The following is a 71,378-nucleotide window of genomic DNA, read 5'->3' as shown; positions in this document are numbered from 1 at the left end:
ATCCATAAGCACAGCCGAGTTTCTCCTCAACCTGGTGTTGGGTCCCAGCTGAAACTGGTGTGTGTACCGCAAGAGTGCTTTGCTGAGGAAGATCAACTCATCCATTAACTACCCTGAGATTTAAAGCCGCCAATAAATCTCTGCCAAGGATAGGAGGGCCTTTGTGGACAATGTAGAACTCTGCAGTTACACAGCAATCACCAAAAGTAACTATTGCTGGCAGGCAGCCATGTACTAGAACATGGTTTTTCAAATAGCACACCAAGTGAAGCTTGGGTTCAGTAAGAGGCACATCTCTAAAGTAATGCAGATAGATGGAATCAGGTAGTATAGACACTGCTGACCCAGTGCCCAACATTAGCTGAATAGAGTGTGATTTGTCTGAGGGTATGGCGGAAACGTTTACCGTGCACTTTATTTGTTCTGGAATATGTGCAGTAGTGATTTTGTCCACGCTCAGCACAGTAACATCTGGTGTTGTAACTGCATGCACCTGTTGATTGAACTGGCTGCTGCAACATACTTTAGCAAAATGTCCAATCTTTTTGCAATGATTGCACTGAGCTACTTGTGCTGGACATCCTGTGTAGCTTGCAAGGTTTCATGGGAATCCACAGCGAAAACATGCTTTTACTGTATTTTGAATTTGCTGATTCGGTGGTTTTTCATTAGTTTTCCTCTTGCAATTGTGTGTCTGCAGCGATAGTGAACTTTTCTGCAAAGGAGTCACAGCCTGGACTGTGCCTCCTGTATCCATGCTCATTATTTTGGCTTCAGCTGTAGCTGACTCAATCTGGGTAGCAATGGTTATTGCTTTTTCTAGTGTTTTGTGGTTCTAGAAGTAAGTGTTCTCTTACACGAAGCATGGTTGTTTTCTCAATGAGCTGGTCTCTAATCATCTCATCTGCCATATTCCCAAAGTCACAAGTTACAATCAGACTCCTCAGGGAAGCAATATACTGCATTATAGTCTCCCCTGTTTTCTGCTCACACTGGCAAAATCTATAGCGATTAGCTACTACATTCATTTTTGGCACAAAAAATTTCTTTAATGCAGTGAGTGCAGTCTCATATTTATCATCTGCAAGGGGAAAAGTGTAAAATATCGCTGCCCTTCTGCTCCAAGGCAGTGGATTAGCAGAGCACCCTTTCTTACTTCAGAAATCTCTGTAGCAGTGATTGCAAGCAGAGAAGTCTCAAACATATGGATCCAGGCAGTAAAAGCAATTGGAGGCTCATGTGGGCTTTGCAGAAAGGGTGCAGGTGGATTCAGAGGCAGAAGATCCATCTTCGTTGCCAAATGTTGTAGCAACCAGGCAAGGTACTAACAAACTTCAACAGGACTTTATTTTAAAAGTGGAAACCTCTTTACCAAGCTGCTGCTGCGCCCTCGGTAGTTCTCACTCTGCCTCCTCAACTCCCCCCCCCCCCGCTTCCTGTGCTTTCAGACTCCCAACAGCCAGTGCTCCCAGTTCTAATAATTACAAGCAGCATCTAAACACCAAACCCACCCAAGAGCCTGCACCCACAGCCCTCATCCCACTGCACCCCAACCCCTTGCCCCACCCCAGAGCCCCCTCCTGCACCCCAAGCCCCTCACCTCAAACCCATCATGAATGGGGGAGGCAACCTAGTGACAGATGATGTGGAAAAAGCGTGAAGTACTCAACGCTTTTTTTTGCCTCAGTCTTCACAGACAAGGTCAGCTCCCACACTGCTGTCCTGGGCAACACAGTATGGGGAGGAGGTGAGCAGCCCTCAGTGGTGGAAGAACACGATCAGGACTATTTAGAAAAGCTGGACATGCAAAAGTCCATGGGTCCAGATGTAATGCATTCAAGGGTCCTAAGGGAATTGGCTGATGTGATTGCAGAGCCACTGGCCATTATCTTTGAAAGCTCGTGGCAATCAGGGGAGGTCCCAGACTATTGGAAAAAGGAAAATATAGTGCCCATATTTAAAAAAGGGAAGAAGGAGAACCTGGGGATCTACACACCAATCAGTCTCACCTCAGTGCCTGGAAAAATCATGGAGTAGGTCCTCAAAGAAACCCTTTTGAAGCACTTGGAGGAGAAGAAGGTGATCAGGAACAGTCAACATGGATTCACCAAGGGTAAGTCATAGATTCATAGATATTAAGGTCAGAAGGGACCATTATGATCATCTAGTCTGACCTCCTGCACAACGCAGGCCACAGAATCTCACCTACCCACTCCTGCGAAAAACCTCTCACCTATGTCTGAGCTATTTAAGTCCTCAAATTGTGGTTTAAAGACTTCAAGCAGCAGTGAATCCTCCAGCAAGTGACCCGTGCCCCATGCTACAGAGGAAGGCGAAAAACCTCCAGGGCCTCTTCCAATCTGTCCTGGAGGAAAATTCCTTCCTGACCCCAAATATGGCAATCAGCTGAACCCTAAGCATATGGGCAAGATTCACCAGCCAGATACCCAGCAAAGCATTCTCTGTAGTAACTCAGATCCCACCCCGTCTAACATCCCATCACAGGCCATTGGGCCTATTTACCATGAATATTTAAAGATCAATTAATTGCCAAAATCATGTTATCCCATCATACATCCATAAATTTATCAAGTTTAATCTTAAAGCCAGATAGCCTTCCAAGGGAAGCAGTGGGGGCAAAAGACCTATTCCAAAACTTCACTCCTCTGATGATTAGAAACCTTCATAGAATCATAGAATCATAGAATCATAGAATATCAGGGTTGGAAGGGACCCCAGAAGGTCATCTAGTCCAACCCCCTGCTCGAAGCAGGACCAATTCCCAGTTAAATCATCCCAGCCAGGGCTTTGTCAAGCCTGACCTTAAAAACCTCTAAGGAAGGAGATTCTACCACCTCCCTAGGTAATGCATTCCAGTGTTTCACCACCCTCTTAGTGAAAAAGTTTTTCCTAATATCCAATCTAAACCTCCCCCACTGCAACTTGAGACCATTACTCCTCGTTCTGTCATCTGCTACCATTGAGAACAGTCTAGAGCCATCCTCTTTGGAACCCCCTTTCAGGTAGTTGAAAGCAGCTATCAAATCCCCCCTCATTCTTCTCTTCTGCAGGCTAAACAATCCCAGCTCCCTCAGCCTCTCCTCATAACTCATGTGTTCCAGACCCCTAATCATTTTTGTTGCCCTTCGCTGGACTCTCTCCAATTTATCCACATCCTTCTTGAAGTGTGGGGCCCAAAACTGCACACAGTACTCCAGATGAGGCCTCACCAATGTCGAATAGAGGGGAACGATCACGTCCCTCGATCTGCTCGCTATGCCCCTACTTATACAAGTTCATCTAATTTCAAGTCTAAACTTCCCAATGACCAGTTTATATCCATTTATTCTTGTGTCCACATTGGTACTGAGCTTAAATAATTCCTCTCCCTCTCTGGTATTTATCCCTCTGATATATTTATAGAGAGCAATCATATGTCCCCTCAACCTTCCTTTGGTTAGGCTAAACAAGCCAAGCTCCTTGAGTCTCCTTTCATAAGACAGGTTTTCCATTCCTCGGATCATCCTAGTAGCCCTTCTCTGTACCTGTTCCAGTTTGCATTTATCCTTCTTAAACATGGGAGACCAGAACTGCACACAGTATTCCAGGTGAGGTCTCAACAGTGTCTTGTATAACGGTACTAAAACCTCCTTATCTCTACTGGAAATACCTCGCCTGATGCATCCCAAGACCGCATTAGCTTTTTTCATGGCCATATCACACTGGCAGCTCATAGTCATCCTATGATCAACCAATACTCCAAGGTCCTTCTCCTCCTCCATTACTTCTAATTGACGCGTCCCCAGCTTATAACTAAAATTCTTGTTATTAATCCCTAAATGCATGATCTTACACTTCTCACTATTAAATTTCATCCTATTACTCCAGTTTACAAGGTCATCCAGATCTTCCTGTATGATATCCCAGTCTCTCTCTAAATTGGCAATACCTCCCAGCTTTGTATCATCCACAAACTTTATTAGCACACTCCCACTTTTTGTGCCATGGTCAGTAATAAAATGATCAAGTTGCAGTGGGGGAGGTTTAGATTGGATATTAGGAAAAACTTTTTCACTAAGAGGGTGGTGAAACACTGGAATGCGTTACCTAGGGAGGTGGTAGAATCTCCTTCCTTAGAGGTTTTTAAGGTCAGGCTTGACAAAGCCCTGGCTGGGATGATTTAACTGGGAATTGGTCCTGCTTCGAGCAGGGGGTTGGACTAGATGACCCTTCCAACCCTGATATTCTATGATTCTATGATTAAATAAGATTGGTCCCAAAACTGATCCCTGAGGAACTCCACTGGTAACCTCCCTCCAGCCTGACAGTTCACCTTTCAGTATGACCCACTGTAGTCTCCCTGTTAACCATTTCCTTATCCAGCTTTCAATTTTCATATTGATCTCCATCTTTTCCAATTTAACTAATAATTCCCCAACTGGCACTGTATCAAACACCTTACTGAAATCTAGGTAAATTAGATCCACTGCATTTCCTTTGTCTAAAAAATCTGTTACTTTCTCAAAGAAGGAGATCAGGTTGGTTTGGCGCAATCTACCTTTAGTAAAACCATGTTGTATTTTGTCCCAATTACCATTGACCTCAATGTCCTTAACTACTTTCTCCTTCAAAATTTGTTCCAAAACCTTGCATACTACAGATGTCAAACTAAGAGGCCTGTAGTTACCCGGATCACATTTTTTTTTCCTTTCTTAAAAATAGGAACTATGTTAGCAGTTCTCCAATCATACGGTACAACCCCTGAGTTTACAGATTCATTAAAAATTCTTGCTTATGGGCTTGCAATTTCATGTGCCAATTTCTTTAATATTCTTGGATGAAGATTATCTGGGCCCCCCCGATTTAGTCCCATTAAGCTGTTTGAGTTTTGCTTCTACCTCAGATATGGTAATATCTACCTCCATATCCTCATTCCCATTTGTCATGCACCCATTATCCCTAAGATCCTCATTAGCCTTATTAAAGACTGAGGCAAAGTATTTGTTTAGATATTGGGCCATGCCTAGATTATCCTTAACCTCCACTCCATCCTCAGTGTTTAGCGGTCCCACTTCTTCTTTCTTTGTTTTCTTCTTATTTATATGGCTATAGAACCTTTTACTATTGGTTTTAATTCGCTTTGCAAGGTCCAACTCTACTTGACTTTTAGCCTGTCTCATTTTGTCCCTACATGTTCTGACCTCAATAAGGTAGCTTTGCTTGCTGATCCCTCCCATCTTCCACTCCCTATATGCTTTCTGCTTTTTCTTAATCACCTCTCTGAGATGCTTGCTCATCCAGCTTGGTCTACAACTCCTGCCTATAATTTTTTCCCCCTTTCTTGGGATGCAGGCTTCTGATAACTTCTGCAGCTTTGATTTAAAGTAATCCCAGGCCTCCTTTGCCTTTAGATCCACAAGTTCTTCAGTCCAATCCACTTCCCGTACTAATTTCCTTAATTTTTGAAAGTCAGCCAGTCTCCCTTAATACTTTCCAGCACGAATCTAGCCATATCATTTGTTCCCACATGAAGGAGGTGGATTGCACCCTCAGCAAATTTGCGGATGATACTAAACTGGGAGGAGTGGTAGATACGCTGGAGGGCAGGGATAGGATATAGAGGGACCTAGACAAATTGGAGGATTGGGCCAAAAGAAATCTGATGAGGTTCAATAAGGATAAGTGCAGGGTCCTGCACTGAGGACGGAAGAACCCAATGCACCGCTACAGGCTAGGGACCGAATGGCTAGGCAGCAGTTCTGCGGAAAAGGACCTAGGGGTGACAGTGGACGAGAAGCTGGATATGAGTCAGCAGTGTGCCCTTGTTGCCAAGAAGGCCAATGGCATTTTGGGATGTATAAGTAGGGGCATAGCAAGCAGATTGAGGGACGTGATCATCCCCCTCTAGTCGACATTGGTGAGGCCTCATCTGGAGTACTGTGTCCAGTTTTGGGCCCCACACTACAAGAAGGATGTGGATAAATTGGAGAGAGTCCAGCAAAGGGCAACAAAAATGATTAGAGGTCTGGAGCACATGACTTATGAGGAGAGGCTGAGGGAACTGGGATTGTTTAGTCTGCGGAAGAGAAGAGTGAGGGGGGATTTGATAGCTGCTTTCAACTACCTGAGAGGTGGTTCCAGAGAGGATGGTTCTAGACTATTCTCAGTGGTAGAAGAGGACAGGACAAGGAGTAATGGTCTCAAGTTGCAGTGGGGGAGGCTTAGGTTGGATATTAGGAAAAACTTTTTCACTAGGAGGGTGATGAAACACTGGAATGCGTTACCTAGGGAGGTGGTGGAATCTCCTTCCTTAGAAGTTTTTAAGGTCAGGCTTGACAAAGCCCTGGCTGGGATGATTTAATTGGGGATTGGTCCTGCTTTGAGCAGGCGGTTGGACTAGATGACCTCCTGAGGTCCCTTCCAACCCTGATATTCTATGATTCTATGAAGGATAATTAGGGGATTCTTTCCCACTCCCTTTAGGATCCTTTTCAACCTCAGGTCTACATCCCGAATCTTAGCACCTGGAAGACAGCACACCCTTCTATTCTCTGGATCAGCTCTGGTTACAGGCCTGTCTATTCTTCTCATGCCTGACCAACCTGATTGCCTTCTATGATGAATTAACTGGCTCTGTGGACATGGGGAAAGTGGTGGACATGATATATCTTGACTTTAGCAAAGCTTTTGATACGGTCTCCACAGTATTCTTGCCGGCAAGTTAAAGATGTATGGACTGGATGAATGGACTATAAGGTGGATAGAAAGCTGGCTAGATTTTTGGGCTCAAAGGGTAGTGATCAATGGCTTGATGTCTATTTGGCAGCTAGTATCATAGAATATCAGGGTTGGAAGGGACCTCAGAAGGTCATCTAGTCCAATCCCCTGCTCAAAGCAGGACCAATCCCCAACTAAAGTATGCCAGCCAGGGCTTTGTCAAGCCTGACCTTAAAAATATCTAAGGAAGGAGATTCCACCATCTCCCTAGGTAACGCATTCCAGTGTTTCACCACCCTCTTAGTGAAAAAGTTTCTCCTAATATCCAACCTAAACCTCCCCCACTGCAACTTGAGACCATTACTCCTTGTTCTGTCATCAGCTACCACTGAGAACAGTCTAGATCCATCCTCTTTGGAACCCCCTTTCAGGTAGTTGAAAGCAGCTATCAAATCCCCCCTCACTCTTCTCTTCCGCAGACTAAACAATCCCAGTTCCCTCAGCCTCTCCTCATAAGTCATGTGTTCCAGTCCCCTAATCATTTTTGTTGCCCTCTGCTAGACTCTTTCCACTTTTTCCACATCCTTCTTGTAGTGTGGGGCCCAAAACTGGACACAGTACTCCAGATGAGGCCTCACCAGTGTCCAATAGAGGGGAACGATCATGTCCCTCGATCTACTGGCAATGCCCCTACATATACATCCCAAAATGCCATTGGCCTTCTTGGCAACAGGGGCACACTGTTGACTCATATCCAGCTTCTCATCCACTGTAACCCCTAATCAAGCGGAGTGCCCTAGGGGTCGGTCCTGAGGCCGTTTTTTTCCCAACATTTTTATTAATGATCTGGATGATGGGATGGATTGCACCCTCAGCAAGTTCGCAGATGACACTAAACTGTGGGGAGAAGTAGATATGCTGGAGGGTAGGGATAGGGTCCAGAGTGACCTAGACAAACTGGAGGACTGGGTCAAAAGAAATCTGATGAGGTTCAACAAAGACAAGTACAGAGTCCTGCACTTAGGATAGAAGAATCCCATGCACCGCTACAGGCTGGAGACCAACTGGCTAAGCAGCAGTTCTGCAGAAAAGGACCTGGGGATTACAGTGAACGAGAAGCTGGATATGAGTCAGCAGTGTGCCTTTGTTGCCAAAAGGCTAACGGCATATTGGGCTGCATTAGTAGGAGCATTGCCAGCAGATCAAGGGAAGTGTTGCCGGCACCCAGTGCCAGAGGTGAACAACAGCAAGGTTCGTTGCCCGGTGTGCGTCACCCAATCATCACAATGGGGTGGAGAAGCAGAAAAGTTTATTTGCAGCTGCAAAGAAGGTACAGGGAGAATAGAATCTCAAATCCTGCACACAGAGCAGGAAGTTACACAGGCTTTTATACATCCTTCCTTCAGCATACTTATCCAATAGCAAACTGCCCTAAGTATCCATATAGCCAGCCAATCCAGTTACCAGCTAGTTCCCTTGTTCTCTGTACCATTTGTTAAACCATACATAAAGCTGCTTTATTCAGCATTGTTCTTTCATATCTGCCTTGTTTGGCCTTGTTTAGTTTCAGTCAGTCTGACTTTGCAACATATTGTTGCAGATTCTTAGCATAACTGCTGCGAGTGCCTCCAGGCAGGGGGCGGCCAAGGACACTTGGGCCTAGTACAACGGGGCTTCATCGACACTCGTGGTCTTCCATCTCCTTGAGTTACCTAGTTGCCATGCCCCAGTGTCCCCAACAACTACTCCCTCCTTTGAGAACACTCAACAGCCTTGGCTCTGAGTTTTCTCACTTGGGCTACTTATTTCTTTACAATAGGACTTTGCATAAGCCCTTTGTGATAGCCTAGAAGAGAATGACTTATTAACTTTTGCAAAAGGGTCCTGACACATGATACTGAACAGCATAATACCATTGATACAAGCAATACAGGAAAAAGAAGTTTTAATAACAGGCTAAATAAACCACCAAGCCAAAACGACAAACCCCAGCCTGAAAACAAGGTTTGCAACCAATCACTCTCGGGGGAAGTACAGGCAACCTGTGCTCCAGCTCGGGCATGGGCCTCAGCCTGTACCACCTTTTTATAAATTTTATAACTGCTATTATTTACATATGTAACCCTTCTGCCTGTCCGAGTTGGCAGCAACAAGGGCCGGGTTCAATATCTAGGGGATCCATTCCAATAACACAATGCAAACTGGCTCGAGCCCCCACCCAGTGACCTGGGACAAATATATACCCCCCCCGCTGGGCGCCTCCCAGAGGCAATACTTCCCCTCTCGCAAGCACCTAGTCTGAGTGTAGCAAAAAGCCTTTTAATAACAGAGAGAAACAATGTGGCATTATGTTGGGGAAACACCACCAACAGGATTCATAACACAACCCATGAGCAAAACAACCCACCCCAAGCAAATTGGGGCGTGCCCTTTCCCTTTGGTTCTTGAGTCCAGCAACCCGAAATCACCCAAAGTCCCAAAAGTCCAATGACCCAAAAGTCTCTGTCCCTGGTCAGGGCAGCCCCAGAGTTCAAAAGTTTATCTGCAGAGCTTTACCTCCCAACCTGGGTGGAGATGGGGGCGGGGGTAAAAGGCACCCTACATGATCTGAAGCTGACCGCCCCACAGCTCCATAGGCCTTCACTCCGCTCCGCCAGCCCCCCCACGAACTGCTTCACTCAGCTCCGCTCCGCGGCCCACAAGCAGCTCCCGCCGTCCCACGAACTGCTCCACCAGCCGGTCCACGAACTGCTCCGCTCCGTGTCCACCAACAGCTCCCGCCATCCCATAAACTACTCCACCAGCCTGTCCCCAAGGCACTCCAGCCATCCCACAAACTGTTCCACAATATATCTTCAGGCTCCCCCACTACTTAACACAACACTCAGCGATTTCAGCTCTTTAGTGAATTCAGTTTGTAGTAGAGGAGCCTCAGTGCTGGTGCACCATTAGCCCAAAGTGAGCTCAGCAGCCTGTAACTAGACTTCTAATGAAATCAAAATTAGCTCTGATAGTCCACAGTGGAGAGAGGAGGAAAGGTAATTAGCATGTAAGGCCCTCACCAAGGGGCCCATACCACCAAGTATTAATACTTATCCCCAACCTCTCTCAATTCACAGAGTTTTGGAACCCATGACCCTTGCCTAGCGAGTGCTACTTAGTTGATGGTGAGTCCCTTCATCATAACAAAAGGCCAAGTACAGTTCCAAGCACAGTTCCCATAATCAGGGTAATAACAATTTATTCTTCCTGCCCCAATAACAGAGACACTGGGGATCCCACAGCAGCCAAAGTGACCATTTGGGCAGCTATGGCCTCATTCTAGGTGGGGTGGGTGTGCCTATGCAAATGAGATCGGCCCCTGAAGTTCTTTTCCACAACTTGCCACACCTCACCACCAGATGTCAGGTTGGAGCTCATCCTGACACTGCTTACGCATATATACAACATTGGGGTTCGACGAGGGCACAAACCCCTTCTTGGGATGCCAAGAGATCGTTCAAAGCCAGCCTGTTTTGGAGGGAAAAGGTCCTGAGCTGTTGTACCTCTTTATTTAATGTTTTTACTGCTTACCCTAAATTACTAATCGAGTCCTTTAACTTTAAGGCACTTTTTTAAGTACCATTTGCAGCCTTATAGTATAGCGGCCTATGCATGCCATGGCTGGCCCGGTAAACAGTGGCGCTATTCCCAGTACAGAGCACCCTACAAGCTTCTTGGTTGTGAGGGGATTTTTTATATTGCCCTCCAATGCCGTAGTCAGTCACCACAGAGTCTTTTCTCGTGACTCAACAGAGGTATCTTGGGCATTTCTAATCTTTTCTTTGGCAGTGTGGCAGTTATTGACAGATGAGGAACTTCATGAGCTATATAACAGCTACCTGTCCAGTTGGCTGGCAGCACCTTGTAAGCCTTTCGGCCACATACAAAATAGTGACCCTGTTTGGCCCAGTAAGGACTGTTTTTTAAGAGGATTCCTGGGATATTTAAGGCTGGTTTGGCTGCTTTTCCAAACAGTTTATATGCCCCTAAGGGGGCATCCCATTCTCCTGATTGGGTACAAGTGGGAGTGTTTCTGATTGTGCCGTTTAAGTTACACTTGCCATAGGGACCACTACAAACCCTCCATTGGCTTGCTACATTGGAGATATTAACTGGACGGCACGTTATGTTTCCAAACCCTTCTTTTGTGGTAAGATTATTTGTAAGAGTTTCTCCAAAAGAGGAGGAACCATTACACCCACACTGCTGACCTCCCTTCTTGGTCTTTATCCAATACCCATCAGCCTACTGTGTAATAACACAGGAGCTTTTTCCCACAGGACGCCCATCGTGATCAGATTGGCTTCGGGTAAAACATAACACTCCCTCAGTGAGTACTGCAACTGAATACTCCTGGTCCTGATAGGTGGCTTGCTGTAAAGAGGTCTTGTTCCAAAACGGCGAGTCCGTTCTTTCCTGCTCTTTGGTGGCGGCTAATTCTGCTAGGGTCAAGGGCAATATGTCAAGGGGCATTCCTGTTTTGGGGGACAGTGGAGTTGGAGCACATACCCAGCAATTAGTCTGGTTTGTTAAAGTAGCAACATGGTGCACAAGCAAAACAAAGGAGTTATGCTCCCGATATGCAGTTTGGAAATAACAATACAGAGAATAACAATGTTACCCAATTAATTATCACCAGAGTCTTTCCAACCCAGGGTCTCCAGTACCTGGGTGGGCCCATTTTAGCATTAAGGTGCCCGCTATTTGTGTCTCTTGAACAGTAGCTTTAGCCCGAGATCGTTACTAGATGAAGAGTCAGCAGGTTGGACGGTCCACTGTTCTGCTGACGAGGAGGCGGGTACTGCCTTTAGACGAGTGATGGATCCAGTTCTTGTGTCCCTCGATCTTTGCCACTGTATGGGAGATCAGCAGGACGGTATAGGGTCCTTTCCACTTTTCCTGGAGAGGCTCATCTTTCCAGGTACGAACAAGCACGGAGTCGCTGGGCTGTAAGGAGTGGACGGGAGAGTCCAAGGGGAGAGGCTGGGAATCCTTGGTATACCTGTGAAGAGACAAGAGAACAGCAGACAGGGAACACATATACTGAGACAAAAAAACATTACCGAACTCCCATTCCCCTGACAGAACCGGGGTGTCATTCATAGGCCATGCCCTTCCAAACATAATTTCAAAGGGACTAAGCCCTAATCTACCCTTTGGGAGAGCGCGGATACGGAGTAGGACAAGGGGCAAAGCATCAGGCCATCGCAGTGAGGCTTCTTGGCACACTTTTGACAGATGCCGTTTAAGGGTCTGATTGGTACGCTCCACTACCCCACTGGCTTGCGGTCTCCAGGGCGTATGGAGTTTCCAGGGGATCTGTAAGGCATTTGAGATGCTTTGAATGATTTTTGACGTGAAGTGTGTCCCGTTGTCAGATTCCATCCACAGGGGGAGTCCAAAGCGAGGAACGATCTCCTTAACAAACTTGATGGCCACTGTTCTGGCAGCGCAGTTACGGCATGGGAAGGCTTCTGGCCATCCGCTGAACCGATCCACTATGACAAGGAGATATTTGAGCCCTTGGGTCAGGGGAAACTCGGTAAAGTCTATTTGCCACACTTGTCCGGGGCCCGGAGTGGGTTCTAGGGCAGCTGGTGGCACAGGATGTCCCGGTCGGGGGTTATTCTTTGGCAGACTAAGCAGTCCGCTTGTACCTGGGCAGCCAGGGGTCGGCGTCCGGAAGTGATAAAGTATTTTCCCATTAGCTGGATAAGTGCTTCCCTGCCAGCATGAGTGGTTTGATGTAGTTTCTGCAGCAGTGGCTGGATTAGGCCCTTTGGTAAGAGGACCTTCCCTTCTGGGGAATGGAGCCATCCCTCCTTTTCCCGGAGACCGAGTTTGTCAGTTAGCTGTCTCTCCTCCCCAGAGTACTGAGGGGTTGGAAGCTCCCCTACTGATGGGATAAGGGCATGCATATGGGCATTCTCAGTCTGAGGGGATGGCAGGGTGGCAGCATGCTTAGTCTTTCTATCTGCCCGGGCATTACCTCTGGCCACATCTTGATCTTCCCTTTGATGGGCTTTACAGTGTACCACCGCCACTTCCGAGGGAAGTTGTACGGCTTCTAGGAGCCGGAGGATTTGGGGCCCGTACTTGACTGGGGAGCCCTGGGCTGTCAGCATTCCCCTTTGCTTCCATAGGCCAGCATGAGCATGTAGCACCCCAAAAGCATAATTTGAATCAGTAAAAATGTTGACCCGCTTTCCTTTTGACAGTTCAAGTGCACGGGTCAGGGCTATCAGTTCGGCAAGCTGGGCAGAGGTCCCTGCAGGCAAACCTTCAGCTTCCACAGTGTCATGGAGGGTCACAACACCATAACCTGCCCTCCTTTGCCCATCTATTACAGTACTGCTACCATCAGTGTACCACTCATAATCTGCATTTGGGAGGGGTACATCCTTTAAATCCAGACGGCTGGAGTACTGGGCATCTATGATCTCTAAACAGTCATAAAAAGAAAAGGAGGACTTGTGGCACCTTAGAGACTAACCAATTTATTTGAGCATGAGCTTTCGTGAGCTACAGCTCACTTCATCAGATGTTTCACAACAGTCATGTTTCTGTTCCTCTGTTTCTGGCAAGAAGGTGGCTGGGTTAAGGGAGGGGCAAGGCTGTAAGATGACTTCAGAGTTCTCTAACAGCTTAGCCTGGTACCGAGCAATCCGAGCCTGGGTGAGCCAGAGCCCTCCCTTTGCATCCAATAAGGCTCGGATCATATAGGGAGTATAGATTTTTATAACCCCTTCCAATGTTAGCTTCTTGGCTTCCTCAAGCACTAGGGCAGTAGCTGCGACTGCCCGTAAACATGCCGGCCAACCCTTTGCAACCTGATCCAGTTGCTTAGAAAAATAAGCCACGGGACGTCTCCATGCTCCTAACAGCTGTGTGAGCACTCCTAGGGCCACCCCCTTTCGTTCATGTACATACAACTGAAACGGCTTAGAGAGATCCGGCAGGCCCAGAGCCGGGGCTTCCAGCAACTTCCTTTTCAAGATTTTAAATGCCCTGTCAGCCTCTGGGGTCCAATAGAAGGGGTCATGATCTGCTCCTTTTACACAGTCGTACAGGTGTTTAGCTCATAGTCCAAACTCTGTGATCCACATCCTGCAAAAGCCTGCCATACCCAGAAATGCCCTGAGTCGCTTACGATTACTTGGGATAGGAACTTGGCATATAGCTTCCTTCCTTTCGTTTGAAAGCTGATGCTCGCTTTGCCGTATGTGGAACCCGAGGTACCGTACCGCTGGGAGGGCGATTTGAGCCTTACTCCGTGCTACGCGATATCCCTGGAGTCCAATAAAATTCAGAAGGCTCACGGTGGCTTTAAGGCAGGGGGTTAGGCCCACAGTGGCAATTAACAAATCATCTACATACTGCAGAAGGAGGGCCTCCTCATTATCCCACTCCTCTAGGTCCCTGGCCAGGGCCCGGCCAAAGAGGGTGGGGGAGTTTTTAAATCCCTGGGCCAACACTGTCCAGCAAAGTTGCTTTTTAACCCTATTTTGGTCCTCCCACTCGAAGGAGAAGATCTCCTGTGATGGGGTAGCAACTGGGATGGTAAAGAAAGCATCTTTCAGGTCGAGGACTGAAAAATGGGTATACTGTCCCCCTATAGAAGCCAATAAACTATACGGGTTAGGGACAAGAGGGTGCAGAGTCTGAACCCGTTCATTGACTGCCCTTAGGTCCTGTACCAGCCGATACGTGCCATCAGCCTTCCGTACGGGTAGATTGGGAGTGTTCCAGGCTGACTGACATTCCCGGAGAATACCATACATCAGGAATTGATCTATAGTTTCCTGTAAACCTTCTCTGGCTTCCCTCTTGATTGGATACTGTTTTACTTGCACTGGGCCTTTCCCTGGTATGAGCTGAATAGTAATGGGGGTCTGGTGGGTGGCCTTTCCTGGGATCCCTGATGCCCACACGAGGGGGTACACCTGGTCTTCCCACAGGCTCCATTCTGGGGCTTGCATAGCTGAGGGCTCAACTGCAAGGGTCATGATCCATGCATTCTCAGGGGGTAAGGTAAGGGTTATTTCATCCTCAGTAAAATGCAGGGTGGCACCGAGGCGACAAAGCAGATCCCGTCCCAGCAGAGGTGTTGGACACTCAGGGAGGTATACCAGCTTGTGGGATACAGTCCTGTTTCCCAAAGTGCATTCCGCTGGGCATACACTGGGCACTTGGTGTCTCTGCCTGTGGCTCCCTCCATGGTAAGGGAATCTGCTACTGGCAGCTGAAGGGGTCGATTTACGGCAGTTTGTGCTGCTCCAGAGTTCACTAAAAAATCTATTTCTGAGCTTCGCACCCGCATCTTTACTTGGGATTCTGGGGGTAGGGTGGTCCGTCTCCCCTGACACCCCTATTCCTGCTCCGCCATCACCATCATAGATGCACCCCCCTTTTCTTTCCTCTTTGGGCACTCATTTTTCCAGTGTCCCTCTTGTCGACACAAGGCACACTGGTTGCGACCCAGTCGTCTCTCCTGCGAGCCCGGACGTCCTTGTCCACGGCCCCTTCCTCACTGGCTACTTCCCTTAGTGCCGGCCTGTACCGCTGTTACCATCAGTCTCACTTGCTTTCTCTCATTCTCTGTCTCTCTCAGACTATAAGCTCGGTTTGCAGTCTCTAAGATTTGTGCCATGGTCATGCCCATTAAATCCTCCTTTTTTGTAACTTTCTCTTAATATCAGGGGCTGCTCTGCTCGTAAAAATTCCCTTAATGATTGACTCAGTTGCCCGATCATCGGGGTCTGCATTAGTGTTCTGTCGTATCGTGTCCCGAATACGCTGTAGAAAGGTCCCTGGGCTTTCTTTTAAATCCTGCATTACTTCATATGGCTTTGCCCAATTATTATGTCGGACAGCCGAGTGACGGAGTCCATGCAAAAGCAACTCCTTATAGGAGGTAAGGTGGGTCATAGCCCCAGGATCATTTGGATCCCACCTGGGGTCTGCTTGGGGGACTTGTGCATCCAGGTCAGGGACATTGATATGATCCTGGTTGTACCGTTTCTGCGCCTCCTCCCTTGCCTTGGACACAACCTGTTGTCTTTCAACCTCAGACAATAGGGTTCGCAGGAGGATGTTACAATCATCCCAGTCCTGCTTGTGGCTGCTAAGACATCCCTCAAAAACTGAAATAAACTTGCTTGGGTTGGTGGAAAACTCTCCTGCTTGTGCTTTGAAAGCAGCCAAATCCACAGGGTTAAAGGGCACATGAGTATAGACCTGCATAGTTGTGGCCGGACGCCTGTCCGATCCACACTGGGCAACTTTAGTTTCGGTGATCAAGGGGTATAGGCCAACCAAGGTTACAAGGTGTGGGTGTAGGGGCCGAAGGGGACACCGGCTCTGCCATTACAGTGGGGGTGAGGGTCTGGGAACTAACATTAGCTGTTACCGAACCAGCCGGAGTCAGATTACATTGTTGTAAAATATCTGGTCGAGTACATAAAGCCAAAAACAAATGTGCATACATATGTTCATTCCATTTCCTTGTTCTCTGACAGAACAGGAGTAACTGGAGGATCGTGTTGTAATTAATTGATCCTCCTGGTGGCCACCACTCCTGGTCCTCTAGTTGATATTGAGGCCAGTCAACTGTACAGAATTGTTTTAATTGACTCTTAGTCATCTGATCCTCACCAAATACCTTCCAGTTTGCTAGAATGCATTCTAGGGGAGTACACCGTGCCCTAACCTCTGAGCTCTGTCCCTGTCCCATACCTACAGGGTAACTCAGGGTTCCCAGGTTCCAACAGAGCATACAATCCGGATTTCAAAAGGTTCCTACCTTATCCAAGGGACCGGTTCCTCACCGTCACCCGCAGCTGCTCCTCCCCTATGTCCAAGGGACCGGTTCCCACAGCTGCTTCTCCACTATATGAGTGTGTTGCACTGTTGTGCCCTCCGGGGTCGATCAAATCGCATCTCCTCCGAGGCCCCTGATGAACTCACTGGTGCGCGCTGGGCGTTGGTTCTCGCCGCAATCCTCGACCTCCAGGAGGGGTCCGGGCAAGCCACTGGCCATTATCTTTGAAAACTCGTGGCGAACCGGGGAAGTCCCGGATGACTGGAAAAAGGCTAATGTAGTGCCAATCTTTAAAAAAGGGAAGAAGGAAGATCCTGGGAACTACAGGCCAGTCAGCCTCACCTCAGTCCCTGGAAAAATCATGGAGCAGGTCCTCAAAGAATCAATCCTGAAGCACTTGCATGAGAGGAAAGTGATCAGGAACAGCCAGCATGGATTCACCAAGGGAAGGTCATGCCTGACTAATCTAATCGCCTTTTATGATGAGATTACTGGTTCTGTGGATGAAGGGAAAGCAGTGGATGTATTGTTTCTTGACTTTAGCAAAGCTTTTGACACGGTCTCCCATAGTATTCTTGTCAGCAAGTTAAGGAAGTATGGGCTGGATGAATGCACTATAAGGTGGGTAGAAAGCTGGCTAGATTGTCGGGCTCAACGGGTAGTGATCAATGGCTCCATGTCTAGTTGGCAGCCGGTATCAAGTGGAGTGCCCCAAGGGTCGGTCCTGGGGCCGGTTTTATTCAATATCTTCATAAATGATCTGGAGGATGGTGTGGATTGCACTCTCAGCAAATTTGCGGATGATACTAAACTGGGAGGAGTGGTAGATACGCTGGAGGGGAGGGATAGGATACAGAAGGACCTAGACCAATTGGAAGATTGGGCCAAAAGGAATCTGATGAGGTTCAATAAGGATAAGTGCAGGGTCCTGCACTTAGGACGGAAGAACCCAATGCACAGCTACAGACTAGGGACCGAATGGCTAGGCAGCAGTTCTGCGGAAAAGGACCTAGGGGTGACAGTGGACGAGAAGCTGGATATGAGTCAGCAGTGTGCCCTTGTTGCCAAGAAGGCCAATGGCATTTTGGGATGTATAAGTAGGGGCATTGCCAGCAGATCGAGGGACGTGATCGTTCCCCTCTATTCGACATTGGTGAGGCCTCATCTGGAGTACTGTGTCCAGTTTTGGGCCCCACACTTCAAGAAGGATGTGGATAAATTGGAGAGAGTCCAGCGAAGGGCAACAAAAATTATTAGGGGACTGGAACACATGAGTTATGAGGAGAGGCTGAGGGAGCTGGGATTGTTTAGCCTGCAGAAGAGAAGAATGAGGGGGGATTTGATAGCTGCTTTCAACTACCTGAAAGGGGGTTCCAAAGAGGATGGCTCTAGACTGTTCTCAATGGTAGCAGATGACAGAACGAGGAGTAATGGTCTCAAGTTGCAGTGGGGGAGGTTTAGATTGGATATTAGGAAAAACTTTTTCACTAAGAGGGTGGTGAAACACTGGAATGCGTTACCTAGGGAGGTGGTAGAATCTCCTTCCTTAGAGGTTTTTAAGGTCAGGCTTGACAAAGCCCTGGCTGGGATGATTTAACTGGGAATTGGTCCTGCTTTGAGCAGGGGGTTGGACTAGATGACCTTCTGGGGTCCCTTCCAACCCTGATATTCTATGATTCTATGATTCTAAATAGCGGCCTCGTTGCCCACCCAGGGATGCCAAAAGCTGTTGCTGGTACCCAGTGCCAGAGGCGAACAACAGCAAGGTTCGTTGCCCGGTGTGCGTCACCAAATAATCACAACGAGGTGGAGAAGCAGAAAAGTTTATTTGCAGCTGCAAAGGAGGTACAGGGAGAATAGAATCTCAAATCCTGCACACAGAGCAGGAAGTTACACAGGCTTTTATACATCCTTTCTTCAGCATACTTATCCAATAGCAAGCTGCCCTAAGTATCCATCTAGCCAGCCAATCCAGTTCCCAGCTAGTTCCCTTGTTCTCTGTACCATCTGTTAAACCATACATAAAGCTGCTTTATTCAGCATTGTTCTTCCATATCTGCCTTGTTTGGCCTTGTTTAGTTTCAGTCAGTCTGACTTTGCAACATATTGTTGCAGATCCTCAGCATAACTGCTGCGAGTGCCTCCAGGCGGGGGGGGGCAAGGACACCTGGGCCTAGTGCGAGGGGGCTTCATCGACACTGGTGGTCTTCCATCCCCTCGATTTACCTAGTGGCCATGCCCCAGTGTCCCCAACAGAAGTGATTATTTCCCTCTATTTGGCACTGGTGAGGCCACATCTGGAGTATTGCGTCCAGTTTTGGGGCCCCTGCTACAGAAAGGATGTGGACAAATTGGAGAGAGTTCAATGGAGGGCAAGAAAAATGATCAAGGAGCTGTGGCTCATGACTTATGAGAAGAGGCTGAGGGAACTGGGTTTGTTTAATCTGCAGAAGAGAAGAGTGATAGGAGTCTTCAACTCGCTGAAGGGGGGTTCCAAAGAGGATGGAGCTCGGCTCTTCTCAGTGGTGGCAGATGATAGAACAAGAAGCAATGGTCTCAAGTTGCAGTGGGGGAGGTCTAGGTTGGATATTAGGAAACACTGTTTCACTAGGAGTGTGTGAAGCACTGGAGGTGGTGGAAGGTCCATCCTTAGAGGTTTTTAAGGTCAGGCTTGACAAAGCCCTGGCTGGGATGATTTAGTTGGTGTTGGTCCTGCTTTGAGCAGGGGGTTGGACTAGCTAACCTCCTGAGGTCTCTTCCAATCCTAATCTTCTATGATCCCTGGCCCCACCCCAGAGCTTGCACCCCCAAATGGAGCCCTCACCCTCCCACAACCCAACCCTCTGCCCCACCCCAGAGCCCCCCTACACCTCAAACTCCTCATCCCCAGCCCCACCCCCATCCAGAGCCCACACCCCCTCCCGCACCCCAGCCCTGTGAAAGTGAGTGAGGGTGGGGGGAGAGCAAGTGAGGGAGGATGGAGCAAGCAGCGGCAGGCAGGAGTGTTATAGAATCCTAGAATCTCAGGGTTGGAAGGGACCTCAGGAGGTCATCCAATCCAACCCCCTGCTCAAAGCAGGACCAATCCCCAATTTTTGCCTCAGATCCCTAAATGGCCCCCTCAGGGTTGAACGCACAACCCTGGGTTTATCAGGCCAATGCTCAAACCACCAAGCTATTCCACCCCTAACCAATGGTTTGGTTTTGTACCATTAGAAAATTGCCAAGTATCAGAGGGGTAGCCGTTAGTCTATATCCACAAAAACAAGGAGGAGTCTGGTAGCACTTTAAAGACTAAATAAATCTGTTAGTCCTCATCAGAAAGTTGGCACCCGCAGCAGTGAGACAGTGCCTTGGGTGCAGTGTACAGCGCCGAGCACCCTGATCCCAAGCCTGGCCTGCAATCCCACAGCCAGCCCCGCCCCACTTCAGCCGGGGAGATGCCTTTCTCCCCGCCCCCTCAGAAAAGAGGCGGGAACGGAGCGCGCACCCCATGATTGACATCCCGCGGTCCCGCTCGCGCGCCTCGCAAGCTAATCGCCGGCGCCGCGCACGGCCTCAAGCTCGTCTTCTCTCCTATTGGCTACTTCGAACGCGGCGCTGGCCAATGAGCGCGCAGGAGCGGTCGGCCGCGGCAAGGGCGGGGCAGGGGCGCGTTGCCGGGCTGCGGCGGAGAGCTCCGGGGCGCCATGGGGCGGGCGCGGGCCACGGCCGCGCAGGGTGAGTGCGGGCTGGGAGCCCTGGGGCCGCCCGGCCGCCTGGGGCCGGGGAAGGGCTCCGGGCTGAGGTGCGGGGGCCCGGCGGGGGGGCCCGGCGGGGGGGGGGGGGGCGCCTCCTCCCCCTCCCCCTCCCCCTCCCCCCCCCCTCAGGCGCCTGCGCGGCGCGGGCGGCCCCATCGCTGGTCGCCGGGCTGTGGGGCGCCCGCCCCCCGCTTCTGGGAGAGGCCGGGCCGCGTGCGGGCCCCGGGGCGCTGCCCGGGCGGGAGCGGCGGCGGCGGGTCAGGGGCTGGGTGGGGGCAGCCGTGCTTCTCCTGGCGTGTATAGGAGCCGCTGGTCTTGCGCCCCCCCTTCCCTCCCTTAGAAGCGGCCTGTTTACAAAGTCCCCCCAAGCGGGACTGGCGCCCGCTGGCTCGCTCACCGTGGCGTAGAAAACCAACTGGCTGACGCCTCAGTGTCTCCTATAGAGAGCACGATAAATATTTCCTTCCCGAGATGAAATTTTAGTTTGTACTCGGGATGTAAGAGGTTACCTGATAAGCGTGATGCTTACTGGTTTCTGTTAATGGTTGAACTCTGGCCAGGTAGCTTGGGGCTGCTGGCCACAGGTGGCCAGGGTCCCTCTGGGCTGCCGGACCTGCTGCTGCCTGGCATCCCTGCGTGCCTGGGGTCTCTCTGGGCTGCGGGACCCTGGCTGGGGGGCCAGTGACTGGCACCCCGAGTTCCCCAGGTAAACGTTTAATCATGGGGAGGGATCGCTCAGTGGTTGGAGCACTGGCCTGCTAAACCCAGGGTTGTGAGTTCAATGCTTGAGGGGGCCATTTAGGGGCAAAAATTGGGGATTGGTCCTGCTTCAAGCAGGGGGTTGGACTAGATGACCTCCTGAGGTCCCTTCCAACCCTGACCTTCTATGATTCTGTGTAACCAATAGAATTTTAATCGGTTACATGGTTACTGTTTTTACATGCTACTTACATCCATAATTTGTACTGACTTTGCTAGTGTTTTTTATGTAGCCTGTTGTAAAACTAGGCTAATATCTAGATGAGTTGATGTACTCCCTAGAAGACCTCAATGTATCCCCATGGGTACACCGGGTACTAGTCTAATGAACCACTGCTCTAGTCTAATGCCTCATTCTCTTTCCACCTTGAATTCCCTTTATGCCAAACGCCTGAACACTGAACTGTTGTTTTTTCTTCTTTTCTTTTACGTTTTTTGGTCAATAAACGCATTTGTGTGTGCCATACTGGACTAATACCTTCCCCTATATTCACAGTCAGGCACCCAAACTGCTGCACTAGGGCATTCTCTCCAGAATCATAGAATCATAGAATATCAGGGTTGGAAGGGACCCCAGAAGGTCATCTAGTCCAACCCCCTGCTCGAAGCAGGACCAATTCCCAGTTAAATCATCCCAGCCAGGGCTTTGTCAAGCCTGACCTTAAAAACCTCTAAGGAAGGAGATTCTACCACCTCCCTAGGTAACGCATTCCAGTGTTTCACCACCCTCTTAGTGAAAAAGTTTTTCCTAATATCCAATCTAAACCTCCCCCACTGCAACTTGAGACCATTACTCCTCGTTCTGTCATCTGCTACCATTGAGAACAGTCTAGAGCCATCCTCTTTGGAACCCCCTTTCAGGTAGTTGAAAGCAGCTATCAAATCCCCCCTCATTCTTCTCTTCTGCAGGCTAAACAATCCCAGCTCCCTGAGCCTCTCCTCATAAGACATGTGTTCTAGACCCCTAATCATTTTTGTTGCCCTTCGCTGGACTCTCTCCAATTTATCCACATCCTTCTTGTAGTGTGGGGCCCAAAACTGGACACAGTACTCCAGATGAGGCCTCACCAATGTCGAATAGAGGGGAACGATCACGTCCCTCGATCTGCTCGCTATGCCCCTACTTATACATCGCAAAATGCCATTGGCCTTCTTGGCAACAAGGGCACACTGCTGACTCATATCCAGCTTCTCGTCCACTGTCACCCCTAGGTCCTATTCCGCAGAACTGCTGCCTAGCCATTCGGTCCCTAGTCTGTAGCGGTGCATTGGGTTCTTCCGTCCTAAGTGCAGGACCCTGCACTTATCCTTATTGAACCTCATCAGATTTCTTTTGGCCCAATCCTCCAATTTGTCTAGGTCCTTCTGTATCCTATCCCTCCCCTCCAGCGTATCTACCACTCCTCCCAGTTTAGTATCATCCGCAAATTTGCTGAGAGTGCAATCCACACCATCCTCCAGATCATTTATGAAGATATTGAACAAAACCGGCCCCAGGACCGACCCTTGGGGCACTCCACTTGATACCGGCTGCCAACTAGACATGGAGCCATTGATCACTACCCGTTGAGCCCGACAATCTAGCCAGCCCTCTACCCACCTTATAGTGCATTCATCCAGCCCATACTTCCTTAACTTGCTGACAAGAATACTGTGGGAGACCGTGTCAAAAGCTTTGCTAAAGTCAAGAAACAATACATCCACTGCTTTCCCTTCATCCACAGAACCAGTAATCTCATCATAGAAGGTGATTAGATTAGTCAGGCATGACCTTCCCTTGGTGAATCCATGCTGGCTGTTCCTGATCACTTTCCTCTCATGCAAGTGCATCAGGATTGATTCCTTGAGGACCTGCTCCATGATTTTTCCAGGGACTGAGGTGAGGCTGACTGGCCTGTAGTTCCCAGGATCCTCCTTCTTCCCTTTTTTAAAGATGGGCACTACATTAGCCTTTTTCCAGTCATCCGGGACTTCCCCGGTTCGCCACGAGTTTTCAAAGATAATGGCCAATGGCTCTGCAATCACAGCCGCCAATTCCTTCAGCACTCTCGGATGCAACTCGTCCGGCCCCATGGACTTGTGCACGTCCAGCTTTTCTAAATAGTCCCTAACCACCTCTATCTCCACAGAGGGCTGGCCATCTCTTCCCCATTTTGTGATGCCCAGCGCAGCAGTCTGGGAGCTGACCTTGTTAGTGAAGACAGAGGCAAAAAAAGCATTGAGTACATTAGCTTTTTCCACATCCTCTGTCACTAGGTTGCCTCCCTCATTCAGTAAGGGGCCCACACTTTCCTTGGCTTTCTTCTTGTTGCCAACATACCTGAAGAAACCCTTCTTGTTACTCTTGACATCTCTGGCTAGCTGCAGCTCCAGGTGCGATTTGGCCCTCCTGATATCATTCCTACATGCCCGAGCAATATTTTTTATACTCTTCCCTGGTCATATGTCCAACCTTCCACTTCTTGTAAGCTTCTTTTTTATGTTTAAGATCCGCTAGGATTTCACCATTTAGCCAAGCTGGTCACCTGCCATATTTACTATTCTTTCAACTCATTGGGATGGTTTGTCCCTGTAACCTCAACAGGGATTCCTTGAAATACAGCCAGCTCTCCTGGACTATGTATATAGTTAGGAGGCTGAAAATGTGTCTTCATGGTTTAAAATAAGCCCAGGCAAAAACTCTCTAAGAGCAAAGAGGCAGTTCACACCTCATCAGGGCATGTATGGGACAAATTCAGTCCAGCCTCACAGGAGCCCGAGGCCAGCGTCCTTTGCAGCAACAAAGGATCTGTTGGACTCTCAAGTGAGTCACACACCCCCTTCTTTTGGTCAGTTTGTGACTGTGATGAGGTAATGCTCACATGACTCTGAAGGGTGGGGGCAAAGCCAAGAGGGAAGAAAGAACATGATAAAAGGGAGAGATGTTTGCCATGCTTCCTCTCTCTTCCACCTACATCTACAGATACCACACAAAGTGACTAAAGCACTGATCAAAGGGGAGAGCCTGGCTGAAGGGCAACCAGCCAGCCTGTGGTGAGAAGCATCTAAGGCAGAGGTGGGCAAACTATGGCCCGTGGGCCACATCTGCCCCGCGGGACCCTCCTTCCCGGCCTCCTGAGCTCCTGGCCCTGGAGGCTAGCCCCCGGGCCCTCCCCCACTGTTCTCCCTCCCCCTCAGCCTTGTGCTCTGGGTTGCCGGGAAGTGCAGTTGCAGAGCCGTGGCTTGAGCCGGTGCTCCAGGCAGCACAGTAAGGGAACGGGGGGGGGGGGGGGGGGTTTGGATAGAGGGCAGGGGGTGGTCAAGGGCGGCGGTGTGGATAGGGGTCGGGGCAGTCAGAGGGTGGGGAACAGGGGGGTTGGATGGGGCAGGGGTCCCAGAAGGGCAGTCAGGAAGGAGCGGGGAGTTGGATGGGGTGGCAGGGGGCAGTCAGGGGTGGGGGGGACATGGAGCAGGGGGGGTTGGATGAGGCAGGAGTCCCAGGGAGCTGTTGGGGGGTGAGAAGCTGGGGGTTCGGATAGGAGGTGGGGGCTGGGCCACGCCTGGCTGTTTGGGAGACACAGCCACCCCTAACTGGCCCGCCATACAATTTTGGAAACCCGATGTGTCCCTCAGGCCAGAAAGTTTGCCCGTCCTTGATCTAAGGGCTTGGCTACACTTGCAAGTTAGAGTGTATTAAAGCAGCCCAGGGTACCCTAACCCCTGACGTGTTCACACTGGCAAGGCACGTAGAGCGCCTGGACTCCACGGCTGGAGCACTCCTGATAATCCACCTCTGAGAAGCAGAACACTTGCTGGGCCCCAGCTGGAGCATCGCGGCGCCAGTGTGGATGCCCTGGTCTATTAATGCGCTCGGATCGGCCTCCAGTAGTGTCCCACAATGCCTGTTCTAGCCACTCTGGTCATCACTTTGAACTCTACTGCCCTGCCCTCAGGTGACCAACTGTCAGACCCGCCCTTTAAATTCTCTGGGAATTTTGAAAATCCCCTTCCTGTTTGCTTAGCCAGGCGTGGAGTGCTCTTGGTGAATCTTTCCAGGTAACCATGCCTCCACCTGCTAGGCGATCCCCACTATGGAGCAATGGCGAGGTGCTGGACCTCCTCAGTGTTTGAGGGGAGGAAGCTGTCAGGTCCCAGCTGCGCTCCAGCTGTAGGAATTACAGTACCTTCCGGCAGATATCAAGGGACATGATGGAAAGGAGCCATGAGCAGGACACACTGCAGTGCAGGGTTAAAGTGAAGGAGCTGCGGAATGCCTACCACAAAGCGCAGGAGGCAAACCGCCACTCTGGTGCTGCCTCCGTGACCTGCCATTTCTACAAAGAGATGGACGCAATACTTGGGGGTGACCCCACCTCCACTCTGAAGACCACCAGGTACACTTCAGAGCCCAGTTCAACAAGGCAGGAAGAGGAAAGCGGGAGCGAGCGTGCTGAGAAAGAGGGGGACAGCCTGGCATCCCTAGATGCATGCAGCCAGGAGCTGTTTTCAAGCCAGGAGGAAGGTAGCCCGTCGCAGCGGACGGTGCTTGGGGAAGATCAAACAGCAGAGGACGTTCCCGGTAAGCGGCTTTTATTTTGGGAAGGAAGTTGTTTGGTGTGGGCTCTTGGGGCTAGGAGGGTAGGGCCGCATGCATGCCTAGATGCGGAATAGGGCATTGATGTGCTCTCTCACATTGTGGTAATTGGCCTCAGTGATCTCTTCAAAGGTCTCATGCAGAAGCTGGGGAATCCGCTTGCGCAGGTTCCTTGGCAGAGCTACTGTGCTCCTTGTCCCAGTAAGGCTAACATGTCCGCACCACTGTGCCGTGGTGGGCTGGGGGGACTATTGCTGCACACAGGCAAGCTGTATATGGGCCAGAGCAGAAGCCGCATTGTAGTAGAAGACCCTCCCTTGCTTCCCAGGTCACCCTCAGCAGCGAGATATCTTCCAGGATGAACTCATCCTGTGGAAAATTTGGGGATAGTGTTCAGTATAAGGTCCTCCTGCAGCTGTTGGCTCTCCCCAAGGCACAGAACCCCAGAGGACAGTACGGCTGTAAAACAATCAGTCCCCCTTGCCCCTGTGCTTACTCATCATTTTGGGACTCCTGTGGGTTGTGTGCGCTCGCTTTGGGACGGGCAATTTCTGCTATTGTGTACACTGTACTTTAAGTACGTCCGAATCATTGCTCTGTCTGGTGTGAACAATGCTGCCTACGTTAAGTGTTGCATTTTGGCTTTACAGATGCAACCTTGAGATCCCAGCCGTCCTTGTTATCAAGGACCAAAAGACTCTTGACCTTTGACCTTCTGGGGTCCCTTCCAACCCTGATATTCTATGACTCCAAAAAGTCAGAAAGTGTCCATGAAGAAGCAAAGAGGACATGCTGCATGAAGTCATGCAGCAGTCCTTAATGAAAATCAAAAAGTGCAGGAGTGGCAGGAGAGTGAAAGGAGGGTCCACCAGCAGAATGCAGATTGCCGGCACCAAAGCACGGAGCGGCTGCTAAGCATCATGGAGCGCCAAGCAGACTTGATACAGGCACTCATAGCACTGCAGGTGGAGAACTTCCATGCCTGTGCCCCCTGCAGCCCTTCTCCCAAAACTTGCCCTTGTGCCCCCCATGTCACTGCCAACCCACTTTTCCCAACATCCAGGTTCTTATCGCCCCCAGCTGCCTCCAGCACCTGTAGCTTCACCACCCAGCCCTGCAAACTACGACCCTTACCCACTGCACTCAACCCCCATCACCATGCATTTTAGCCAGCCTGAAGTGCAGCACTCATTGCATGGCACTCCAGACACAAAGGCTGAGTATGATAACAGGACATACACAAATCCATGATTGTCGTGTTCCCCACCCCACTCCCTTCCCTCGTGCCACACAGCACAGATGTGTCATTCCGTTTCTGTTTCCCAAGCAGTTGTGTTTCTTTTCAATAAATGAATTTTTTGGCTTTGAAAACATTCTTTATTACTGCATTAAGTAAAAGATACCATAGCCCAGGAAAGCAACGGGCACTGCAAGTCAGTGCATCATACATAGCAAACACAGATTCCTACTAACATTGGAACTGCTGCACTTCACTCCCGTGCAGGGCAACAAACATTACTTGTGGCTTTCAGCCTCAAATTGCTCCCTCACCGCATCCCTAATCCTTGCAGCCCTGCGCTGGGCCCCTCTAATAGCCCTGGTCTCTGGCTGTTCAAATTCAGCCTCCAGGTGTTGAACCTCCGAGGTCCATGCCCGAGTGAATCTTTCACCCTTCCCTTCACAAATGTTATGGACGGTGCAGCATGTGGATATAACCATGGGGATGATGTCATCGGCCAGGTCCAGCTTCCCATACAGACAGCACCGATGGCCATTTAAATGGCCAAAAGCACACGCCACAGCCATTCTGCACCGACTCAGCCTGTTGTTGAACCGCTCCTTGCTGCTGTCAAGGCTCTCTGTGTAGGGTTTCATGAGCCACGGCATTAAAGAGTAAGTGGGGTCTCCAAGGATCACAATGGGCATTTCGACTTCCCCTACGGTGATCGTCCGGTCTGGGAAGAAAGTCCTGGCTTTCAGCTTCCTGAACAGGCCAGTGTTCCGAAAGATGGGTGCGCCATGCAACTTTCCAGGACAGCCTGCGTTAATGTCAATGCCCACAGTGATCCACAAGCACCTGAAGAACCATAGAAAAATATCCCTTCCCATTTATATACTTGGCGGCCATGTGGGCTGGTGCCAGAATTGGAATGTACGTCCCATCTATCACCCCTCAGCAGTTAGGGAAACCCATTTGTGCAAAGCCGGCCGCAATGTCATGCACGTTACCCAGAGTCACGGTTTTTCTGAGCAGGATGCAAATAATGGCCCTGCAAACTTGCATCAACACGATTCCAACAGTTGACTTTCCCAATCCAAACTGGTTAGTGACCGATCAGTAGCTGTCTGGAGTTGCCAGATTTCAATAGCCACCCACTTCTCCACTGGCAGGGCAGCTCTCAATCTTGTGTCCTTGCGCCGCAGGGTGGGGGTGAGCTCAGCACACAGTCCCATGAAAGTGGCTTTTCTCATCTGAAAGTTCTGCAGCCACTGCTCATCATCCCAGACTTGCATGACGATGTGATCCCACCACTCGGTGCTTGTTTCCCAAGCCCAAAAGCAGCGTTCCACTGTGGTGAGCATGTCCGTGAATGTCACAAGCAATTTCATGTTGTATGCGTTATGCTAGTCGACATCGTCAGACTCCTCACTGTCAGTTTGTAGCTTAAGGAGTAACTCGACTGCAATTCGTGACATGCTGGCGAGACCCATCAGCATATTCCTCAGCAGTTCGGCATCCATTCCCGCAGACCGAAAGGGAAGACAGCGCGCGCAGTACAAAAAACGTTGAAAGATGGTGCCAAATGTGGATGGAATCACAGGGATTGCTGGGATGCGAAGCGATGCATCACGGGGCATTGGGACAGGACTCAGAATGCCCCACCCCCTTCCCACAAGCCACAGCACCAGAATGGGAAGAGGTGCTCTGTGGGATAGCTGCCCATAATGCACCGCTCCCAATGCTGCTGCAAGTGCCGCAAATGTGGCCACGCCAGTGCGCTTGTTGCTGTCAGTGTGGACAGACTGCAGCGCTTCCCTGCTGGGGTCTCCTAGGGCTGGTTTAACTCAAAGCGCTCTACATCTGCAAGTGTAGCCATGCCCTAAGATTGTAAGGGTGCTGGAAGTGTTAAAATCAGCTTAGAACGCGTTCTGCTTTTATTTCATTTGGCCAAATCCGACTTGTTATGCTTTGACTTATAATCACTTAAAACCTATCTTTCGTAGTTAATAAATTTGTTTGTTCAACCAGAAGCAGTGCGTTTGGTTTGAAGCGTGTCAGACTCCCTTTGGGCTAACAAGCCTGATAACATATCAATATCTTTGTTAAACTGACGAACTTATATAAGCTTGCAGTGTCCAGCGGGCATACCTGGACACTGCAAGACAGAGGTTTCCTAGGGTTGTGTCTGGGACCGGAGATATTGGCTAGTGTCATTCGGTTGCACAATCCAAGGAGCAGCTTACATGCCAGAGGCTGTGCAAGAACAGCCTAGGAATGGGGGTTCTCACAGCAGAGCAGGGTAAGGCTGGCTCCCAGAGTCAAGGACTGGAGTAACCTAGCAGATCACTGGTCCAGATAATACCAGAGAGGAATGTCACACTCACTTTGGGGGTGGGGGAAAGCATCTGTTAACTCATTTTAGTTAACATGTTTGTTATGCTAGTGCCTAGGGGCCAACCCCATTGTGCTAGGCGCTGTACAAACAGTAGTAGATGATTTCTGCCCCCAAAAGCTTACAGTCTAAATAGATAGGACAGACACCAGGTGGGGCAAGGGGTATAACAGACAAACAGAGTGAACTATGTGATGGCAGTAAACATCATGTTACGCTTTGTCTACACTAGCACTTTTGTTGGCAAAATTCTGTCGGTCAGGGGTGTGAAAAAACCACCCCGCTGACTGACATAAGTTTCACCAACAAAAGCGTCAGGGTGGACAGCGTTATGTTGGAGGGAGAGTGTCTCCTGCTGGCATAGCTACTGCTACTCATTGGAGGTGGTTTAATTATGCCGACAGGAGAGCGCTCTCCCACTGTCATAGAGCTGCTACACAGGAGACCTTTGCCTTTGTAAGGTCCGTAGTGTAGACATAGCCTCAGTTCTCCTTTTTAGTTTAACCTTTGAACAATTCAGCACAGCACCATCCTGCCCTGTACTCCCAAAATCACCCCAAACAAAACAAACTTTCATCTGAAAGATGAGACCTTGTTTTGTTATGCCTTATAGAACTCAAGTCTTACTTTCAGATGTTAGCTTGAATATTAACACCACAAATATAAACTAGTTTTATGGTACATCCATTTCAGTGACATATTTCTAGGAATAGTGTCGCCTAGTGCAGTCAGCAGAGAAGGGAGCCCAAGAGATGTTTTCGGGTAAAATAATTTAAATGTGAATTAAAACAAATCAGCCACTCTAATTAATATGTTAGAAATATTAAGTCCTATGATTTTTTTTAAAATGTATATTATACTTTACTATGATCTCGTTGCAGAAGAGCGGCAGAACAAGCTTCAGGAGTATTTAGCAGCTAAAGGAAAGCTGAAATGTCCAAATACAAAGTGAGTTTGAACAAATTTTTAATTGAATCCTGTCTTGCTTGCTAATATTTAACTTCAGAATTCTCAGTTAATGATTAGCTGAGAATTCCTGTTTCCCTGTGCTTAGCTGCCCCCTATAATTACAAAGAGGAACATATTTTAGTACCCCGGTTCTCAAGTTGTGGGCCCCACAGAGTTGCTGTCACAAAACAGAATCATCTCTTCTTAGTTATAGCCTCTTCATGTATTTTTTGAGTCTTTTTGTCCAATTAAAGGGATATAGTTGACTCAAATTACACTGGTCTGAATATGTTGACTATAGTTAGACCTAAGATTACTGTAACTGAAAAATTAATCACCCTGTGTATTTGACAAAAAAATCTTATTCGTTGTGAGTTAGGGCTCAATCCTGGAGTAGGATTTCTGAGGACAGACTCTTATGCTTAAGGAAATCCTGTTGGAGGACAGCGGCCTTGATCAGTTTCCCTTGTTTCTGTGGGGGTCTCTCACAGAAAAACTTTTTAAAAATGAGGTTGTAAAGCCACAATTGGCAGATGGAGTCGTGTGGGAAGGAGCAGGTGTAGAACCTGAAATTGTTCTTAATTCACCTTTAAAAAAAAAAAAGACTAGATTTCTAGTTGACTTTCAACTATATTCTGTGTAAATGCTTTGTCTGTCTTTAATTGAGGTTTGTAAATTGCACAATGACTGCATTTTGTGGCTGATGCCAACATTAGAGAGGTAGTAAAAATATAGGGCAGCAGAACCTAATAACAGTGACCTGGAGAGAATAGAGCAGGGGAATTTGAAGGTGATATGGGGAGATTTGGTGCTAATATTTTTAAAGTCATGCTACCAAGGAGAGGAAGCAAATAGCTCAGATAGTGTGAGGTGGTAGAGGAGAGGCATTAGAGACTTTCTCATCTTGACTCTTTAATTCTGGCATAATGTTCAGTTGACAGGTACTAGTACTATGGCAAAAGTGAGTCCTCTTTGTAAAATAAATAAAAATTAAAAAAATTCATACATGTTTGTGGGGTGATGAGGAATAAGGGCTGGGAGCCAGGGTTAGAAAACTGGTCCCTGCCTTTCAAATAATGGCCAAAATTGAATCCATATGTTGCCTGTGGTAGTGGAGGGCCTCGAGGACTGCATGGCTTGGCGGTTCCTAAAGATCAGAAATACAGCTTAGTAGGGAGGGGAGAAAATCCATAATCTTTCAGTCACTTAGTCAGTGCGCAGTTATGATCAGATATATATTCTCTATCTAGGCCCTTGTATCCCACCATCCAAGTGGTATCTGAGCAAAAATTAATCTCTCTAGAAATTCCTGTTGAGTTGGTAATCTTTATTAATATTGCACTACAGTTTGTCATGCTGTCTGGAGCGGCTCCTGACCCTGAGTCCCTCTCTTAGGGACGACACCCCAAGCTGGTGGTGTGTTCTATAATTAGATTTCACCAAGCCAGTAATAAATGTGAACTCCTGGATCACTATACGAGTCTTATTATGGAGTCACAGACAGTCCCCTTAGGGCAGGGGTGGGGAACCTTTTTTCTATTGGGGGCCACTGACCGACAGAAAAATCAGTCATGGGGCCCACACAGCTCTGTCGGGGGGGGAGGGGCCGTCAGGGCTTCCACTAGGCTCCGGGGTGGGGCCAGAAATGAGGGGTTCAGGAAGCGGGCTAGGGTAGGGGGTTGGGGTGCAGGCTCTGGGAGGGGGTTGGGGTGTGGGAGGGGGCTCAGGGCTGGGGCAAGGGGTTGGGGTGCAGGAGGGGGCTCAGGGCTGGGGCAGGGAGTTCAGAGTGGACGTGCAGGCTCTGCGAGTGAGTTAGGGTGGGGGAGGGAGTTTTGACCTTGGGCAGGGGGTTTGGGGTGGGTGTACGTTCTCTGGGAGTGGGTTGGAGTGCAGGGGGGGCTCAGGGCTGGGGCCGGGGGTTGGGGTGCAGGAGGGGGTGAAGGGTCTGGGCTCTGGCCAGGTGCCGCTTACCTCAGGTGGCAGCGTAACGGGCTCCTCTCCCTGCCCTAGCCCTGTGCCACTCCTGATGTGGCCAGGTGGCTCTGTATGGTGCAGGCAGGAATAGGCGCACATGGACTTGGAGCTTCCCTGATCACCCCTGTGCCTAGAAAGGGCTGCAGAGATAGCTAACCAACAGCCCTGGCATCCTAGCTTCCACACACAGTGGGGCAAGCCAGTGCTTGCAGTTCCAGCCCCATGGAGGGGGCACTGAGGCTCAGGGCTTCCAGCCAGTGCCAGATGAAATTGCCGCAGGCCAGATGAAATTAAGTAGGGGGCTGGAGGTTCCCCACCCCTGCCTTACAGTATGTCTACATTGGTAAGTTTTTATGCGAAAAGTTATACCATTTTTAAAGCACTTCAATTAAAAGCTCTGTTGCATGTCCACACTAGCTCCTTGTGTTGCTGGAGCAGCTGTGGTAGCTATTCCACTATGCAACTGGCTGCAGGGTGCTTTGGGAAGGATTTGCAATGCCTCACAGGGCAGGTACAGCCTCACATGATATAGGTTTCTCAATTCCATTGCCAGCTGCTTTTCAACTGACGTTGGGGGGGGGGGGGGGGGGGAACAGTGTGTGACAGCAAGTGTGTGTAGGGGGAGAAGACAGACATCGTGTGTTGCAGGAGAGTGTTGGCATGCTGTCTCATAAATTCAGACAGGCGCTGGAAGTAATCAGTCCTGAGACATGGGGAGGGGGAGACCCCAACCTCAGCTGCCCCCCCCCCCCAGCTCTGCATAGCACAGTCTCTCTCACTGTCACACATACATATGCACCCCTGCCTGCCTCTGTTCCTGTTGTGGGAGATAGCAGGAGCATTCCTCAATAATGATTTGCTCTATGTCCCAGAGCAGCACAGCAGCCCAGGCTGTCAGAACATCAGAAAGGAGCTTTGAAAGGGGAGGGATGCATATGCCTGCAGGGCTGCTGAGTTCAAAACAATGAGCAGAGTGGTCACTGCAGGCATTGTGGGACACTTCCGGAGGCCAATTCCAGTGATAAAAGCAACCAAGGCGTTCACACTGGCACTACAGTATTAAAGCCTCAGCGCAAAAGGCCTTATGTCTATCATTGGGATGGTTCTTTACAGCACTGCAACTGAGGAGTTTGGGTGCAAAAAATGACTTGTCAGTGTGGATGCCACTTTGTTTCAGTGCAAAAAGCTGACTTTTTTAGTGCAAAAACTTGCAAGTGTAGACCAGGCCTTTAGACTCTCCAGTGTATCTTGCCACCCAGACAAAATTGGACTTTGTGATAAAATGGTTGGTTACACCAAAAATCACATCACATTTAGGTTGCTTCTAGTCCCAAGAGACTAGTCACTTACCCTAAATCAACTGGTGCTCTATATCTTACACTCAAGACAGCGCTGGTAGTCAATTCTGTAGTAAACTAAGTTTTATTAGCTAAGAAAGGGAAATAAGAATTATTGAGAGGTTAAAGCAGGTAAAATATGTTGACAGATAAGTCACAGTTTGTCATTCCAAATGGTGGCAGTGATACAATAAACTGCCAGTTTCCCAAAAGTCTTTTCAGGATACTCCGATTGTCTCGGGGGATTTCTGCTTTGTGTCTGGTGCACTTCCCTGTAAGAGTCCAAACAATCCAGAGATGAAAGATCTTTCCTTGAATCCATACTTATAGCTGCTTCTCACAGAACACAAGCTGACAGTGTTAATACCCACGTGGGCTTTTCCTTTGATGACCAAGGAATGCATTTTGGGTCTTTGACCTCGGTCATCTCACACAATGATCACTTGCTTTGAAATTAGTACTTTTCTGTTAAAGTTCTTCATTTGCATTTCACAAGGTGTCCTTGTCCTTTGATGGGTTATTTTGTTACAGGGATATACACAATGTAAATGTTTGCTACCACATTATAACAGGATACAGATAAGTGAAAACAATGCAAGAAACGTCCCATTCATTCTCATGAAGTTTAAACACCAAATACACTCTGATACTGTGACAGGTTCCCCGGGGTGCAACCTGGAACTGGGGTACCATTGAGCCCTCTGGCTTACCAACCTGGGCTCCTTCTCACACTGTGATGCTGTTACAAACTCCAGACCTCTCCAGGTACTGCACTTAACACATCATCAAGCAGCTGGTGCTCAGTGGTCACCCTTTCAAAATCTTTAGCAAGATGGCTGTTCTTTAACAGAGAGGATGTGCTGTGGTTTAAGCCAGTGGAGCTGAGGACCAAGTGGGGCCACAAAGGACAAATCACAGAGCCACTAGGGACTCATGGTCACATGAAGTGTCATATTGATGGACAGCTGAAATCCCAGGACATGGTGCTGCTGAATCTGTACAAGTGCATCTTTCCTAAATGGACTTATGACCCGCATGTGCCGGAGCTGGTACCGTGGGTGAGAAACTAACAGCAACTCCCTTTGCAGGACGTGGAGATGGAATAACCCTCCAGGCCTAACATGGCTGCTGTGGTTCTCACCTTCTGCACCCCACGTGGGTGCTTGGCTGTTTCAAGCCTCATGAGAAGTAGGGAGAACTGCCCTGGACATGTTAGTGCTGTGCCTTTCCTGGGGTTTGTATCTAGCATTCACGCTGGCTGCTGCAGCATTAGATCTGGCTCACAACTGCCTATGCCCTAGCCTCCAATGCCAGTTTATTTCAATGGTAAATATATCTTCACTTCAATTTAAAAAAAAAAAAAAAATCCATAGGCAGCGACACACCAAGCTGTGATACATGAATGTTTTTGCCAACCACTCATGAACCAACACTAAAGAGGCTCCAGCCAATTCCCCACAGCTCCCCAGTCTAGGACCCCAGAACTGTACCGTCTTGCCCTGGACAGAAGCCTGACCAGTGTAAGTTTATAACCCAGTCCACCATTCCCTTAGTGTGGAGAGGACATGCACCAGCTCTTGTTCCTGAGCAGATTTCCCAGGCACTTTATGCCAAAACACATTGTTTTAGGTAAAATATAAAACAGATTTATTAACTACAGAAAGATAGATTTTAAGTGATAAGTAATAAGCATACAGATCAAAATTGGTTACCCAAGAAATAAAAGTAAAATCACAATTTGCGTTCTATAAACTAGACATGATTTAAATCAAGCAGTGTCTCACCCTAATGGTATAGTTCCTTCATACACAGGGGGTGGGGTCTTTTCATCCTCGGACCGCCTCCCCAGTTCAGTCTTTGTTCTCCAGATGTGTTTCCAGGTGTTGAGTTGTGAGGGGAGTGAGGACAAACGATGATGTCACTTCCCCATTTTATAGCTTCTTCCAGCTTGTTGGAAAGATCCTTTGCTATGATGTGAGGCAAGCAGTCTCAATAGGTGCTATCTCTGAGAAGTCTCCATTGTATATGGTTCCTGGGACAGTCCTTGTGAGTATGTAGTCCCTTTAATGGGCCATTAGCGCACCTGGTTCCTCCATTGTTGTACCTGAAAGGCTGGATGTGGGTGTTTCCAACTTCACAACAGTTTTCAGTAACACACACATAGCAAAACTCCATAACTCCACATACAATGATAGCGCATACAATTCCACAGGATATTAATGTTCAACAGATTAAGACTTTTAAAATGATACCTTACAAGGAATGCTTTGTACAAAACATATCATAATCCTATCACCATGGTAAATATGGGGTTGCCAGGGTGTTGCTTTAGGGTACAGAGTGTCACACATACATTTAACAGTCACTTTGATCTATACTAATACATAAGTGAATTGACATGGGGCTCTGGCGTGAGCTGGCACCTGGTCTGCCAGTGTCACACAGTTTACTAACTGGTCTCTGCTATTAAAAAGCTTCTCAGAAACTGCTAACACTAAAACTGCTTTTGAATTGTTGCCTAATGTTTAATCCTTCATCCAACACCCTGTTTGGTACATTGATATTTTGTTTGATTTCTATAGACCCTATTTAAAGGACCGGACCAATCAGCCAAATCCACAGTTACCACCACTTTCTAAATCAGGGCCTGTAAGTAGAAAAGACCTTTCTCTTATGACACTCTAGTTTTGTATTCTATGTTGGAATCAGCCCAGACATGGTTAGGGGCTCTGTAGAAACACACAATAAGAGCCACACCATCAGGGGCTCATTCACCTGAACATCTCGCAATGTGATATATGCCATAATATGGTGGCACATATCAGGATGGTGTGGATTGCACCCTCAGCAAGTTTGCAAATGACACTAAACTGGGAGGAGAGGTAGATACGTTGGAGGGTAGGGATAGGATACAGAGGGCCCTAGACATATTAGAGGATTGGACCAAAAGAAATCTGATGAGGTTCAACAAGGACAAGCGCACAATCCCGCACTTAGAACGGAAGAATCCCATGCACCGCTACAGACTAGGGACCGAATGGCTTGGCGGCAGTTCTGCAGAAAAGGACCTAGGGGTTACAGTGGACGAGAAGCTGGATATGAGTCAACAGTGTGCCGTTGTTGCCAAGAAGGCCAATGGCATTTTGGGATGTATAAGTAGGGGAATTGCCAGCAGATCGAGGGACGTGATCGTTCCCCTCTATTCGACATTGGTGAGGCCTCATCTGGAGTACTGTGTCCAGTTTTGGGCCCCACACTACAAGAAGGATGTGGAAAAATTGGAAAGTGTCCAGCGGAGGGCAACAAAAGTGATTAGGGGACTGGAACACATAAGTTATGAGGAGAGGCTGAGGGAACTGGGATTGTTTAGTCTGCGGAAGAGAAGAGTGAGGGGGGATTTGATAGCTGCTTTCAACTACCTGAAAGGGGGTTCCAAAGAGGATGGATCTAGACTGTTCTCTGTGGTAGCAGATAAGAGAACGAGGAGTAATGGTCTCAAGTTGCAGTGGGGGAGGTTTAGATTGGATATTAGGAAAAACTTTTTCACTAGAAGGGTGGTAAAACACTGGAATGTGTTACCTAGGGAGGTGTTGGAATCTCCTTCCTTAGACGTTTTTAAGGTCAGGCTTGACAAAGCCCTGGCTGGGATGCTTTAGTTAGGGATTGGTCCTGCTTTGAGCAGGGGGTTAGACTAGGTGACCTCCTGAGGTCCCTTCCAACCCTGATATTCTGTGATTCTATGATATGCCAGCAGTGCCCCTCTGCCATGTACATTGGCCAAACTGCACAGTCTCTATGGAAAATAATAAATGGACACAAATCAGACATCAAGAATTGTAACATTCAAAACCCAGTAGGAGAGCACTTCAATCTCCCTGGACACTCAATAACAGACTTAAAAGTGGTGATTTTTCAACAAAAAACCTTCAAAAACAGACTTCAATGAGAAACTGCAGAACTGGAATTAATTTGCAAACTAGACACCAACAAGTTAGGCCTGAATAAAGACTAGGAGTGGCTGGGTCACTACAAAAAGTAATTTTCCCTCTGTTGATATTCACCCCTTGTCAACTGTTTAGAATAGGTCCCTTCCACCTTGATTGAACTGGCCACATTAGCACTGACCCCTCCACACACACACACCCCAACTTGGTACGGAAACCATCTTTTCATGTGCTGTAATATATATACTGCTTACTGTATTTTTCACTCCCTGCCTCTGATGAAGTGGGTTTTAGCCCACAAAAGCTTATGCCCAAATAAATTTGTTAGGCTGAAAGGTGCCGCAAGGACTCCTGTTGTTTTTGCTGATAAAGGCTAACACGGCTACCCACTCTGAAACCTGACACAATAAAATGGATTCCTTGCCCTAAAGAGATTGGTGTCAATAGAGTGCTAGCTAGCTTGGCATAAGAGGCAATTAAATACAAATCTTTTCTTACTAAATATATTAAAAATGCTGAAGACCTCTAGTCAATAAGCATTAAATTCAGACTTTAAAATATCATCATTATAGCTCTTTCCTTCTGGAAACATGCCAATATGCTTGTTGTTTCAGCCACTGCTAAGATAGAGTTATCTCTGGGGTGAAACACCAGCTGTCTACCAGGGTAGCAACACTGCACAGAAGTTCAGAACTGAAAGTGTGGATTACATCCAAACAAAACTAAACCACCTTAAATGGCTATTTTTAAATGATTTTTGTTCTCCTTTTGGGTGATTGTCAACATACATATTTCACTGTTGGTATGTGCATGCCTAGTGCACTTGAGCTGAAGGCTTTTGGTCAGCAGTCCCTGTTGGATTGGCACATGTATGTATTGGGATAGTACTCCAACACTGAGTACAATGCGTACATTCCCAAGCTTTAAGAGCTACCCTGTTTGCAAGGCTCTTGTGTCTTTTAATGATGGATACACTCAGTGCCTCATTTGCTTAGAAGATGGGCACATCACAGACTTCTCTAAGTGCACTCAAAAGTTGAGTCTCCCCTCAGGATGCACTTTATGGAGAGGTCTGTGCATGTGGCCTCTGATATTGAAAACTTCAGGACAGCTGCGTCCATTACTCTTTCATGTAAACAGCTACCACAGGGCCTCTGTGCGATAGAGAATGGGTGTGGAAAGAGGGCCCAAGGATTGCAAACAAGAAAGAACTATCTCTCAAATGTATATGAAGTATGAACTCCTGATCTAATTTTGAATCTGGGGGTGGATTCTGTTCATTTCTCTTATTTTTAAGACTAATGTTTATCCTCTCTTTCCTCAGGTTGTCCAGCCCAAGAAGGATGTTCTCTCAAAAGGGTCCAAATGCATACCGAAGGATCATGCACCTGCTGTCAAAAATACAAGAAGTGCAGGTCATGCTCTTCAGCACAGGTCCTCAAATGCCCCTGGGTCCCACAGGCCAAAGACTGTACCTCCCAACCTTCTGGGAAAGAGTACAGGGCCACCTGCCAACCTTCTGCCAAACAAAAGCCATTGTGTGCAATTGAACAGAATGGCATCATCTTCTACCTGTCATCAGTTAAATCAAATACAAGAGACTGGGAAATCTGAAAATCCGGGGACAGTCACAGATCAAAGGGCTGTAATGTTGACCGAGACTGGAAAAGATCCCCAGTGTGGGGAGCACCACTCAGTAACTGAGAATTTGCAAAAAATGGTAGACTGTGATAAAGTAAACCTTCCTAGTAAAACCACTCTAGAATCTTCTGAGAACAGGACAGAGTCTGGGCTGGACATCAAAGTACAATCTAGGACTGGTTTAAACAAGCCAGAGAGGAAAATAGGTTTGGTTCACAGACATACCTTGGGCACAGCTCCAAGGAACAATGTGGGTCTGAAAGACCGAGTTACTGCCTGTTGGACCAGTAAGAAACTAATTCAGAATAAACTAGCAAAATCTCCACCTGGCTGTAAAATCATGTATCCTCAAAGACCAAGCAGCAAAGCCCTGGGGTCAGTGCCTCCTTCCCAAATATTTACTGTTTCTAGAACTTGGCTATCCAAGAAATCAGGTGCAGAAAAACAGTGTCTACATCCCAGTTTTGTGAGGCAAAACACAGTGAAATTACAGGCAGTTGGAAGGCTCGGTCTTGGAAGACAGGCCACACAAAAGCAATATGTGAAGCACTCAAGAACATGTAAAACTCCTGGTGCTCTGGAAGTTGGAAGGTCCAAACAACAGGCTAGAGCTGGACAAGATTTGAAACTGACAAGGTGTCCCATAAATTCTCATGTTTCCAAGAGGCCCTCTGTGATGGAACTGAAAGCAAAATCAAAACTCATGTCAGAGAGACCCAATTCAAAAACAAGTGGCACAGCCAACTGGCAAATGAATGCAACAAAAGGGAAGCAGTGCATTAAAGACTTGAAGAAAGCTTCTCAGACTTATAATACAAAATCCAAAAGCACTCTCCCCAGAAACTGTACTGCAAGCACATGCATGTCCAGAGACCAAGCCAGTGTTGGCATGCTTAGGAATATGAGAGAAACACCCAAGCAAGAGCTGTTAAGGGTAAGAGAGGTTCCGGGTAATCAGGATCCCAAGACCCCAGCTGCTGAGAATCGCAAGTAAGTAACTTCCTTTCTGGTTCTCTCCTCATTTCTCTCCTGCCTGTAACCCTGAACATGGCAGCTAACCTGTTTCCTCACTCCTTCACCAAGCCAAGTTGTCTTCATGGAGAGACAGGAGGTAATGCCTCTTCAGAGTCAACCCAAAGGAGATGAGCTCCTGCCTCATGGTGGCAAGGGCTCTGCTTTACCTTTCTGCTGCCTCCCTCTCCATGAGGGGGTCAAATGCCCTGGCTGGGCCTCTACCTTCTCCCCCACCCCACTGGTGCAGTAACTGTGTCTAATTCAGCTACTGATACCTCTTGAAGGAAATTTCTCTTCAAGAGAAAGCTTACTTATTGCTAAATTAGATACAGCCATCCTGAGGCAGAGTGAGATGCTCAAGGTTCATTTGTTCACCAGGATCCCAGTGTTTTTTCACCTCTCAGATGGATGCTTCCCACCAGATTTCGTCCACAATTTGGATATGTATTAAACTGCAGTATTCTGTCAGTACCCTTCTAAACAACACTGTGAATAAGAGATAAGGACTCAGTATTTCCCATGCAACAAGCAATATCTAAAACATATGCAGGAAATGCAGCTCTTTGAATTGTATTCAGTGCATTGTTTGAGGTGGTCTGCTGAAAGCAGGCTAGGGTAAATCCTATTGTCTGGGATATGGACAGATCCGGTCTGGGGAAGTGAAATGTTTATTACCTAGTGCTAGGTAGACATGCTGCTAATCTGCACCAAGATATCTGTAACATTTCAATAGGTGTTCTATTCCTTCAAAAATGGTTTACCAGATCTATTCAGGATTATGTCAACCTGAAAGGAGATGGAATATCTTCTTAAATTGACCTGCAAGTTCTGTTGGTAGTAGTCTGTCGTTTTTAGTGGTTTGGGGCTACTGAGGTGTTTTACATTCTGACTGGTATTAATATCCAGAGCAGGGATCTGCAACCTTTGGCACGCAGCCCACCAGGGTAAGCCCCCTGGCAGGCTGGGCTGGTTTGTTTACCTGGTGCTTTTGCAGGTTCGGCCGATCGCAGCTCCCACTGGCCGCGGTTCACCGCTCCAGGCCAGTGGGGGCTGTGGGAAGGGTGGCCAGCACATCCGTTGGCCCGTGCCACTTCCCACAGCCCCCATTGGCCTGGAGTGGCGAACCGCAGCCAGTGGGATCTGCGATCGGCCGAATCTGCGGACACGCCAGGTAAACAAACCAGCCCAGCTCGCAATGAGGGCTTACTGTGGTGGGCCATGTGCCAAAGGTTGCCGATCCCTGGTCCAGAGACCGAAAAAACACATGAATGAGAAATAGATGAGATTTCTAAGCCACGAGTCTGCCTTAGCATCCAGGTTACAATCAAGCTCTGGCCTGTTTCTGACCAGAACATTTGAAAGGTAAAGAACCTTACTCTTTTCCCTCTGTCCTGCAGACTATGCAAACAGGCTGCTTTGAAAAGCAATCATTTTGGATGGTGGGCCCATTCTTTTACTAAAATCACTGCTCCGCACCTCCAGAAAAACCCTACAACTTTGCTGCCTATTGAATTCCTCTCTCTCGTGCTCATTTCAAGCTGCCGTCTGGGCTCATTGGAAAGCACAGAATCTAAACCTTCTAATGTATTTGAAAGTACCTGAAAGATCCTATGAATTATGGAGTTGCTTTAAGGCAAACATTTGGCCCTGAATATAATAATTTTAAACTGGATGGGTTTGCTTAGAGCTGCCCATTACTAGGGCCTAAATCTTCCAGGTCATCATATCTTCTAGTCTGAGTTTCAAAAATGTACCTGATTAACTAAAGGTTGATCAAGAATGGAGACAGGGTCCTGCTGAAATTCAAGGGTAACCCCTAGGAGAAGGGAAGGGAGGCACTCTGGGCTCCTTTCTCCTCCCATCAGAGTGTTGTCTCTGGAACTCACTGGGTAGCTTCTTTCATATCAACCTGGTAAGTAGCTCTCTGCTAAACTTGGAGCTCTTCCTTGAGCAGCAGCAATAGCAACAGCATGATACCCTTTCTGCAATTCCCTTTCTCCTGTGCATATCTTACCCCACCCCTCTACTTACCCCCAGCAAAAACAGTAAAGTGAAACTTGCTAGAATAGGGTCAGTTTCGCTTTGCAGTGGGCCTGAGAGTGCAATGAGATTGTGCTAATGATGCACTTTGGATAGAAAGGGATTGTAAATTCAGATGCAGCAAGAAGGGTTCTCTGAAATTTCCCGTAGCATAGGACAAGTGTTGAAGCTTATGGCTTTGGTTTAATGTTGAATCATTAGAACGCTGTATTCAGAATGTAGTAATTTGTTTATAAATCAATCAAGCACTGTAGCGATGGTCTGACTGGAAACACCAGTGATCTCACCATCTTACTGAGTAGGAAAGAAGAGGTGCAACTGATTCTTTAATTTTAAAAAGGAGGGTTCTTTCCTAGCCTTGCCCGGCTCTTTCAGTAGATCTTGGAATATTTGTCATATCTATTAGCTCTTTATGAGCAACATATGACTAAGACAAAAATCAGAGCTGTAGCCCAGGGGATAGCATTGGTAAATGAGAACTGGTGATCCGATGTTGATGGCCTAATGATCTATTTGCCCTTTGATAGGAAGCAACTGGAGCAGTGGCTGGCATCCAAAGGGAAATCGTATAAACGTCCACCCATGACACTGCCTACTAAAAAGCCAACCAAGACAATGAGGAACCTGTCCTTCTGGGATGGCATGGAGGAGGAGGAGGAGAAGAGAAAGCAGCTCTGCGTGTCGGACAAGATCAACAGCATGTTGGCAGAGTGTCTGGAACTGGTTGAGAAGGTGAGGACAGAGCAGGAGTGGCTTTAACAATCTGCTCCTCTTAATGTGTTTTGGGAGACTGTTAGGCAGAGATAGCATATGAAGTTTTGCAGAGGTAGCTTGAGGCAACCCTAACTTGTAATACGGGGGCATGGTTTGTGAAGACTGCAGGCCCCAGCATGCAGCATTCTTTTTGCTCAGTGGCCTTACTGCTTGGATCTGGCCTGCCAGATGCTGCCACTGGATAATGGGGTGGATCACTTGATAGTTGCCCTGTTCTGTTCATTCCCTCTGAAGCATCTGGCATTGACCACTGTCGAAAGACAGGATACTGGGCTAGACGGACCATCAGTCTGGCCGTTCTTATAGTTCTTATCAATCAGCCCCATTCTGCAGTGTCTCTGTAGTCAAGATGAGGACCATTGCAATTTGCTCTTTGATGCCTAAATTAGGTGCAGCCATCTGGGTTGGAGCAAACTCCCAGTACAGATCTAAGGCAAAATTGCAGTGTCCATACTGACCGAATTTCTTTCCTACCAATGAAATATTAATGTGATAGGATGAAAATCTGTTGCTCAGCTTTCCTTGAAGGATTCCATAGCCCACTGCAGTAAGAGATATAATTGAGATCCTGTGGACTGTGGAGATTTCCGTTACGGAGCAAAGCAGCACTGAAATCTGTGCTAAAATGGGAATTTTACATCATTAATAGATGACAAAATAATTGATACCTTGAGCGTTACCCACGATTTAAAATTTCTTGTCACAAATTTTTTCTTGCTGCTCACAGTGCATTTTGTCCCAGAAACTTCCAAGTCCAGCATCATACCTTAACTTGTGTCTAAATCTGTACATTTTTGAAGAACCTTACTGTTGTTGAATTTCATTGCTGGAAATGCCACATGACTGTACATGATCTGTATAGGTATTTATATGGTCCCCCATCACCACAGTATCAGCTCCTCAGAAATTAAATGTATCATCGCAACACCCCTGTGATACATCTGTGACACTTCGGGGTTCCACCCAGACCAGGAAGGGATTGTGTCACTGCCTGCCCCACAACCCTGGGTACCTTAAATGTTATGCTGCTGCGGCTGACAGCTCTGACACCAACAGCGTGCACACAATCGTGCAGGTCACATCCTGGCTTCCACCGTCCAGTGACCAACATTCTCCCAGTCCCAAATTTCCCCAAAGCTGTCTCCCTGCAGTGTCCAGCCCTCTCCTGGAGCACTTGCAGAAGTTAAATTTGTTGCTTCTTTTAAAGAGACAATACACTACAACTCATTAATTTAACTGGGATTTGACAGACATTTCAATCACAGCACTGAACTGGTTTATAGTAAAAGTAAAACAAGTTCATTTAACAAAAGGACACAGGATTAAGTGATACCAGGTGCAAGGAATAAAGATAGAAAGGATTACAAACAAATGTAAAAATATGCTTTCTAATGACCTAAGACCTAACTTAACAAGCTACAGTCTTTGGTGAGGACTCCTTGAATGATCTTTCTTTTCCAGCAGTGGTTGACTAGCTCTTAGTCAGAATCCCCACAGAATCCAAGGTGCTGGTTTTCCTTGTCTTCTCAGGTGAAGGATAACTTCGGGGTTCTCTGCCCTTTTCTCTATAGTCCAGTAAACCTTTGAAAAGAGTGTCTGTCTCTCTCTCTCACTCACTCAAATTTCAAGAGGCAGGAAGGTTTCCTGGGGGCGCAGTCTCCATCCCGCGGTGAGATTAAGTGATCACTTTTTCCTCCATGTGCTCTGCCGATGGCTTTGATTGCCTGGCATGCAAATAGGCTTTTCTTTGTCTCGGGTCACACCTTGCTCAATTTACATAGCAGACACATTCAAGCAGGCGGAACTGCATTCCTTTGTCTGGAAAATACCTGTTTATCAACTCCCCCATACCTGTCTGTCTTAAATACATTTTAATCATAATTCCAGCACATCTCTATAATCCTTTGTGGGTTGATCATACATATAGCTTTCAAGAATATTAATGATTAATAAGTTGTTAGTTTTTCAATGACCTATTACATGACACCTTTGGGGTATATATCCTGACCAGTGTATTAGGTGTAGTGAGTATGTCAGGCCTAATGAGTTGTTGACACACAGCTGTGAACCACCAATAGGCCTGTCACAACATTATCCTCATTTTTCTGATGACCAACTGAGGCACAGAGAAAGTGAATGTGTTACCTAAGGAGGTGGTGGAATCTCCTTCCTTAGATAGTTTTAAGGTCAGGCTTGACAAAGCCCTGGCTGGGATGATTTAGTTGGGGATTGGTCCTGCTTTGAGTAGGGGGTTGGACTAGATGACCTCCTGAGGTCCCTTCCAACCCTGATAATCTATGATTCTATGATTTGCCCAATGTCACCACAGTAAATATATGTCAGAACTGGGTATTTAACTGAGTCCCAGTCAGGTGCCTCAAATATAAGACCATCCTTCCTCTCCTTGAGGGATGTTAACCGTTAACCTTGTCAGTGGCTTTCCTCCCTTCTAACCTGCAGCTTTCTTCCTGATATGATTTGTAGGGATTTCCTTCAGAGGAGCTCTTCAACACACTGTCCAGTGTTCCAGAGGCAGAGAAGTTTGCAAAGTTCTGGATATGTAAGGCAAAGCTGCTGGCTCGTAATGGCACCATTGACATGACTGGGTTGTATAAAGCAGCGGTCTGTGCTGGTGCTGCGGTGAGTAATTGCTCCACAAACTTCTCCTCAGAACTTCCTCTGAATTTGCAAATGTCCCAGCTAGTTCGGGTGGCCTCAACATCAGCAAACCTCATTCAGATATTTCCTGTCTCAGAAGGCTGGGGAAAACAGCGATGGTGACCCGTCGTCTCCAATAAGCTAAACAAATTTTCCAGAGATCAATAGGCAGATCTGACTAGAGGGTGTGTGTTTGTGGGTAAACATATTAGTTGAATGTCTCTTAAAGCTGCTTATATGGGGGTGAATAGTGTTAGGCAAAAAGATTCTTTTCCCCAAGAATCAGGCAAGCACTTTGTCTGTGCTTGCCTGAAAGGGGTTTATTTACAGTACCGGGAAGACTGATAAACACCTTCCAATGTGTGGGGTTGCAGTGACCAATTATATACCTTTCTTTTATCACTTCATTTGCATTTATTTTGTTCTTACAGAGACAAACATTGTTTCAGAGACAGAGAATGCACTTAACATGACAGTGACAGGAACAGAACATACGTATCAAACTGTTTTGATTACATCACTTATTCATAACTACCTTAAGGCGAAGGGGTGGGGTGGGGGTGAGTGTTTACATATATCCGGAGGGCTGTGAAGAGAAGGTTTGTTCTGTTCTAAGAGCCGAATTACTGGGCGAACATTTGACCATATACATTTATTAAGTGTTTACAGTTGTCAGTGTCCTTGGGCTTCCGGTGTTTCTGCTTGTTAGTTACATAGGTTTCTGTCTTACTGCTAACTGAATTTTAAGTCTTGCCTAACAATAGACACAATGAAATGGCTACACTCTAGCCCTAATTTTAGGTGAGGATAGTTGGTCAACTGTATAATCATTTCTCCAAACACACAGGAGTTACTGAGACACCTGCTCCCCATCACAGTGTAGAAAGGAGGGCAATGTTAAGTTTTCGGTGCAACCAGAGTTTGGAAGTCGCCGTGGCTTGATGAAGGCAGCATAGTTTGGTGGGAGGGGCTGTGGGAGGAGCTATGGGCAGACTGCACAGCTGACAATTTGCAGCCATAGTATGTAGGTCTCTTATGCACTTGTACTATTTCTTGTTATCTTCCATCTACTCAAGCCTAGTCTGTTTCCACCTGGTGTCACTGCAGCCTCTGGCTTGTAGCCCTCTCAGGAGCATGGGATGGTGGCAGTTAATCTTTATTTTAGAAAGTCTGACATTGAGGTGTGTGACAGGCTTTCCCAGAGGACAGGAACATACTGTGGACACCGGAACTGTAACGACACAGACCAAAGTGTGGAGGGGGTGGAATGTTTCTCTTCTTGCTGACAGCATCTAGCAATCCTCTGCTTGCTTGTTCAAGAACAGACTTCAGTCTGCTTACAAATATTTCCTCTTCTCTTTATCACTGATTCACCTTAGTTTGGCTGCCTGGTGTGGGGAGATGGGTTATGATTTAATGGAATAGTGAGTTCCGAACACACTACACTCTTTGGGACCCAAAGTCTTGGTTCGGGTGCCCACATTTTCCTGAGTCAAGTGTGCTCTGACCTTAAAGTTCTCAATTTTTTTTCTTGCAGCCAATCCAGGAGCTGAGAGAAGTTGTTGTTGAGTTTTTGAAAAATACAGACAATGCATCCCAAGGTAACACATACTAAATGAAACTTAAGCCTTGAAAAGACTGAGCAAATGGTTAGCTGGGTGAAACTGGAAGAACACATGAATGGGAAAAGGCCCTCTGAAGAGGGATGATGTTTCCTTAGGAGTGGAGGAAAATAAGGTCACAGCTTTCTGACTTGGGTGTCTAAATTTGGGCATCAAAGTGCTCTGATTTTCATAGGTGCTGAGCAACCCCCCAAGCACCCCCCCGACTTGCCTGGAGATTGCAGATGCTCAGCTCCTCTGAAAGCCAGGCTAGCTTGTTAAGTCTTGAAAATGTAGGTCACATAGAGCTGCAGTCCCAGCCAGGTATCAGTAACTCCTAGGCAGCCCTGCCCCCACCAACCAGTTAGTAGACAGCTGCGTTAATCACCTATGAGCTGTTCAACTTTTGTAGCTCCTGGGCTTGTTGCTGCAGAGGCTGACCCAGCCCTACTTCAGCCCTCGGTGTGGGGGTGGGGCCCTCCTCCAGCAGCCTCAGGGAGCTGCTCCACTGCTTCAGCCAGGGTTAGGGGTGGACGAGGGGGGAGTGCAGGGCTCCCTCTGCTCAGCAGAAGCCCAGCCTGATCAGCAGCGGTGAGACCCTGCTCACCTGGGTCGCCCTGCCTCCTACCTAGATCTCCTGCTCAAGATCCAGCTCCCAACCAGCTCCAACTGCAAGCAGCACTAGATGAGTCCTATTTCAGGCAGAGGGAGCCTGGCTGGAGTGGGGGCACTGCAGTGTCAGGAGAGGGGGAGGGGAGTCCACCATGGGCGCAGTTTAGGGGTGGGGGGACATGCAGAGTCACTGCACTGCCTTCCCCAATTTCTGCCAATGCCAAGCTGCTCTGCTCTGCCTAGGTGGGGAGGTGTCTGTCCTCAGGGGTACTATTTAGGGGAGGAAGGGTGGGGGAACTGTCCTGCCCCCCGTCCCCCCCCAGGATAGTAAAAATATGGGGGCAAATTTGTTTCTCTCGTCCTCCCTTGCACCTATTCATTCTTTATCTAAAGTACTCATTTGGCACTGAAATTAAATAGGTGTTAACAAAATGTGACAAAACAGGGTTTTTCAAAATGTGATTTAAAATCCCTTCTCCTCTCCTTTGCTCAATTTTCTGTCTCTTGACTCTTGTGAATGATATCGTTTCACTAGTTCTCTTGATATCATAGGCTTTGTCTGGACTAGCATTTGTCCTCCTGTTGTAATTATTAGCATTTACTGTCAGATTGCCAATTGCTTGCTAAGTATCAGGACATGGTGGCTCAGCCTCAGGCAAACCACAAAACTTTGTGCCCCACCCCAAAAAAAAATTGGGGAGAACCTCAGTTATCAACATAATTAGCATTTGCAATCAATTAGCTCAAATTATAAGAGGACCACCAACTCCAGTCTAGACAAAGCCAAAGCATGAGTCCCCCAGGCTAGGCAGGACCTGGGTCTTTAATATAAAAGGAGGCAACATAAATGTATTTTCCCTCCCCAAAACAAACATGCAAACAAACAAACAAAACACCTAGGCCCCCAAATCTTCATGCACACATGTTTTCTTTACACATCTGAAAAAAATCAAATGAAGGCACAGTCTCAGTTATTGCCCCTTACAGATCAACTTTAAAAATGAAATTATTCTTTACAAACCTAATTCCCTGAAATCAGGGTAACTGCTGACTTTGTGGGGATGAAAGACTGGATCTGGGTGTGAAAATTTCTCCCTTTCCACCGTTTCAAGTTCATATAGAACAGAGTGCTGGGTTAGGGTAAGAGAAAGCTGATTAAGAAAAAGAGGGCCTCAAAAAAATCTTGTCATTGAAAATAACCACAGGGTTGGTTTAGTAGTCAAGATTTTTAAGGTCGTTTAAGTGAGATACAGTCCCACTAAAATAATCATGTAACATTCAAATTTTACACTTCTAATAACTTTTTTTTTTTTACACATACTTGGGGCTTCAAACTAAGGCTCTGGTCCTGATATTACTCTTTTGGGATCAATCGTGGGATAATTCTCACCACCCTCTTCCGTTTTGGGGAAGAAATAATTAAAAAGCTATTCAGGGTTTGGGGTAGAATTTATGGTGCAAATTTAGGTCATTTGGTCAATAGGTTCCCAATATACATAAACATAAAAACATAAACATAAAAAAGAAGCTTACAAGAAGTGGAAGGTTGGACTTATGACCAGGGAAGAGTATAAAAATATTGCTCGGGCATGTAGGAATGATATCAGGAGGGCCAAATCACACCTGGAGCTGCAGCTAGCCAGAGATGTTAAGAGTAACAAGAAGGGTTTCTTCAGGTATGTTGGCAACAAGAAGAAAGCCAAGGAATGTGTGGGCCCCTTACTGAATGAGGGAGGCAACCTAGTGACAGAGGATGTGGAAAAAGCTAATGTACTCAATGCTTTTTTTGCCTCTGTTTTCACTAACAAGGTCAGCTCCCAGACTGCTGCGCTGGGCATCACAAAATGGGGAAGAGATGGCCAGCCCTCTGTGGAGATAGAGGTGGTTAGGGACTATTTAGAAAAGCTGGACGTGCACAAGTCCATGGGGCCGGACGAGTTGCATCCGAGAGTGCTGAAGGAATTGGCGGCTGTGATTGCAGAGCCATTGGCCATTATCTTTGAAAACTCGTGGCGAACCGGGGAAGTCCCGGATGACTGGAAAAAGGCTAATGTAGTGCCCATCTTTAAAAAAGGGAAGAAGGAGGATCCTGGGAACTACAGGCCAGTCAGCCTCACCTCAGTCCCTGGAAAAATCATGGAGCAGGTCCTCAAAGAATCAATCCTGAAGCACTTGCATGAGAGGAAAGTGATCAGGAACAGCCAGCATGGATTCACCAAGGGAAGGTCATGCCTGACTAATCTAATCGCCTTTTATGATGAGATTACTGGTTCTGTGGATGAAGGGAAAGCAGTGGATGTATTGTTTCTTGACTTTAGCAAAGCTTTTGACACGGTCTCCCACAGTATTCTTGTCAGCAAGTTAAGGAAGTATGGGCTGGATGAATGCACTATAAGGTGGGTAGAAAGCTGGCTAGATTGTCGGGCTCAACGGGTAGTGATCAATGGCTCCATGTCTAGTTGGCAGCCGGTATCAAGTGGAGTGCCCCAAGGGTCGGTCCTGGGGCTGGTTTTGTTCAATATCTTCATAAATGATCTGGAGGATGGTGTGGATTGCACTCTCAGCAAATTTGCGGATGATACTAAACTGGGAGGAGTGGTAGATACGCTGGAGGGGAGGGATAGGATACAGAAGGACCTAGACAAATTGGAGGATTGGGCCAAAAGAAATCTGATGAGGTTCAATAAGGATAAGTGCAGGGTCCTGCACTTAGGACGGAAGAACCCAATGCACCGCTACAGACTAGGGACCGAATGGCTAGGCAGCAGTTCTGCGGAAAAGGACCTAGGGGTGACAGTGGACGAGAAGCTGGATATGAGTCAGCAGTGTGCCCTTGTTGCCAAGAAGGCCCATGGCATTTTGGGATGTATAAGTAGGGGCATAGCGAGCAGATCGAGGGACGTGATCGTTCCCCTCTATTCGACATTGGTGAGGCCTCATCTGAAGTACTGTGTCCAGTTTTGGGCCCCACACTTCAAGAAGGATATGGATAAATTGGAGAGAGTCCAGCGAAGGGCAACAAAAATGATTAGGGGTCTAGAACACATGACTTATGAGGAGAGGCTGAGGGAGCTGGGATTGTTTAGCCTGCAGAAGAGAAGAATGAGGGGGGATTTGATAGCTGCTTTCAACTACCTGAAAGGGGGTTCCAAAGAGGATGGCTCTAGACTGTTCTCAATGGTAGCAGATGACAGAACGAGGAGTAATGGTCTCAAGTTGCAGTGGGGGAGGTTTAGGTTGGATATTAGGAAAAACTTTTTCACTAAGAGGGTGGTGAAACACTGGAATGCGTTACCTAGGGAGGTGGTAGAATCTCCTTCCTTAGAGGTTTTTAAGGTCAGGCTTGACAAAGCCCTGGCTGGGATGATTTAACTGGGAATTGGTCCTGCTTCGAGCAGGGGGTTGGACTAGATGACCTTCAGGGGTCCCTTCCAACCCTGATATTCTATGATTCTATATGTCCTCCCCCTGCATTATTAGCTTCTTTTTCAAAGTACTCTAAATTCCACATGCACAGTGAGATTATCTAGGATATTGGTATACCACAACAGGGGCAACGGTGCAAGTTTGGAATAATTTGGGTCAGGCGTTTCTCAGATACTGTCTCTCCTTCCCCCCCACCCCCCACCCCATAAGAAAATTTTAATATTCCAGTTGCTCTAAAACTGAGAGGCATAGTGAGATTACCTTGAACAATGGTATTCCACAACTGAAACTGAGATACAGGGGAACTCCCATTGAGATAAATCGGTCATTTCACACCACCCAGAGCTACTGCGTTAGACTATTCATCTCTTTGGACCATCGTAATTCATCTGAGCACACCCCACTGAATGGGCCATTCCACACATCAACAGTACTCCTGTACTGCAGAGGGCTGTGCAGAGCCCCTTCCTTTACACTAGCTCCCTAAAGTAGATACAAAGTCTAGGGCTCCCTGCTATTCCTCTTGCTGCCTCCAGCTGGTGGATGTGCTCCTCACAGCCCATCAGTTACCATCCCCCTTTCTTCCCTTGGCCCTTCCCGCCTTACCGGGGGCATGGTGGGGACAGGAGGAAGGCAGAGCTGGTAGCTAAAGTGGCTGATCATTCCCCTCCCATGGGTGCCCTCCAATTATGCCCCCTCACTAACAGCTCTTCCTCAAGAAAAAATGTAAATTAACTGCCGAAAAACATGGTTAATGCAGGTCTTGTTTACACTACAGTGCCTTTCCCAACCCTAAACTATGCCAGCTAGACTCACCCCTGCTTAGCGCCCTCTTCAACTCAAGAAATGTGTTTCAGATTCCTGCTGGCAGTGCCAGTCTGACATGCCTTCTCTGTCTTGGTGAACCACAGAGCCACTCATTAGACTGCGTCCCAGGCTGGTGAACCAACTATGATTCATTAATTTTATACCAGTGTAACTCCACTGATCTCGTTGGGATTGCTCCTGATTTACACTGCTACAAGTGAGGAGAGACTCAGGCACAGGCACTGACTTTGTGGGTGCACCAGGGCTTAAGCACCCAGAGGAAAAAATAGTGGGGGTGGTCAACACCTGCTAGCCACAGCTGGGCTGCCCTTCAACCGTTCGGCAGCTGACATGGGGCCTTGGGGGGGGTGGGGGGAGGCAGGAAGAGGTGGAATGAGGGCGGGGCCTGCAGAGAGTGGAGCCGGGACAGGAAGAGTTGGAGCGAGGGTGGGGCCTCGAGGGAGGGGGTGGAGTAGGACGGGGCTCTAGGGTGAAGTGGAGGTGGAGCACCCACTGGGAACAATAAAAGTCAGTGCCTATGGTAGGTCATGCTATATGCAAGGGGATAGAAAGTAACAATGGAGTCTATTGAATACAATGCTCCCTTAAGCCTGACCATGCAACATGTCCTTGCATATGGGGCTGGAATAGGGCCTATGTGGAAGGGTAAAGGATGCAAGATCAGGTGTTACAGAGCAGGACAGCAAAGATTTCAGCTTTTCTCCACCTATGGGCAGCAGAAAGGTATGCCTGGGAATCCTGGTCTTGTACCCTTAGTTTCCTGCGATCGTTAAGAGATGAAGTGCAGGTTTCTCGGTGCACATGCAATGGGGGAGAGAAGCAGTGATGACCATTATCAAGAAGTTAAGAAAAGATAATACCTCTTGTCCCACCCCACCCTCAAGCCTCTGCTGGTCTTCTAATCAAACAGCCATCCCCAGTAGTACATCTGGTATCTCGGCATCCACTCTCTAATCTGCTCATCCTTCTGAGGGACATGAATGTGCTTAATGTTCCTAACTGAATGAGTCACTAACTGAAAATGCTCTGTAAAGGTGACTAGCCAAAGAAAAATAAATAGAGGTCTGTCTTTTTGCTGCTTTGAGATAAAGAAGGCCTCAGGTTTTTAAATATTTTTCATGCTTGTTTGTTATCTTAGTATCGAGACCACCAAACCTGTTTTTTTCTGGAAGTCTTGGAGGTGTGTTAAGAGCTTTCCACTCATGGGGCAGTGTTGCTAAATCTTAATAGAGAACTCTTTTCTCTCATTTGTTTGTAGGGTATTTGGGTTAAATAGAGGTTACAGTTGGAATAAAAGTTCCTTTCCCTTCTCAGCTAATCAGCTGTCACTTCCTTAGTGTTTGCTATAATACATCAATTTCTCCAAAGATCTATAGTGCTTTCCAGTTTAGAGAAGATACATATTGTATAGATGTTATGGCCAGAAATGGCCATTGTGATCCAGGCAAGAGATTATCACCTTGTGATTTCACTGTCAAGCCCAATAATTCGCGGTTGCATTACAAGATATCTCTGTAGGAAAAAAAAAAAAAAAAAGATTTCCAATCTGGATTTAAAGACTCATGTGCTGATGAATTTATCCCATCCCTTGGGAAGCAGATCTGGGGGTTAATTTCCCTCCCTGTTAAACGTGTGCCTTTTTTCCAGGGTGAATTTTTCAGAAATCAGCTTTCTAATATTTCTAAAAACAAAAATACCTTCCTTAGCAGTGCCTCACTCCATCACAGAGAATGACCCACGACCAGTTTTCTTTTGCAAGTCACTGTTTGCTATAACAGATTGAATACTGGCTTCTTCCAAAGTGTTGCATTACTGTAATCCTACTTCAGCTTGCAGCTTCCTTCCTTCCCTCTTTAAGCCAAGCAGGGGCCACAAAACTTGGAATTGACATGCTGTCATAACCATAAGGGTAGTCTAAAATTCCTCCTTACCTGTAAGAGGTTAAGAAGCTCAAATAACCTGGTTGGCACCTGACCAAAGGAACCAAGGGGGACAAAAGATACTTTCAGATCTGGGTGGGGGGAGGCTTTGTTTTGGGTTCTTTGTTTCTGTGTTCGCTCGCTCTGGGGACTAAGCAGGACCGGACATCAATCCATGTCCTCCAAACCATTTTGAACCAGTCTATCATATTACAGAAATTGTAAGTACAGCCAGGCAAGGCATATTAGTTTATCTTTGTTTTCTCAACTTGTGAATTTTCCCTTTGCTGGAGGGAGGTTTATCCCTGTTTTGCTGTAACTTTGAAACTAAGGCTAGAGGGGGTTCCTCTGTGTTTTCTGCATCTTTTGTTACCCTGTAAAGTTATCTTCCAACCTGATTTTACAGCGGGGATTTCTACCTTTTCTTCTTTTTTTAAATAAAATTCTTCTTTTAAGAACTGATTGATTTTTTTTTCAGTGTCCAAAGATCCAGGGATTTGGGTCTGTGTTCACATTGTAACCAATAAGTTAGGATATTATTCTCAAGCCTCCCCAGGAAAGGGGTTGTAAGGCTTGGGGGGATATTTACGGGGAACAGGAATTCCAAGTGATCCTTTCCCTCATTCTTTGTCTAAATCACTTGGTGGTGGCAGCATGCTGTTCAAGGACAAGGTGGAATTTGTGCCTTGGGAAAGTTTTTAACCTAAGCTGGTAAAAAAATAAGTTTAGAGTGTCTTGCATGCAGGTCCCCACATCTGTACACCAGAGTTCAGCATGGGGAAGGAAGAGTGACACATGCCCTTTTTCTTCCTCTCCAGGGGTCCCTGCAGACCCTTCTGCTGAAGTCAGCTCTCTCATAGTGGAGGATACAGCTGAACAGCCAGTGCTTCAGGGGCCCAGAACTCCTTGCCCTAGCTTGAGAGAGCAGGCTGTGGCAACTCCACAATCCAGTTTAAGGTTCTTGACTAGCAAGCCAGTCTCCTTGGTCAAGTTACAAGTTGTCCCAGTGCCCAGGTAAGAACCTGTAACCTGCAGTTCAAGCTGCTCTTATCCCTACTGTTGTATACTGTTCCTCACGTCCAGTGATCAGACCTTTCTACCTGTTGCTATCAGCCAGCATGTCACTGGCCAAGAGATCGGCCATGCTTCTCCCATCAGTGTGTGGGGTCATGAGGCAGTTTTTGGCTTCCTGTCTTGCTCCTGAGCTTTGCAGGGCAAGGCTCCCTGGGGCTTTGATCCTGCAGTGTCTGGATTATGGCTGCAACTACATCAGCCCTGAGTTCTTGTTTCCAGGTCAGCAAAATGTGGGGAAGACCTTAACAGGATGGCGGACAGGGGTGGGCAGAGTGGCCATCATCACAGTGAGCCCTGCAGAGCTGTGGTACCCCTGATTAGTGATTTTTTTAAGGGGGAGACCGATCTGAAGGAAGCCTCAGTGAAGGGATCCATGTTGTAGCCTTTCAGATGGGCGCGGGCCTTTCGTTGTGGGTAGGGGTAATCCCAGCCTGGATGGTAGGAATCTAGTAGCTCCCCAAACCTCTTCTGCTTTATAGTGCTGTGTCTTTGTTTAGGGTCTACGTGTGGGAGACCAGACCAGGGCAATGGGACTCTTCAACCAGCCAAGCTTCAGCTAAGGGGCTTTTTCTCTTCTTCTCTTTGCAGAATAAAGGGACTGTCTGATATGCAAGACTGGAAATTCTTAACCCCAGTGCGGCGTTCTCTGCGGATAGAGCACGCCATATCTCGCTACCCAGAGATGCTGAAGGAACACGACACTGTAGTGTCTTCCCTTGATGAAATAATGGCCATGGAGGATGTGAGCCAGTTCGTGTTTCGTAAAAATGAGGCCCTGCTGGAAGAGGAGGACCTGGAGCTTTAGGGTTTGTAGTGCTCAGAAGAGAAATGCTGCAGCAAGAATATCCAAAGCATTTCCACTGCATCAAAAGGGGCCCCAAGCACAGGCTGGTGGCACCCACAGTGTTATCCAAGCTTCATGGCCAGAGCCTCTGTTATGGCTTCCTCTGCCTGACTAAAGGGGAGGCTGTAAATATACTGGGGGAAATGTGTAATTGCCTTTCTACAGTGTTACTACTCTTAATAATGTACATACCCTGTGACACAGTATAACCTAGCACATTGCACAGTGGCCTGGGACACAAGGTAGCTGTTTTTGGCTCTACTACTGGCCTGCTGGGTGACCTTGAACATCTGTCTGTGCCTCACATTCCCCATATGTAAAGTGGGGGATAATAATACCAACCTCCTTTGTAAAGTGCTGTGAGATCAATGCATGGAAGAGCACTATGTAAGACCTAGGTGGTGGTACTGTGATGAATAAACTAATGCTGAAAACTTTGAGCCATTAAATAGCATTAAATAGAAGCTTTTTTCCCTACCACATACTGCAGGCCTTAGAATAGCAGCCCTGCAGTATGATGAGCCAAGAGGGGACACCAGAGCAAAGCAAAGACCTTGCAAAGGGGCCCTGGGCCCTAATCCCACCACATGGGCAGGGCTTCTCAGCACAACTGATGTTGGCACCTCCAATAGCCTTGTGCCTCTTAAAATGGTGCAGGAAAACTCAGGATTAATTTAGAGCAGCTGGTTTGGCTGCAGGACTTCCCAGTACCACAGCAGTGCAGTATTTCAGTGACCACCTTTCTTCAGGTGACTAAGTATTTCTAAAGCATCTTGAATGCTCAATACCAAGAGGGGGTTGTGCCTGGTCCCAGTCTCCACACTGAGTTGGGGGACATATATCAGACCCTCTCCCTCCGAAGACAGTAGCCGCTGGTCTTATTTTGTAGTGTCTTTATGAATAAACTAAATTTTAAAAAATGTATACAATAGCCTTAAAAATTCTCCCACCTCGTCAAACTCCTCCATTCTCAAAGAGCTGCCTGTATGCTTTGAGCCATGAAAGGCAATGCAGGAGCAGCTCTGCACACAGCCTAGGGTGCTCAGACCCAAAGGAGAATGCATGTGCGCGCACACACTCCATCCCCTTTGACCTATGATAGGTAGGGCCCTCTCAGCACTATTTCAGGGATAGATGGTATGTATACTTGGATGCTGCTGTGATCTGGATGCCTATTCACTTTATGGGATAGTCTTTGCACCACTCTGGTAGCTGACTTGATTTAAATTTATGATCAGGAACTTTCTCTGCCCTGCTCTGGAAGGCTGCAGTGCTAAGGTACGCCTGCATTTCCAGTGGAGCCATCGTTTAGCACCAAAGGGAAAAAGTATGGAGCTTGTGACTTCAAACTTCAGTCAGGTTTGAGCCTTACTGGGACAACTTGGATTCCTTTCTTTCCTTGAACAGACCTAGGGCAACCTTCATTCATAAGCCTTCATTTGTATAGCACAAGCCTTTAAAAACAGAGACTGCAGTGAGACAGACAAGCCCAATGTTCTCAGGCTAGGAAACTTAACAGTACTCAGTTTGTGGGAGGGGGTTGGGCACTATCAAGCATCCCTGCTGATATAAATGCAGTGGGGCTGCAGAGTGTTTCCTGCATGCATCCGATGAAGTGAGCTGTAGCTCATGAAAGTTTATGCTCAAATAAATTTGTTAGTCTCTAGGGTGCCCCCAAGTGCTCCTTTTCTTTTTCCTGAAGGAGCTGGGATTCCAGCTCAAATAAATCCAATGTACACTGAATGAGAGTTCACACTGCCAGGGGGGGTGGTTGGGGAGTGGAGGCAGAGGGCACAGATCAGCACTGCCTGCTCCAAGCCCCAGAATCCAGGTTCAGCCACAATCCCCAGAGAATGGGGAGCCTTCTTTTCCAAAACATCCCATGTAATGGCAGTGGAATCGGTCAGGGTCACTCCTGGCTTGTAAGGGGTGGGTATCTGACTACAGGAATCCCACCGCTGTAGTACACTCGCACAAAGCAACAACTGCTACATGAGTCAACTTAGCAAAGGAGAAATCAGAGTTGGGACTGGGCAGAGAAACTAGGGTACCCCAGACTTCCTGTGCATCAGCAGTGGCCTCTTCCCTTCCCTGGCTGCTGCAAGCTTTCCTGCCTCAGGGGGCAGTTGAGGGGATGTCTGGCCATGAACTGTCTCCACTGAATAAACCCCTGGAGGAAAATGCAAATAACTGCTGGATTCCAAAGGGGCCTCCTAGGCAGGGACAGTTTCAGAACACCCTCCCGTTTCACAGGATTTTGATGCCTCAGAAAAATGCTTTATTCTAGGTTTGGCGGCTGCTGTCCAGTCAGCAATCAGCCTGTGGCCCGGCTCAGTTGTCGTCGTCGTCATCCTCAGCCTCGTCAGTGTCCTGAAAAATGCCTCTGAGGTTCTGGAATAAGAGCTGGTAGGTGGGGAAAAGATGGTTGGCACCACCTGAGAGCTGTGTCCATGTCACTGCTGCTCTAAAACCCCCTCTCATGTAGCAGGTATCAGCACAGGACTATATATTTAAGGCCACTCCTGTCCTGCCCCGCAGTACCCATTTCTGCCTTGTTTCTTGCATTTTTATCCCTCTCCCACCCGCAAAAAAACCTCTGCTCCCACAAGAGATGGATTCCCCCATGCAACTTCAGGGAAAAAAGAGAGACAGAGAGAGAAATTTATTATATAAAAATGGATTTCAGACATTTTTACCACTAAGCAAATCTTGTTTAAACCATGTAAAAAATATTTTGTCTGGTTATAATGTCAAATCTTTCTAGCCCTCACTTAAATTTAAGTATTAAAACCTTTATTTTTTACAGAAAAAGTGGCTTTACATTGCTGAAATTTTATTTATGACAAACTGACGAGATATTTAGTGTTTTCCTGCAAATTCCTGCAGACTGTTTTTTTTCCCACCCACAACAAAGTACATTTTACCCACTCCCACTATTATGGCAGCAGGTCCTGCGGGATCCCAGGCCTGCTGCAGGGCTTTAGCCCACAGCCACACTGGGTCCAGGGCAACCTGTTGTATTTTCCCCTCAACTCTGGTGGGAGAGCTTCAAGTTTTCTGAGTTACTAAACATTTAAAGGACAAAAGACAGCAAATCTGAGCTGGGTTGCGACATCTCCCCCAAGCCATGAGCGTGGGCCTGGATAAGCTGACCCAGCAGCATCTGGCTAATGATTTGATTTGTGTGTATGATGCACCCAGTCGAAAAGGAGATCAGGGAGACAGTACAAGGCTGGGGTCACTGAGCCCTGCGGTGCTCAGCTCAAAGCTTTGCTGGAATACTACAGTGACGGACACTAAAGAACCAAGACAGTTGTACCTTCCTGTCTAATTCAAAACCATCCAGTGGCCTGACTGAGTACTACAGGCAAGTACTTGGCTGATTTCCTCCTGCTCTGCGGCCCCATGGATCTAGGGAAGCAGCGACTGGATGGACCCAGTGCCCAGAAGACGCAGTGGCCTTTCCCCGCATATCAAGAGACACCAGAAGAGCCACCTCCCTGCCTTTATACATCTCCTTCCATTGAGGGCTTCAAAAGGACCTCCCACATATTAATGAAGCCTCACAAGAGGGGTAAGTAGCAGCATGCCTTTTGGGGAAACTGAGGCCCAGAGAGTCCCTGGCAGGGCTGGGAATAGAGCCCAGCTCTCCGGGCTCCCAACCCAGTGCCTGAACCACAAGGCCTTTCTTGCCCTCATCAGGGCCAGCTGCATCCTGGCCTCGGGTGAACCTGATCCCATTGGATAGCCCTGTTGAGTTTCCCTCCGGACAATGGCCAAGCTCCCAGGACAGACCAGCCAGACTGACCCAGGGCTGAGTCCTGGCCATCATCTCCCTCTCTAACCCAGGAGTTCCAGGCTCCCTGTGGACCCAGCCCATCTTCTTGCCCTGGATTAGCCCTGGTCAAGCGTGTACACGGGCGGTGCACGGAACAGGTAGCTGAAGGGCTAGTAGAGGAAGTTGATGAAGGAAGTGGCGTAGAGGTCTGCATAGCGCATCAACTGGTTGGCGAAGAGTGTCTGGCGGGAACCACAGAGGAAGAGGCTGCCCATCTTCCTGTAGCACATGTCCATCTCATGAGAGACTTTCTGCAGGAGACCGTATGTGAGTCAGCATGGCTGAGGCCCAGCCCTGCCCTGGCCCCCCAGTGAAGAGACGGGGGCCTGTCAGTGACTTTCTGCAGGAGACCGTATGTGAGTCAGCATGGCCTGAGGCCCAGCCCTGCCCTGGCCCCCCAGTGAAGAGACGGGGGCCTGTCAGTGTAGGACCCTTTTTTAAATGGAGAGTCAGATACAGGACAGACACCGCAACAAACGTCATAACAGGCACAGGTGCAAGCTCCGGGGGACTGGCCAACGCTCAGGGCTATGTACCACAAGGCCCAACAAAGTCCTACAGGATCCCTGCCAGGGATCCCCAGATCCTACTGAGTCAGGCTGTGCCTGCTTTCTCCAGTGCTAGCCTTTCCTGGCCTGGAAGCTCAAACATCACCACAGCAGAGAGTCGCTCTTCTGTCTGGCACAGGAGGCTCAGAATTTGCTGCCCCTTTGGCACCAACCTGGCACCCACTGTGTTCATTCCTTTTGCCCATCCGTGCAGAGATCAGCTCTGGCAACAGAGGATTTGGGCATCTGCTTCTGCAGAACAAGCAGGGGGGAGCCACAGCACCATCAAACAGCAGGAGAAGGCACACAAGCCTTTCTGATGTGGGGAAGGGATCAGGAGGTGAACTCAGGAGCCCCAGCACCAGGCTTGACACGCACACGCCCGCCCGCACGCCACAACAGCAGCTATAACTAGACATGAGGAAGCAGGGATCATTCTGTGGCCAGGCCCTGGGGGCTGGGGTGGGCTGCTGCTCCCTGCCCTGGGGGTGGAGCAGGATGAGCCAGGAGCACCAGCTGACAGGCTTCCCCTCTCACCTTCCTGCCCCCTGTTGCCAGAGGCATGGAGGGAACAGGAAGCATGTTTCTGCTCTCTCACTCCCACAGCTCTTAAAACAAGTGGCAGGGCCCCAGAGCCCCTCCCTGAGCCAAGAGCACTGGGTACCTGGGTCTGGTGCTTGCTGGAGCTGATGTCCAGGCGCTCGCTGCTGCCGCTCTCCAAGGGCCTCAGGAGAGCACAGCACAGCACCAAGGTGAGTGTTGTTGGAGGGGGCAGTCCCAGCCGCTCCCCGCACAGTGCTCAGCTTGACTGAACAAGAGCCAGAAGGGGCCATTGCTACATGCCTACAATGGGGCCCAGTTAACATCACAGGCCCGGGCTGATTCTGCCAAGTGCGTGTCAGATGCCCCTGAGCCCCCCTCCTCCCAGGAGGGCATCCCACCCTACCCAGTCTGGGTGTAACTGACACAAGAGGCAGGACTAAGGCCCTGCCCGACTCTGGGATGGGTCACGGCACAGCCCTCGCTCAGTGCTAACAAGGGGTTGCTGGTTTCCAAGGCTCTGGAGAGACGTCGGAACAAGGGAAAGCATCAGGCCTCCGACAGACCCTGCAGGCAGCACCCACTCAGCACTGCCAAAGTTTGACTCAGACTCACAATTTATCAGACCACTCTGTTTTATTAGCAAAGCTGCTCTGCTAATACATTTAGAGGTGAGCCCCCCCGAGTGGGGCTTGTGTCTCTTAATTTATACAGTTTTTTGGAGAACAAGTTACAGAGAAGTTACAGACAAAAGAAGAAAAAGATTTTAGTCACCACCCTTCGAGATCCCTGAGACCAGTCACGTATCTTCAATTACCTGCCACCCTTAACAATCTCCTTTAACAGCTTCCAGTTAACTTAACTAATTGCCCTTCACACCTTCCATTCTGATGCCTGCTTCTTAGATGTGCTGGCTCTATCTTAATTGCTTCTCCATTCAAAAGCTAACTGTCCCTACGTGTGCTCCCTCCGATACTTTGTAACATGTTTTGGCATGCCTTCTCATATACAATGTATCCAGCATGTCCCCTTATACAATGTTATACAACTAACACAATCCCCCCTTTTGGTCAAGGCTACGCCTATGACCAATGACTTACTGGATTCCATACATCAATCGTTCTTTTTCATTACTTTCACTGGTGACATTTAACAACATTAGATTAGCACTCTGGTTAGGGGTAACCTGATGGATGGTGTGTCTTGTGCAGTTTTGGATACAACAAGAAATCAATTGAAAACACACAAAGATTATTAGAATTCCAAATAGGATAGTCAGGATTCCTTGAAACAACCAGTTTCCCAGACTAGAGAAATTGAATAAGTTACTTATCCATTTCCACAAGGAACTTGGTTCTTCGTGGGGAAGGTATGCAATTTGCTCCAGATGGCTAGCACGATTTGTTACCTCATTAGTATTATCAGGTATGTATACACAGCATTCTGTTCCAATTAGAGCACAGGTCCCTCCTTTGGCTGCCAGTATTATATCTAATGCCCGATGGTTTTGGAGGGCCACTTGTCGGACCGCTCCTGCTTCTTTGGCTAGAGCTTTTAAGCTCTCTCCTGTTTCATTGGCCATGATCTCAACCACCGCTTGTAACCTTAAAAGCCTTTTTGCATGGTGGATTACCCCCCCCTACTGGGACTAAAGAAATGCCAACAGCTTCTTCCCAAGTTAGGGGGCTTATGTTCTCCACATACCATTTAGCATCTGGCAAGTCCCTCCTTTTTCGCCTGAAATTACGGAGGCGATTTCGTGCGAGGGATTGAAGCACCTGGAATTGTGAGAAAAGCTGAGCAGGATAACAGATACCTGACCAATTTGCTGGTAACACAGTGTAAGCATTTTCCCCACAAACCCAATGATGTCCCATTAAAGCTGGGAAGGGTTGACTGCAACCCTTTGACATGTAAGAATTTACGAAGGAGGAATAGTATCCCCCAAAGGGCACAGGATGATTTTCACTGGGAGAAGAGGTAGCATTCACACGACATTTGTAGATGGTGCTGTTTTTCTCAGGGAGGCTGTAGGAGGAGCAAGAGATTGAATCTTTGGTTTGATCCCAGGTTGAGAGGAAGTTTATCTTTCCATACCCGGTTCGCCATTCTCCAACCTTGTTTGAATCGTCCCATACACCACGGGACACGATGTATTGGAGACAGCTGCTCCTCCCTAGATTCAGCCCTGTCCCATTACACACCCAGCACCAGTGGCCCTTTCCTTTCACCACACTTATAAGTTTAGGAACATATGTTTTTCCCAGGCCCCAAGTGTCATTTTCCTTCCATGTCCTTTCAAGTGGATAGGGTTCTCCAGCAAGCTCTGAGGAATTCACAGGGATTGCCATGGTGGGGATACTAGCTTGTGAGTGAGCTGGGATGTGGCTGCAGACCCAGCAATTAGAAATATTCAGGATCTGGGCTATCTGCACCTGTTGTTGGATGAAAGAATTGTCACTGTCACTCTGGATTGCCCAGATCCTCAGGACACAGTAGCTGAGGATTAAGCTTCTCAAAGGACACATGTTGGAAGCAGGACCCTTTCTGGTTCCGACAACCCCTTTCGAGGGAATCGCAGTCATGGTTTTACGTCCACCAGGCAGCAGACGCTAGGCTCACTACTGCTTCTTGTTTGTTGGGTCCTGCTGTCTGCTTACCCTCTGCTTCTGGCAACCCTTACGAGAGCGCAGATTGTAAGGTATTGCAGGCTGTTCCTCTTTGTCTTCTGGGGTTGAAGCTGGTTCTGCGTGGTCTTGCAGAGGTGCTGGGTCCCCTTGAGGTGGCGCTGGCTTACACTGTGGGGTGTGGATCCATGCAGCGATGCCGGATAATTTCACTGCTGTCTGGGTGGTGAGCAGTACCTGGTATGGACCCTCCCACCGGGGTTCCAAGGCGGGCTTCCGAAGGTGGTGCCGCAGGCAGACCCACTCACCAGGCTCAGGGGTGTGACAGGCAGCAGAGGTGGGTTCCCTCGGCCAAGCTGCTCCCACCTGCCAATGGAAGGAGCTCACCGCTTGCATTAACCCTTTGCAGTACTGGAGGAGCGTGCTGTGAGTTAGGTTTAGGTCTGGGGCTGGGGTAATAGTAGCCATTGTTCGCATAGGGTGTCCCATGATGATTTCAAATGGACTCAATTTGTGTCTCTGGGATGGGGATGACCGAATTTCCATAAGGGCCAGTGGTAAAGCAGCTGGCCAGTTTAACCCTGTGGAACTACAGATTTTTGCCAGCTTATTTTTAAGCACACCATTTCGCCTTTCCACTGCCCCTGCACTCTGTGGACGGTAAGGGCAGTGCAGCAGGGGGGTGACATGTAATACCTGGTTTAGATGTTGAACAATTTTTCCAGTAAAGTGTGTTCCCCGGTCACTAGACAAAGTGGCAGGAATTCCCTTGGTAGGGATAATGTGGTTTAACAGACATTTTGCAACAGACAATGAATCAGCTTTGCGACAGGGAAAGGCTTCAATCCAACCCAAAAACAGACATAACTAAAATGAATTCATATTTCTGACACTTTGGCATTTGTACAAAATCGAGTTGCCAGTGTAGGAAAGGTGCTTGAGGCAAACCCCAGAACCCTTGTGTTACTTTACAGATTTGCCGACATTGTGGCTTTGACAAGTAACACAAGCGGCACAGTGGTGGTTGCAAAGGAGCTGAAATGGGGAGCCCACCACCCCGCCTTACTCATAGCAGAGACCATCCCCTCCTTGCCGACATGCGAAACACCATGTAGCAGGGTGGCTAGGGACGGGTAGAGTGAGAGGGGGGCTACAAAGGTACCGGTGGGCGATCGCCAAAGGGAATCAGAATGCAAAGAGCAACCCAAAGCACTCCAGGAGTTTTCTCTGTTTCTGGGGCAGAATCCTGGAGCTGAGCGAGATGAGACAGGGATGGTGGCGTTACAGAGACAGAGAGGGGACCAAGAAACGCTTCTGGTGAAGATTTTATAGTGGCGACATGTTTTGCAGCAGCATCAGCAAGTGCATTACCTTTTGCCACCTCGGTGTCTGCCGCTGAGTGGCCAGTACACTTAACAATTGCCAAGGCAGACGGTAGTAAAACTGCCTACAGGAGGGCGGCAATGTAGGGCCATTCTTGATAGGGGTACCAGCAGAGGTAAGAAAACCTCGAGCCTGCCAGAGGGTGCCAAAGTCATGCACAACCCCAAAGGCATACCGAGAATCAGTAAAAATAGTGGCAGAGAGCCCCTCGGCTAGAAAGCAGGCACGGGTTAGAGCAATCAGTTCAGCCACCTGGACAGAGGTCACAGAGGGTAAAGGCGCAGCTTCTATGGTCTCTGAGAGAGAGACCACAGCATACCCTGCAAGAAGGTGGCCTTGGTCATTTCTATAATAGGACCAGCTCAGAGTTAGGGAGAGGTCCATCTGAAAGGTTGGGGCGCGGGACAGTGATAGCGGAGACAGTTACAAGACAGTCATGGGGTTCACCATCACTAGGTAAAGGAAGGAGGGTAGCAGGGTTTAACCGGGAGCAGCGCTTAATAGTGATAAGTGAGGCTGAAAGCAGCAAAAGTTCATACCTAGTGAGGCGAGCAGAGGAGAGGTGAGCCGTGTTGCGTTGCAGAAGGAGAGTTTCCACAGAATGGGGAACCATGAGAGTGAGAGGAGAGCGGAGGACAAGGGACTCAGACATCTCGACCAGGCGTGCTGCAGCAGCTACAGCGCGTAGGCAAGGGGGTAAACCCTGGGCTACAGGGTCCATGGTTGCAGAAAAATAAGCCACCGGGCGATTTCTGTCACCGTGCTCCTGAGTAAGAACCCCGAGGGCACAAGCAGATTGTTCGTGACAGAAAAGGGTAAAAGGCTTGTCATAGTTAGGTAACCCTAAGGCAGGGGCAGAGGCTAAATTCTGCTTAAGGGAGATGAAAGCAGCATTTGCTTCAAGTGGCCATGGCATGGGGTTAGGTACAGAGGATCGAGTGAGTTCTTGGAGTGGTTTAGCCAGAGAAGCATATTGGGGAATCCATTGCCTACAGAACCCTGTCATGCCTAAGAATTTTCTGACCTGGCGTGGAGAGCAAGGCTGGGGAAAGCTAAGGATGGCTTGTACCCGGGCTGGAGAGAGCGTACGGGAGCCCTGGGAGAGAAGGAAGCCTAGGTATGTGACAGAGGTTTGGCAGAGCTGCAATTTTGTGCGAGAAGCCTTATGACCCTTGTTTGCTAAAGCTGTGAGAAGTGATAGTGAATCAGTTTCTGAGGCAGACAGAGAGGGGGAGCACAGGAGTAAGTCGTCCACATATTGGATCAGTGTGGATCCTGATGGGAAAACCAGATCAGCGAGATCCCTGGCTAGGGCTTGAGAAAAATAGGATGGACTCTCTGTGTACCCCTGGGGAAGGGTAGTCCATGTATATTGCTGACCCTTGTAGGAGAAGGCAAAGAGATACTGGGAGTCAGAGTGAACTGGGACAGAGAAGAAAGCGGAGCACAAATCTACAACAGTAAAGTGGGTTGCATTTGGAGGAATAGACGCTAGTATTGTATCAGGGTTAGGAACCACTGGAAAAGAAGGTATGACAATTCGGTTAATAGCTCGAAGGTCTTGAACAAAATGCCACGATTTGCCGTCAGCTTTTTGAACGGGGAGGATAGGGGTGTTACAGAGGCTGGAACAAGGGACAATAATTCCTTGTTCTTTTAATGCAGATATAACTGGAGCAATCCCAGCCTCTGCCTCAGGATTCAAAGGATACTGAGACAGGCGAGGCAGAGGTTTGGAATTGTCTACAGTAATCCGAACTGGGTCAGTATTTAATCGGCCCACTTCAGATGGGTGCGATGGCCATAGGGAGGAAGGAACCTGAGAGATTAGGTGCTCTAGGGACGGAGTTAAGGGACAGCAAGGGACCGGAGTGGAGAGGGAAGTTTCAGACAGCAGGGAGGCTACAGAATCACATAAGGAAGACTGAGGGATTTGCAGATAGACACCATCTGGGGAGCAGTAAATAGAATAGCCAAGTTTGCATAGCAAGTCCCGTCCCAGAAGGTTTGCAGGGGTGGAATCAGAGAGGAGGAATGCATGCTCCTCAGAGAGGGGACCGACCTGAACAGACAAAGGTTTTGAGAGGGGAAAAGAGGTAGGGATCCCTGTAATGCCAACAGCAGACACAGATTTTCCAGATCGGGGAACCTCAGGCAAGTCAGTGGTGTGGATTGTAGAAAGAGAAGCTCCAGTATCAAGAAGGAAAGGGAGAGAGAGATCATTTACAGTCAGGACACATTCTCCAGTAGGGGACAGAGGTAATAAGGGAGCTAAAACTTTGTGAGGTTCCCCAGCATCCCGTCATTGTTGGGGTGAAAAATAGGGTTGGGGATCAGCTGGAGGAACCAGCGGGGGGTTCACTTGATTTCCCATACAATTATTAGGTCGTCTTGGACACTCTTTTTTCCAGTGTCCAGGCTGTTTACAGTAGTTACAAACCCCAGTTAATCCAACCCCCCACCCCCTTCCGCAACCCCGTCCCTGTCCCCGGTGTGGTCTGCTTAGTCCTGAATAATGCTGTATCTGCTGAGCCATTAACTTTTGGGAGGACTGTTCCTCCTATCCTTTTAAAGTGCGGTGGCAATGCTCTGCTACTGCCAGCAATTTGTCCATGGTTTCAGTCTCCCATCCCACACTTATTCGTTTTAACATGCTGCCTGTGGCAGGGAGAAGACCATCAACAAATGCATGTGCCAAGGCCCCCTGCCCATTTACATCGGGCTCTTGTATTCCTGAATATTGTAGGAAAATATCAGTTAGCCGGAACCTATAGTCACCTGGGCTTTCTCCTTGCCCTTGCTTACAGCAACGTATTGCTGTCCAGTTTGTTTTAGGAGATCACGCTTTGGGAATGGCTTGATGCAGACACTTCCAAAGAGCCATACACTGGTCTCTGTATGCCAAATCTGGTCCAGTACCTTTCATGGTTGAGTGGCGTGCCTCAGCTGGCCAGTCTGCGGCAGCCAACCATTTTGCATAATAACTGGCAGGAGCTAACAATTTACACAGTTGGAGGAGATCTGTCTCAGAGGGTTCATAGGTTTCACAGATTAACAGAAACTCCTCAGCAAATTTGACAGAGTTTTCCTGTGGTTTGGGAAAACTTTTAACTATAGACAAAAGTTCCGTACAAGTCCAGGTCTTATAATCCCATATGGACTCACTTTCTCCCATCTTAAGGACTCGTAAGGGTGCCACAACAGTTTGATCAGAGTCTCTCATTAACCTCCCATCAGGTTCTCTTTTCCAAGAAGAGATGTCAAGAGAATCTTTGCAGACTGCTTTGGATTTCTTCTTCATAATATTTTGCAGAGCTGCGAGGCCAATGAGGGTATCTTCTTCGCTTTCATTATCTGTAGTCACTGAAGATTTTTCCTTTTCTGATTTCTTATTTGCACAGGAGTATGGTGGGGGTCGGGTTCGATCCGGATCATTGCACAGGACTGGGCAAAGGGGAGCGCTTGGACTAGGGGTGGGAGAGACTGCATCCAATTGAACTGTTAGGTTTTTTTTATAGAATTTTTAAGAGAGGTGAGTTTTGACTCAGTCCATCTACGATTTGCCTCTTCCCACCACTGCATGAAGCAGTCTACTTCTCCTCTCTCCAATTTGGTTTTTGGGAGGACGAGTTTGCTTTTTAAAGCATCCACTCGATCCTTGTCCCAAGAACCTAACAGTGGCCACTGTAATTTGGGGTTCTCTAGAGCTAATTTGGACCATTTTTCAAGAAATCTACAAGAGTCCGGACCCCTCCTAAAATACATAAAATAAGCTGGAGTTCCCTTAGGGAACTGTTCTTCCTTAGACTTCTGATTACCCATCCAGCAGGACTTCACACAGCACTCACACAAGAAGGAAATTCGGGCTCAGCAGAGCGGTACCCAGTGTAACACACAGAAAGGAGCCCACAGGCTACGGCCTCAACTGCCCTTGCTTTCACACCAGGGGTTATACCCAAGGCGTGGTGCGGCTGCAGCTGTGCAGATTCCACTTATTCAGACCGTGGGGACGGGGACGCCTTGGTCAGCCAGTCTCCGGACAGAGATGGCTCCCAGATTCACACATACACCACTGGGAAGACGGATATACACAAAGACAAGACAGTCCTCAAACCGGATAAAGCACAAAAATAATAATTACCTGAGACGTCTGATTCCAGAAGCTGGGTCCAAAGACCCCTACCCGAACAGAGTGGGAACCAACAAGTTCAATGGCGTAGACTGCGCTGCTGCTGTGTACCTTTCTGTCTTGTGGAGGATCGCTTGGACTAAGCGTCCAGGCGCCGGCTGCCACGATCGTCCTGCAAGGCAGTCAGGGATCACACAGCCTCAGTGAAGCCACTTGCCATCTCGGTGGAACCTCCAAATTGTCAAAGTTTGACTCAGACTCACAATTTATCAGACCACTCTGTTTTATTAGCAAAGCTGCTCTGCTAATACATTTAGAAGTGAGCCCCCAGAGTGGGGCTTGTGTCTCTTAATTTATACAGCTTGCTGGAGAACAAGTTACAGAGAAGTTACAGACAAAAGAAGAAAAAGATTTTAGTCACCACCCTTCGAGATCCCTGAGACCAGTCACGTATCTTCAATTACCTGCCACCCTTAACAATCTCCTTTAACAGCTTCCAGTTAACTTAACTAATTGCCCTTCACACCTTCCATTCTGATCATAGAATCATAGAATATCAGGGTTGGAAGGGACCCCTGAAGGTCATCTAGTCCAACCCCCCGCTCGAAGCAGGACCAATTCCCAGTTAAATCATCCCAGCCAGGGCTTTGTCAAGCCTGACCTTAAAAACCTCTAAGGAAGGAGATTCTACCACCTCCCTAGGTAACTCATTCCAGTGTTTCACCACCCTCTTAGTGAAAAAGTTTTTCCTAATATCCAATCTAAACCTCCCCCACTGGAACTTGAGACCATTACTCCTCGTTCTGTCATCTGCTACCATTGAGAACAGTCTAGAGCCATCCTCTTTGGAACCCCCTTTCAGGTAGTTGAAAGCAGCTATCAAATCCCCCCTCATTCTTCTCTTCTGCAGGCTAAACAATCCCAGCTCCCTCAGCCTCTCCTCATAAGTCATGTGTTCTAGACCCCTAATCATTTTTGTTGCCCTTCGCTGGACTCTCTCCAATTTATCCACATCCTTCTTGAAGTGTGGGACCCAAAACTGGACACAGTACTCCAGATGAGGCCTCACCAATGTCGAATAGAGGGGAACGATCACGTCCCTCGATCTGCTCGCTATGCCCCTACTTATACAGACGTGCTGTATAAGACATGATGCCTACTTAATTGCTTCTCCATTCAAAAGCTAACTGTCCCTACGTGTGCTCCCTCAGATACTTTGTAACATGTTTTGGCATGCCCTCTCATATACAATGTATCCAGCATGTCCCCTTATACAATGTTATACTTCCACAGTGTCATCTGCAAACTTGCTGAGGGTGCAATCCATCCCATCATCCAGATCATTAATAAAGAAGTTGAACAAAACTGGCCCCAGGACTGACCCCTGGGGCACTCCGCTTAATACTGCTTGCCAACTAGACATTAAGCATCTTGGTGGCTCCACTCTGTGTCTGTTGCTGGGTTCCTGACAGCCCTGGGGGACATGCTGCGAGTGCAGGGATCAGCCCCGTGGTGACCCTACCAGTGAAGGAGCAGGAGCAGCTGTTTCCCCGGGTCACGGGTGTCAGTCCTTCCCCCAAAGAGGTAGTCTGGTTTGTAGCTTCCTGGTGGGTCTGGAGGAGAGCGTCCCTCAGCCCTGTCTCAGCCTTCCTTGCCTGCAGCAGCTTGTCTCTCCCTGCAGAAGGTGTGTGTAAAGGTTACAGACAGGAGGCAGCCCTTAACTGGATCATAGAATCCTAGGACTGGAAGGGACCTCCAGAGGTCATCTAGTCCAGTCCCTTGTACTCATGGCAGGATTAAGTGTTATCTAGATGTGACGCTCTTACCTTGGGGAACACCCTACACCCACATGTTCATCTTTGTAAAATGATTGTGTGGTATCCAATGCAAAGTTTGTCATGTTGGATGTCTTCGGAAGGCTCATAATGCACCAGAGCATGGTTGTTATAGTGATGTTGCAGTAATGTTATAGTAAGGTTATAGGTTATAATTTAATGTATATAGTTATGAGGCTGAAAATGTATCCTCATGGCTTAAAGCCAGACCATGCAAAAACTCTCCAAGAACAGAGAGGCAGTTTACACCTCAGAACATGGATGGGGGGAGGGATAGCTCAGTGGTTTGAGCATTGGTGTGCTAAACCCAGGGTTGTGAGTTCAATCCCTGAGGGGGCCATTTAGGGATCTGTGGCAAAAATTGGGGATTGGTCCTGCTTTGAGCAGGGGGTTGGACTAGATGACCTCCTGAGGTCCCTTCCAACCCTGATATTCTATGATTCTATGAACCCAGCCCAGCCTCATAGGAACAATGGTCACCCCCTTCCTTTGGGCAGTCTGGGACTGCAATGAAGTAATGCTCACCTGAAGGGGGGGAGGAAAGAAAGGACATGAAAAAAGGGAGAGACATTTTGCCCT

At 48.0% G+C, this 71,378-nt stretch overlaps 1 protein-coding gene across 5 annotated transcripts; it reads left to right on the top strand.

Moving 5' to 3' along the window:
* Positions 1 to 20,201: 20,201 nt before the first annotated feature.
* On the top strand, positions 20,202 to 56,333 carry CKAP2L (cytoskeleton associated protein 2 like). Of its 5 annotated transcripts, none has more exons than XM_073324779.2 (9): positions 20,202 to 20,299; positions 30,147 to 30,213; positions 36,107 to 36,173; positions 38,793 to 40,099; positions 42,691 to 42,895; positions 45,422 to 45,577; positions 47,133 to 47,196; positions 54,800 to 54,995; positions 55,644 to 56,333. In XM_073324779.2, exons 1-9 carry the CDS (start codon positions 20,269 to 20,271, stop codon positions 55,858 to 55,860), a joined length of 2,310 nt encoding a protein of 769 aa, XP_073180880.2. In that variant the 5' UTR covers positions 20,202 to 20,268; the 3' UTR covers positions 55,861 to 56,333. The 5 variants fall into 5 exon arrangements, with proteins under 5 accessions (XP_073180880.2, XP_073180882.2, XP_073180881.2 ...); XM_073324781.2 differs by lacking the exon at positions 36,107 to 36,173 and adding an exon at positions 24,041 to 24,133 and having other exon boundaries at positions 20,224 to 20,299; XM_073324777.2 differs by lacking the exon at positions 20,202 to 20,299 and adding an exon at positions 24,610 to 25,636.
* Positions 56,334 to 71,378: the final 15,045 nt, after the last annotated feature.

The sequence above is a fragment of the Lepidochelys kempii genome, chromosome 26 (assembly GCF_965140285.1).
Source record: "Lepidochelys kempii isolate rLepKem1 chromosome 26, rLepKem1.hap1, whole genome shotgun sequence".
In the NCBI taxonomy this organism is placed as follows: Eukaryota; Metazoa; Chordata; order Testudines; family Cheloniidae; genus Lepidochelys; species Lepidochelys kempii.
The sequence above is the reverse complement of the archived record's forward strand: the minus strand, read 5'-3'. Positions and strand labels throughout refer to the sequence as shown.

Bases quoted from the DNA above. Each gene is read 5' to 3' on its own strand.
- CKAP2L (XM_073324777.2), top strand. From the start codon at position 25,264: ATGATGGAAAGGAGCCATGAGCAGGACACACTGCAGTGCAGGGTTAAA. The intron at 40,100-42,690 runs GTAAGTAACTTC...GCCCTTTGATAG, and splicing joins CCAGCTGCTGAGAATCGCAA to GAAGCAACTGGAGCAGTGGC. The intron at 42,896-45,421 runs GTGAGGACAGAG...TATGATTTGTAG, and splicing joins GTCTGGAACTGGTTGAGAAG to GGATTTCCTTCAGAGGAGCT.